The sequence below is a fragment of the Wolffia australiana genome, chromosome 6 (assembly GCF_029677425.1).
Source record: "Wolffia australiana isolate 7733 chromosome 6, ASM2967742v1".
NCBI classification, from domain to species: Eukaryota; Viridiplantae; Streptophyta; class Magnoliopsida; order Alismatales; family Araceae; genus Wolffia; species Wolffia australiana.
The window spans coordinates 10,090,751-10,142,474 of NC_135840.1; the positions used below are offsets into that span (position 1 = coordinate 10,090,751).

General features: G+C 39.0%; 4 protein-coding genes across 12 annotated transcripts; 1 reads left to right on the forward strand and 3 right to left on the reverse strand.

Annotated features, from left to right (window-relative positions):
- The first annotated feature begins 25,038 nt into the window (after positions 1-25,038).
- LOC144704232 (Sterile alpha motif (SAM) domain-containing protein) lies at positions 25,039-29,156 on the forward strand. The gene is made up of 6 exons (XM_078576574.1): positions 25,039-25,311; positions 26,919-26,986; positions 27,086-27,405; positions 28,501-28,575; positions 28,661-28,723; positions 28,932-29,156. Exons 1-6 carry the CDS (start codon positions 25,202-25,204, stop codon positions 28,977-28,979), a joined length of 684 nt encoding a protein of 227 aa, XP_078432700.1. The 5' UTR covers positions 25,039-25,201; the 3' UTR covers positions 28,980-29,156.
- On the reverse strand, positions 29,101-33,604 carry LOC144704233 (ER lumen protein-retaining receptor-like). The gene is made up of 6 exons (XM_078576575.1): positions 33,309-33,604; positions 31,931-32,196; positions 30,773-30,888; positions 29,470-29,543; positions 29,310-29,373; positions 29,101-29,223 (listed from the first exon to the last, which is right to left on the reverse strand). Exons 1-6 carry the CDS (start codon positions 33,397-33,399, stop codon positions 29,187-29,189), a joined length of 648 nt encoding a protein of 215 aa, XP_078432701.1. The 5' UTR covers positions 33,400-33,604; the 3' UTR covers positions 29,101-29,186.
- A 650-nt stretch (positions 33,605-34,254) lies between these two features.
- LOC144704891 (uncharacterized) lies at positions 34,255-36,829 on the reverse strand. 9 transcript variants are annotated; one of them, XM_078577467.1, is made up of 4 exons: positions 36,168-36,681; positions 35,873-36,061; positions 35,557-35,711; positions 34,255-34,984 (listed from the first exon to the last, which is right to left on the reverse strand). In XM_078577467.1, exon 4 carries the CDS (start codon positions 34,965-34,967, stop codon positions 34,362-34,364), a length of 606 nt encoding a protein of 201 aa, XP_078433593.1. In that variant the 5' UTR covers positions 34,968-34,984; positions 35,557-35,711; positions 35,873-36,061; positions 36,168-36,681; the 3' UTR covers positions 34,255-34,361. The 9 variants fall into 9 exon arrangements, with proteins under 9 accessions (XP_078433593.1, XP_078433589.1, XP_078433595.1 ...); XM_078577463.1 differs by lacking the exons at positions 35,873-36,061; positions 36,168-36,681 and adding an exon at positions 36,726-36,829 and having other exon boundaries at positions 35,557-35,684; XM_078577469.1 differs by lacking the exons at positions 35,873-36,061; positions 36,168-36,681 and adding an exon at positions 36,726-36,812.
- A 10,686-nt stretch (positions 36,830-47,515) lies between these two features.
- UBP2 (ubiquitin-specific protease 2) lies at positions 47,516-51,033 on the reverse strand. Its single transcript, XM_078576428.1, has 3 exons — positions 50,834-51,033; positions 48,528-50,735; positions 47,516-48,035 (listed from the first exon to the last, which is right to left on the reverse strand). The coding sequence occupies exons 2-3, from the start codon at positions 50,705-50,707 to the stop codon at positions 47,795-47,797; spliced, it is 2,421 nt and encodes an 806-aa protein (XP_078432554.1). The 5' UTR covers positions 50,708-50,735; positions 50,834-51,033; the 3' UTR covers positions 47,516-47,794.
- Between the last annotated feature and the right edge of the window lie 691 nt (positions 51,034-51,724).

A 51,724-nucleotide genomic window follows, 5' to 3' on the forward strand; every position in this document is an offset into this window, starting at 1 on the left:
AGCCGTTGGAGTCTTTACAATCGTTTTTAAAACTGATTATCATTTGCTTTTAAATCAGACCTTTGTTGTGCCATCTTTTGGACGTAACTTAATATCCGTTTCAGTATTGGACAAATCTGGTTACAATTGTTCATTTGGGGATGGAAAATTTGGTCTTTATAAGGATTCTGTACTTCTAGGTACAGGAAATTTAGGAGCTTATGACAATTTGTATTTGGTTGACACTAAAGTCTCTTCGGAATATTCCTTTCAATTAAGTACGGTTGGTACAAAGCGAAAGTTGGGTGATGAGATTTCATCATTTTTGTGGCACAAAAGGTTAGGCCACATTTCTCAAAAGAGAATTGAAAGGCTTGTGTCAGATGGAATTCTTAATTACATAGATTTTAAGGATTTTGGCACATGTGTCAAATGCATTAAGGGAAAACGGACAAATATTAGAAAATATGGTTCATATCAAGCTTCAGACGTCTTGGAATTGATTCATACTGATATTTGTGGTCCATTTCCTATACCCTCTTGGAATGGCCAACAGTATTTTATCACTTTCATTGATGATTATTCTCGATATGGTTACTTGTATCTCATTCATGAGAAATCTCAAGCCATTGACGTGTTCAAAAACTTTAAGGTTGAAGTTGAAAATCAACTCAACAAAAGGATTAAGGCCATTAGATCTGACCGTGGTGGAGAATATTATGGCAGAAATGATGGATCGGGAGAACAACGTCTAGGACCTTTCGCTAAATATTTGGAAGAGTGTGGGATAGTCCCTCAATACACGATGCCAGGATCTCCTAGCATGAATAGTGTTGCCGAGAGACGAAATCGTACACTCAAGGATATGGTAAGAAGCATGATGAGCCAGACTTCTTTACCTGAACCATTATGGGGTGAAGCGCTAAAGTCAGCAGTTTATTTGACTAATAGAGTACCAATAAAGGCAACAGAAAAAACCCCTTATGAGCTTTGGACGGGCAAAAGACCTAGTCTAAGACATTTACGTGCTTGGGGTTGTCCTGCTGAGGCAAGACCTTATAAGCCTAACGAAAGGAAACTTGATTCTAGGACATTAAGCTGCCATTTCGTTGGATACTCCGAACGATCCAGGGGATACAAATTTTATGATCCTACAACTCGAACTATTTTTGAGACGGGGAATGCTATATTCTTTGAGGATGATGAGTTTGTGGGGGGAGATAAGATTAGAACTATCGTCTTTGAAGAGGATTGTTTAACAATGCCTCCTATTGTTCACAACAATGCTCAAGATAAAGAAAAATCACTTGACATTGGTGAAACAATAATTCAAGTACAAGATGATAATCAAGAATCCTCCAACCCTCAAATTCAAACTCAACAACCTCAAGAATCAATACCATTAAGGAGATCCACTAGAGAGAAAAAGAGAGCTATTCCGGATGACTACTTTGTGTATCTTCAAGAGCATGAAGTAGACATGAGCATCGAGGAAGATGACCCAATCAACTTCCGTCAAGCCATGGAAAGCTCAGATTCTCAAAAGTGGATTGATGCCATGAAGGAAGAGATCAAACCCATGCATGATAATGGCGTTTGGGAACTTGTTCCACTACCTGATGGTGCAAAATCCATAGATTGTAAATGGATATTCAAGACCAAGAGGGATTCAAGAGGTAACAAGGAGAGACATAAAGCAAGTCTCGTAGCCAAAGGATTTACTCAAAGGGAAGGTATTGATTACAAAGAGACTTTTGCTCCAATTTCTTTAAAAGACTCTTTTAGAATAATAATGGCACTAGTTGCACATTACAATCTTGAGCTTCATCAAATGGATGTAAAGACCGACTTTCTCAATGGAGACATTGAGGAGACGATATACATGAAGCAACCAGAGTATTTTGAGTCCAAAGATTCAAATAATTTGGTTTGCAAATTAAGGAAATCCATTTATGGGCTCAAGCAAGCTTCTCGTCAATGGTATCACAAATTCCATAAGGTTATCATTTCATATGGTTTTGAGATGAATAAAGTTGATAACTGTGTATATCATAAGTTCAGTGGGAGTAGGTACATATTTTTAGTTTTGTATGTGGATGATTTTTTGCTTGCATGTAACGATATGGGATTATTGAGTGAAACCAAATCATTCCTGTCAAGGAATTTTGAGATGAAAGATCTCGGTGAAGCCTCATTTGTCTTAGGCATAGAGATATACTGAGATCGGACTCAAAATATTATGGGGTTATCACAAAAGACCTATATCGATAAAATCCTTAAGAGGTTTAACATGCAAAATTGCAAACCAGGAAATACCCCTGTATCAAGAGGAGACAAATTTTGTCTTAGTCAATGCCCTAAAAATAATCAGGAGGCAAAAGCAATGCATACTATTCCTTATGCATCAGCTATTGGAAGTATGATGTATGCCCAAGTTTGTACGCGTCCGGATATTGCATATATACTTGGAGTGCTTGGAAGATATTTGAGCAATCCAGGAATGGATCACTGGATAGCGGCCAAGAGAGTCATGCGCTATTTACAGAGAACTAAGGATTTCATGCTCACATATAAAAGGTCAGATCAATTGGAGATCATTGGATATTCTGATTCTGACTTTGCTGGATGCCAAGATTCAAGAAGATCCACGTCAGGTTATATATTTCTGTTGGCTGGAGGAGCCATTTCATGGAGGAGTGCAAAGCAACCACTTGTAGCTTCATCCACTATGGCCGTAGATTATATTGCTATGTATGAGGCATCTAATCATGGAGTATGGTTGAGGAATTTTGTCACCGGGCTTCGAATTCTAGATCGTGTCGAAAGACCGTTGAAGATATATTGTGACAATAAGTCAGCCGTTATGTTCTCCAACAACAGTAGGAGCTTGACAAAGTCTAAGCATATAGACATCAAGTACTTAATTGTCAAGGAAAGGATACAAAATGGAGAATTGTCTACACAGCATATTGGAACAAACTCAATGATTGCGGATCCGCTTACGAAAGGTGTATTGCCTAAAGTATTTATGGAGCATACCACTCACATGGGCATTCTTCATTGGGAAGAATAGTGAGTTTAAGTGGGAGTTTGTATGAAGTGTTCTTAATGTGGACATGTATACATTTTCTGCAGAACTAAAGTTTCTTTTATCCATTTTGTTTATAAGATCTCCATAAAGTGGGACTCGTATAAAATTTAATCTATGTCATTCTACATTATAGCATTAGTGATTGTGGTGGCTTAATTGCGCAATAATGTGATGAAAGCTGTTCAGTCCTATGCTAAATATGTTGATGGACGAGATGAATATTTGTACCTTGAGAAATAGTAACCATTTGAGCTCATTAAATATGCAAAGTCAAGGTAAGTAGCCCAAGTGGGAGATTGTTGGAATTCCTCCATTAAAGTGGGCTACAACCGTTGTTTTCTTAACGGTTGCAACCTTTGGTATACCGGCGGTTGCAAGCCCTTGATGGAGGGGCTTGCAACTGCCACCCTTTCGAATCCCATTGGGATTCTTTTTAAGGAGTTTTTGGGTCCCCTTGGTCCACCATCGAGAGGAGTCCCCAAGGTGCCATCGTCCTCGAGGAAGAAGCTCCTCGGTGAAGGATCAAGAAGGACCCTCCACCCTCAAGAAAAAGTCAAAGGAGACTCAAATGGAAGCTACGTTTTTGTTTTTGATCTATCATCCTCCGTCTCCAAAACCCTAAGCCGCTTCTGCCGAATTGGTTAGTCATCAAAAGACAAATAGAAAACAGAAGCACTACCCGTTCAAAGTCTTCCTCGTCGAGCGGAATTCTGCAATTCGTGCAAACAACAGATCTCCGTCTTCTTCACCTATAAATTCGACTCTTCTTACGCAAGTGGAACAACTCTTCATTCGTACTTGGGCGTGTTTCTTCTCTGCACAACCAACCAGCCGATCGTTTTCCCGGAGAAAGGAAGGAAGAGATGGCGCTAGAGAAGAAGGAGAAGGCGAAGAAGGGATGCGTGCCAGTCCTGGTGGGGATTCACCAGAAAGACGGAGGGGAGCCTTTCTGGATTCCCATCACGCACCTTTCTCATCCTCTGTTCAACACTCTCCTCGACTTGAAGCCGCCCAGATTCCAGTACAACTACACCTACTATGGCGGACTCGTTATTCCTTCTCTGCTCGCCGACTTCTTCACCGTCTGCTGGATCATCAACCTGGAGCCCCGCCACCTGCCTTCTCTTCGCTCTTGTCGTGGCCTATGCACTGTGCACCTCTTTCTCTTTCTTGTTCTCCCTCTTCAAAAGAAAATGCGGGTCATTCGCGCACAACTAGTAAGTTGGATCTTCCCTCATCTACCCCCTGTAAAAATTGTAAATCAGTCTCAGTGATCCAGCAATTCTCTGTTTTTTCCAACTCTCAGACCCAAAAACTATTTACCCAAAATCGATCGATACCTGACATTATGCTGCAACTGGCAAACAGATCTTATGTTTTTTTAAACAAATTCCGCCTCCATTTTGTTAAGGATGAAGAAGACAGACGAACAGGAGTGAAAAACTCAACAGCCAGATTGCCAATAGGGATTTTTATAAAAGATTACCTAGTAAGAAAATAACATGTACCCTATACTCGTTAAGAGGTTTAGACGGTCTGGATTAAATATAAGAACAAACATATGATGGATATAGAGGAATACCTGTAGGTGCCATAATAGCGGAATCAGCAAATTCAGCTCCTATAATCACCTTTGGAAAAGGATGAATGGGATCCAGCAAGCCTGAGGCTCCCTCTATGGCTCAGGGACCTGGAAGACCAGGTAAGCAGCTCGTTTTCACAGGATGCTGGTTGCCCTAATTTGTATGCATTTATAAGGATGAGCCATAACCTCCCTTAAGCACACTAAACCCTAAGTGTACTCATCTCCCATGGAAAAGACGATGATGCCCATAATCCATGAGGTCAACATGGTCAACAATCCAACAACATAGACCGTTAGGATTCATCAAGATAGGATCAAACGTAGACCGTTAGGATTTTATCTAGATAGGTAACAAACTCAATGGTTAGGATGAATCTCGAACTAGCCGTTATAACCATTATAACAGCTACGATTAAAACATAGACCGTTATATTTCATCTATCTCCATTCTTGTTCTTGAGTGAACAGAAGATTCAAGAATCTTCACATGGTATCAGAGCCATAGAATTGTATCTGGATGAATAGAAGCTCGCCGCAGCTACCGCCACTGCCGCCATAGTTCCGTCCAGCTCAATTTCTTTTGGAGGAGTCTCCATTGTTGTCCCCCCGGGCAATGCCACGTACGTCACGCTTCAAGCCAACAATTATCAAATTTGGAGATACATCATTATCCCACAATTGAATGGGTATGTTCTAACTAGTTTTATCAATGGTTTACTAACTCCAGTTTCTATTTCAGATCAACATGGGAACACCCTAGAAAATACCGAATTTAGAAATTGGTGGAGAATCGATCAAAAAGTTCTGGGATTCTTGTAATCAACCATCTCAGAATCAATCTTAAGCCAAGTCCGCAAAAGAAGTATGGGAAAATCTGGAAAGCACTTTTGCGGAAGAAATCAGTCAACAATTGTGGAACTGAACTGAAAATTCCACAACATTGGAAAAGGAACAATGACCATAGAAGAATACATTCAACATTTCAGAAGCATTGCAGAATCTCTTGAACTCGCGAGATATCCTGTAAGTGAACCAAACATTTTTTAATGGATTACCGCCAGAGTATGCTCATTTTGTGGTTTGTATAAATGCTAACCTTGATCGAATGGGATTTGAGAAAAATTTTAAAAATTTAGTAGCTCACGATGCATATCTTGTGCACCATCAGAAGGAAAGTTCAAATGGACTCCCCTGATGGCTAATGCAGCTCAAAAACAGTCTTCTCAATCAGCATTTTCTAATCAGTGAAGAAACAACTACCAAAGAAATTACAATGAAAATCATGGTCAATATCGAGGCAGAGGAAAAAATGAATGATTTCAACCTCGATATCAAATATGTTCACAATTTGGGCATGGAGCTAGAGATTCTCAAGATTTAGTACAATTCTCAAATAGCAAGGTGCACACCTCTCAAGGCAGAAGTCAAAGCAATGGACCACCAATTTACTCTGTAGATAATAGTGGATGGTATCCTGACAGTGGAGCTACCCATCATGTCACAGCTGACCAGAATGCCCTAATACAACGACAGACATATCAAGGGAATGACCATCTTCATATAGGTAATGGGGCAAGTTTGAATATTTAGCAATTGGTTCATCAAAAAATACTACTAATGGATAAAACTCTTTTTCTAAATAATATTCTGGATGTTACATAAATTACTAAAAATATTTTATTAATACATAAATTGACCACTGACAATAATTTTTTTGTTGAATTTTACCCTTCCTATTGTCTTGTGAAGGACAAAACAACCAATCAATCTCTCCTTCGAGGAACAACTAAGAATGGGCTCTACTATCTGGATAATCCTTCAACAAAATGGGCCAACATGGGAGAAAAGACCTCATTTAAAAACTGGCACTCAAGACTGGGACATTCCCATTTAAAAGTGTTGAAAACTGTTTTCCATAAATTTAGACTTCATTTCTTTCACTGCAAACGGCGACATATATGTGATTCTTGCAGTATTTCAAAGTCTCAAAGATTACCTTACATTTCTACTAATCATTTTTCTAACCATATGTTCGATGTTATTCATTCAGATCTATGGGTGTGATAACACCCTAAATTCGGCCTTTATTTCATGCTATTAGCACAATTTTATGCATTTAAAGAGCTTAAAATGGGATTGTTATCATATATTTACATAAATTTAATTTTTTCAAGTGATTCCTGATTTTTCCCTAAATTTCTGTTAATTTTATGGATTTTAAGGGATTTATTTGAGCTTGAAATAATTATTTTTGAATGAAAATGGCAAGTTTAATATTTAATTATGAGATTTATTAGTACAGGGATGAATTAGTGAATTTTTTACAATTTTCTAGGATTTGTTTAGGATGTTATTGGATTTTTCTGAGATTTATTTTAGAAAGAAATGCATTTTCATTAAGAAAAAAAGGATATATTTATAAGGAAAAAATGAGTATTAAGATTATTTTCAAACCTTCAGGGGCTTTTGATATTTTTTAGTTGCAATGATGCCCTAAAAAACAGCTCTCGGTCGTGGTTGCAGGCGTAAAGATATCATTTAAACTGTTCCAGGGTTTTATTGAAATTATTTAATATATATTTTTTATATTTTTCGGAGAAACCAGAGGAGAGAGACTGCGCAAGGGGCATATATTCAATTACCTGTGGGCGGCGTCAGGCGGCAATTCCAGTTTTTAAGGACTTTCTTACAAAAGCGCTAGGAGGTTTTCGACCGATCGACGTGGCCTCATCGTGGCCATCGGATGAGGATTTGACGGCGCTTGATGAGGATCAGCACCGGGCGGTAAGTTCACCGCCCGCACGGTGCGTACAACGTCCACGCACGGGCGGTGACATGGCTTTTGCTGATTCGACACCTTGTAGGAATGCATTACTAAATGTGTTTCTATTTGTATGACCTCTATTTATCTTAATAGTTTTTTTTATTTCATTTTTGACGGGGGGGTACGTGGCTGTCGCAGAATCAAGCCGCCATTTCAAACTCAAAAGTCGTCAGCCAATAAAAAAGCGACACATCATTGAGTGTTATAAGATAAAATAATTAAAGAAATGAATTTAAATTCAACGGTTAACATTGGTTAAAATTCATTTATTTATAACTTTTGATCCCGAAGTCCGATTAAGATGATTTTTTACGGATTTGCTCGTCTTGTTCCCCTCTTTCTATCTGTATAGTTAGATCATTTAGATCATGCGTACATTGATGGATAAAAATTAATTACTAATTAGGGGTAAAATGGTAATTTTACCATTTAACCTAAGTATAAAAGCCGAATTTTGAGAGGACGGGGTCATTCTTGATGGTGCTCTATCACAACTGCAAGACAGAGAGGAGCTCCAGCTTGGATCAACCTATTTGGTACTTTTTTCCTTCTTTGTATTTAAACTTTTGGTGTATTTTGGATGTTGTTAGTTGAATTTCTTAATCTTTCTTCTTGATCCCTGTCTGAACTTCTAAATCGCTTGGCTTGAGCGGAACGTACAAGCCCTGACTATGATTTAGAGGAGAAATTGAGAGATATCCTAGCTATTCCAAGTGCATATAAAAGAAAACTATAAAAAAAACATATAAAAAGGGTTAACATTCTAGGATATTAAATTTTCCATTTCATTATCCAATAGAGTAGTTATTACTGAATTGTCAAACCTAAAGAACCAACCAAAACACTTCTAAATTTTCTTCTTAATCTCTCCAATTGAATTCTTTGATCCTTTCAATTGGATCAATTAATTCAACTTAGAGCCCCTTATTTCGTCTACTCCTCTCATCTCTTCTACTCCCCTTTCCAAATTTCTTATCTTATTAGGGTGATTTAATCTCTGTTGAAGTTTAAATTAACCCCAATTAGGTTCACATTATTCAAGAAGAACATCAATTGGATTCCTTACTAGCTTCCCTTGGATGACACTCGTACTTATCACCACACATCTTAAGTAGAGTTTTTATAATTTTTATTGTATAAGTTAAAATTGAAAACGACAAGGGCTTAAAATTGCATAAAATTTACCCCTATTTTTGGCTTATCAGGGGCCAGCACCGATCATTTATCACTCAGGTTATTCATATTATGTTATATTTGTCCACTTAAACGAAAGAGTAACTTGACACATTTATAAAATTTCAAAAACAAGTTGAAAAACAGTTTTCATCTAAAATAAAATACTTACAATCTGATTGGGGTGGAGAATATAAAGCTCTCCACTCATATTTAAAAACAGCTGGGAATGTTCACCAGGTATTGTGTCCTCATACGCCAGAACAAAATGGTACAGCTGAAAGTAAACGTCGACATATATTTAAAACTGCACTTACATTACCTCATCATGCCAAAATGCCAAAGCAGTTTTGGGATGAAGCAGTAGTAACTGCAGTATTTCTTATTAATAGATTAGTTACATCAGTATTGAATTATAAATCTCCATATGAATCGTTTTAAAAATAAACGAGATTATTCTGTACATAAACGTTTGGATGTCTCTGTTACCCTTTTATAAAGCCAGATGCAAACAATAAACTAGAACAGAAGGTGTGTTTTCTTGGGATAGAGCTCTCTACATCTGGGTTACAGGTATTTGCCACTTCTTATAGGTAAATTCTTTATATCTAGACATGTTATATTCTTTGAAGAATTTTTTCCTTTCGATACATGTCTAGGTGTACTTAACAACAAAGGAGAGCTTGGGTCATTTCATGACCCAAAAATAACTAAAAATAATTATGTTCTTAATAATATTCCTGAAATTAATGATACATAGAATATTGATACTGAGTTAGTTGTCATTCTAATAAAAGAGACATAGCGTCTCCTGATTTAAACGATAAATCAAAACAATCATCAGAAAATGTTGAAAATACTGAAATTTCTGCAAAAGAAAAATGTCTTAATGAATATGTCAAAATGTTAACTTGTAACCCAAATAATCCCTCAGCCTTAGAAAAATTGATCTAAGCACACTGGATTATTCTCCTGAACAAGGTGATATCTTAAAGACTAAGAGTCTTTCAGACATCTAATTGCAAGAGGAAAGTAATCTAAATATTTCTGAGTCAAAAAAATTACAAAACCGAAAGAATTGCTTAGTATTTTCTGCAATTAAACATCCACTTCCACAGTGTTTAACAGTTTCTGTTCATAACAACGAACCAACTAATTTTAATACAGCATCTAAACGTAGTGAGTGGATGAATGCTATGACTACTGAAATACATGCTTTGATGCAAAAAGACACATGGAATATAGTACCTAGACATCAAATTTTCATATTATTGGATGTAAATGAGTTTATATGATTGAATGTAACTCAAATGGTAGTATAGAAAAATACAAAGCCAGACTGGTTGCCAAGAAGAGTTTATATGATTTAATCAGCAAGAAGAGTTTTGATTACAATGAAACTTTGAGTCATGTGTTTATACACACAACCATTCTTTTATTAATTTCAATTGCTGTAAGTCATGACTCAAAATTCATCAACTGGACTTCTCCAACACATTCTTTCATGATGATCTAAAAGAAACCATATATATGGAGCAACACATTCTTACATGTAAGTCCTGATTTTCCAAATCAAGTTTGTAAACTTAATAAGTCCGTATACAATCTTAAGCAGTCGCCAAGAGCTTGGTTTACAAAATTGGTTGTATTCCTTGACACAAATGGTTTTGTTTGATAAAAAACTGATGCATCTCTTATTCTCATTTATGTTGCTGATGTTCTTATAATCTCACCGCATTTGTCTGACATTGTTCACTTACTTTCACAGTTACAGTCCGTTTTTGCAATTAAGAATCTTGGACCATGCATTATTTTCTTGGAATAGAATTTATTAAATGTAACAATGGATATGTGCTCTCACAGTCAAAATATATTTTGCAAAATCTACATCAGCCTAATATGGAACACTGTAAAACATCTGTAACTCCTTGTAGTTTATCAAAAACAATACTTACAAAAGAAAGCACTAGAGGTCATACTTTATACCAAAAGATAGTAGGGTCTTTACAATATATGACACTTACTACACATGATATTTCTTATGCTGTAAGTAAAGCTAGTCAGAAAATGCATCAGCCCACAAATGAGGATTGGAAGTTTTTAAAACTTTTACTAAGATGTCATAAAGGAAAAATTTTATATGGTTTGTTATTTCATAAGAAATTGGATTTAACTATCAATGTCTTTAGTGACGCAGACTGGCCTGGAGACCAAGTAGACAGATGATCTACTGGTGCTTTCTTGGTTTACATAGGAAAGAATTTAGTCTCATGGAGCTCTAAAAAGCAGCCAGAGGTAGCAAGGTCAAGCACTGAAGCCAAGTATAAAGCCTTGGCTAATGCGACTGCAGAAGTTCTGTGGATTCAATCCCTTTTAAAGGAGCTCCACATCAGCACAAAAACAGCTCCAATACTTTGGTGTGATAACATAGGAGCCACTTATCTTGAAGCTAACCCCATTTTTCATGCTAGGACAAAACACGTGGAGATCAACTTCCATTTTGTCCAAGAACAAGTTGCGGAAAAGAAATTATAAATCAGATTCATCCCAAGCAACCGGTAGATAACTGATGTGCTCATGAAGCCTCTTCCTCAAGCTCATTTTCCTCTCCTTCGGGACACGCTCAATGTCGCTCCTCTGCTGTTTCACTTGAGTGGGGGTGTTAAGGAAGAAGAAGACAAAGACGAAGAAGAGTAAAAAACCCGGTAGCAACGTCAGTAACACAGATCGCCAATAGGGAGTTTTATAAAAGATTAGCTAGTAAGAAAATAACATGTACCCTAAACTCGTTAAGAGGTATAGATGGTCAGGATTAAATATTGGATCAAACATAGACGGTTAATATTTCATCTAGATAGGCAACATACTAAACGGTTAGGATGAATCTCGAACTAGTCGTTATAACCATTATAACAGCTATAATTAAAACGTTAGATAACAGACTACTTGATGTCGGACGTCGTCTAATGCGTCGTCCGACGGGTAAACTCACTAAATGAATGTAACTACGTGATGCGAATGAACCTAGGTGGATGTATGTGCACGACCCGACTCGTGGGATTTGCCAAACTCCGAACTCTGAAATGGGCGATCTATGATGGTGATGGTGACGGTGACCTTCTTACCCCTGTCAGAACGACAACGGCTACTACGGCACTAAACGGAATATTTCCGTAGGGGCTCGCACGTAACGGACGGGCTCGGCCCATACCTAGTAAAACGCTCGCAAGTAGTTTTCTCAAAAATAATTCTCTCTCACCTAATCTAACCTGGCGTGGTGGAGTGCGGTCGAAAATATACTAGAAGACATAATTAAACTGACAAGCAAAAGAACGGCGTACCTCATCGGTGGTGGCGTTCTTCATCAGTGTCGCCGTCGATGCATGGGTCGGTGCAGGCAGGACCGTGGAGAGTTGTCGAAGACAGGCACGGAATAGCTCGATCGGTAGCAGAGCACTAGAGCGGAGACGAGAGATAGGGTCAGAAATAGCATGACCGCGATGCAGTGACGCAGCCAGGGCACCACAACGACGTGGTGCAGCAAGGCAGCGTGCAGCTTAGTAGTGTGGACGATGCGTCCCATAGTGGGCACTATTGCGTGGGTTAGCTTCGCGACTGTAGGGCTCAGCTGTGCCCTCGGCGGCCTTCAGCTAGTGTGACTCGACTTTGAGGTCGTGCTGTCTCTGGCTGGAGTGGTTTACGTTCTGGCTGCGCGGCTGAGCTTTCGACTGATCGACTGTGAAGAACGTCCATGACATCGACACCTCGATTGCGGGGTATGCACGCCTAAAATTGGAGCGGATGATTCCAACCAGCCTGAATTATCTCTTCGCAGCACAGTCACGTGGATCGGCTGGGTGGTGTCAGATCACTAGCGCAAACTGCGTAGACCGCACGGTTGAGGCGAACGTGGTCAGAAACACCTCGCGCGAGCGATTTGGAGTTCCAGTCGCATTGGAATTCCGTTGACCGCTATGTCGGCACTTCCACAACGCATGGATATACACGGCGCACGTATGCTACCGCAGACTAGCGAATGTTGCACAGGACAGCAATATTCACACGGTGGTGATGTTGACCTGGTGTGGTGGTTCGCTGCGTTGGGATTCCGTTATCGCAATACGACCAGCGAGAGCGGCGCATACATGCAGGGCATTGTGCTACCGGTCAAGCGGATAACCTGTGACCTTTGGGGGGCTCCTGGTGGCGAGAGGAGGGTTCTTCGCGGAGTACCACAGCACTCGCATGATCGACAATATACAGGCGTCATCGTACGACCTGAATGCGGATTAGAGTGTGCGATGCAAGACTGGTGGAGGATACGACAAATGTAGTTGCGAACTACAAATGACCGGCGGTAACAGATTGGCGGCGTGATCTTTCGATCTCTTCCACCACTTCTTCTCTTCCTTCTCTTCTTTCTTCTCCTCTCCTCCCTTTCTTCTTGGACGTGAGATCTGAACAAGCTTGTAACTGCCAAATGCAAAATCCAGATCTGGAAACAACGTGGGGGGCCATCATGGTCTTATATAGGGCCATGATGGCCCCCATAGAGAGGGTCCAACAAGGGAAGTCCAATAAAAGACCCCCCTTTTACAACACAAATAAATGACATAGGAATTGAAATGAGGAGAAGGACGAAAACGACGATGAAAATAAAACCGATACGACCAAAGATGAAAACATAACGATGCGGCTGTGGACGTGCTCTACCTGGGGTATTTAAACCCGGGCATCTTCATGGACGCTTTGGCGTGCCAGTCTTGCTGGACACAAACTTGTGGCAATGCTGATGACGGCGATGATGTCGGCGACAGCTCCGCTAATGATTCGTCGCGTCTTCTGGCTGTGCTCCATCACTACTATAGAGTAGTATGAATACGAATGAATAAATTGCAGATTTTAAATGATCTAACTTCATTCTCTCTCTCTCTCCCTCATTCTCTCCACTCCTTTTCTTCTATCTCCGTTCTTGTTCTTAAGTGAACAGAAGATTCAAGACTTTTCACACATTCACCCTCATGTCTGCTGCTTAGCCTTGTTTGTCCTTCTCTGATATCAGATGCTTATCAGCGATCAGATCAACGGACGGTTGATCACACCTAGAACCTATCAATTCTGTGATGCCGTACCCCTCCATCGCTCTCCATGACTGTATGCGTAATCGTCGTGCAACGGCGGGCCTTCTGTCTGTTGACTGATAGGTTCATGCATATTAGAAAGGAACACTGAACTCATATATTATGAAAATATTAAGTGGGGTCAAACAGACCAAACAGACTATATTTTTATCAGTCTTAAATTAGGGAAGGGCATGGTCTGATCGAAATTCAGTCACACCGGACCAAACCGGACTGTCGGTCAGCCTCTTTAGGGATGACCATAAGTTCTATCCCGGTTTGGTTCGCACGTCAAACAAGACCAAAGATTGTATCCACTCCCTCTACCCCTCTTTCAATCTCTCCCTAACTTTTGTTCTTCTTCTCTCTCCCTCTCTCGCTCGCCTTCTCTCCCTCTCTCTCGCCCGCCCTCTCTCCCACTCTTCCTCTCTCCCTCTCTCACTCTCACCCTCTCTCCTGCTCACTCTCTCCCTCTCTCGCTCTCACCCTCTCTCCTGCTCGTTATCTCCCTCTCTCGCTCTCACCCCCTCTCCTGCTCGCTCTCTCCCTCTCTCCCTGTCACCCTCTCTCCTGCTCTTACTCTCCCTCTCTTCCCATCAACCTCTCCTTCTCTCTCTTTCCCTCTCTCCCTGTCACCCTCTCTCCCGCTCTTGCTGTCCCTCTCTCATGTCACCCTCTCTCCATTTCTCTCTCACTCTCAATCTCTCCCCATCAACCTTCCTCCCTATCATTCTACCTATCTCCACCTCTCATTCTCACCCTCTGCCCTGCCCTCCCTCTTGTTCTCTCTCACTCTCTACCTCTATTCTAACCCTCTATCCTGCTCTCCCTCTCTCCCTCTCCTTTTCTCTAACTCGCTCCCTCTGTCGTGCTCTCCCTGTCTTCCTCTTGTTCTCACTCCCTCTTACTCTGTTCTTCCTCCCTTAGTCTCTCCATTTCTCCCTCTATCCCGCTCTCACTCTCTCCATATCATTCTCTCCCTCTCAATCACCCTCACTCCATCTCATTCTCTCCCTCTCTATCACCCTCTCTCCATCTAGTTCCCTCTCTCTCTCTCTCTGTGTTCGGTGCAAACACTTGCAGAAGCGTACTTGGACGTGAACCAATGCAGAAGATGTTGAGGATGATCCCAAGCCGATACAAGGATAAACACCAAGGCATAGTTACTAGCCTTTTCACGTCCCTGCGTCATCACTATCAAGAGAGCACCAACTCCAAGAGTGAAAGCGAGGGGAGGAAGAGACTTCTAGTTCAAAAGAACTTTCAAGAAACTCTACTCAACTGAAAGGGAGAAAAGAGAATACATCAAGGGATGTTTTGGGGTGAGGAAAACAAGGGAGATGGGGGGCCTTTTATGGGCACAAACTAAGGCCTAAATGCCCCCTAAAAACTAGGCACGGCCCTAGAAATGAGGCACAATCCTATTTTTTAGGTCATCCTACTTTCTAGGATGTACCAAGTCATCCTACTTTCTAGGATGTATCAAGTCAATCCCCACAATCCTGAAACTTAGGGCTGGGGGGTTTTGACATTTTCAACACTCTACCTCTCTCCTTTTTCAAACTCTCTCTCTCTTAGTCTCACCCTCTCAATCTCGTATTCTCTCCATCTTGCAGTATCTCAAACTTACTCTCCCTATCTCTTTCTCCCACTCTCTCCTTGTCTCACTCTCATTTTTTCCCTGTTTCACTCTCTCACTCTCACCCTCTATCATTCTCTCATTATCTCCCTCTCACACTTCCTCTCCCTCTCTCCCCCTCTCATTATTTCCACTTTTTACTGTCTTACTCTTTCACTCTTTCACTCTTTAATTATAGCCATGTAACTCTTTCTCTCTTTCTCTCATTACCAAGCACAATATCTGCACCAGAGGTGACATTCAGATGGCGTGTAGTTTGATGCAATGAGTTGACCAAGTCAACCTGACATTGAATTTCACATTGACTAGTCAACATGACCAACCGGGACCAGACCAGATCAAGACCAGACTGAGACCAAGACCGGACCGAACTTCAGGTCTAGGTTTAGGTTTTTGGCAAAACCAGACCGTGACCAGACCGTGTCCTTCCCTACTCATCAACGAGGAGGAGATCTGATGTGCTGAGGACCTCATGGATACTTCTTGAGGCTGCACACATGAGAAGCTCCACATGACTCTTTTGAGGATTAAGGGAATCACTGATGTGATCCGTGCCTAGATAATTTGTTTCATGATTTTAATGATGTCATTTGATTCCGTTACATGCTTTCGCATGGAATCCTCATCTTCATCCACATCAATGCTTGTAGAATTCAAAAATTTACAAATGACATGTTGTGATTATAGCTTTGGACTTTTATCTATATAAAAATATAAAATAAATTATTATTTAATTAAGCTGTTGTTGGTCCATGCAAATGCATTAATTACAAATAAAGTTTAAGTAAACCATTAGAAAATGATTGGTCACTATGACATCCTGATTTGTGATGCCATAATTGCATCCTTCTTTATTATTGGCAAACACTAATCACTAAGCAACATGTTAATTGGTCTTCATTAGATCAAATTCAATGGCAACACATGGCGCAATAAAATATTTACCCCAGTAGCACCTTAGATAATTCATACATAATATAGTAGAATTCCAAAAACATAAAGATGCATATTGACTTACAAAAGACTATATTTTTTTGAATTTACCACTTAAAAATTCAAGACAGATTCTGACTCAGAAAACTATTTTCTTTCCAAATATGATGTCATAAAAACAAAAAATACATAAAAAATGTATAAAATTCAAAACATCATTGTGAAAATAAATTTAAATATTTGATGCGTAACTGCACAAATACATCTACTTAATACAAATAAAAAGTGTGTGTGAACACTTTAAGAAACAAGAAAGCTAATTTAATGTTCAAACTTTTGCAATATGATGTAGGTAATTCAATGGTTAGCTAGAGATATGCTTTCAAAATATGCTTTTCGTGGAATTGAGCTGAGCTTGAATTTTCGAGTCTGGTTAGCTAGAGATAGAATTTCTAGAGTCTAACCAACTCGCCCTTGTCTACAAAGCTATATAGAGAGATGTGCATAATTACTATATAAATAGATGTTTCATAAGATTATGATAACCTAGTTAGCCTAATGCACGTGGTAGCAAAACAAAAAGGAAGATATCGATATTTGTGAAAGAATGACACCAAAACACTACATGATTATGGTAACTTCCCTTCTTTATCTCAGGTTTTTTCTTTCACCCAAACACTGCGTGGTTGTGGTAACTTCCCTTCTTTATCTCAGATTTTTTCTGGCTATGGTAACTTCCCTTCTTAATCTCAGATTTTTCTGGTTATGGTAACTTCCCTTCTTTATCTCAGATTTTTTATTTCTCATGAGAAAAAGTGGTCTTTGGGGAAGCTTATGCAAGCTACAGAGGGTGGCTTCATATGGGCTTGATTATGGAATTGGATATTTAATTTTGTTTGGATGAAGGACGAGTTTCGAGTTTCTCCTTTGTTTTATAGAATTCGGGGTATATGTTTCTGCTATTGTGCTATGCTTAAGCTTCTATTTTGGGATATACAAGATCCAGGTCATGAAAGAAAAGCCTTTCTGAATCCTCATACAAAGTAAAATAGATAAATCAATAACTGGAGGTGAAATAGTTAGAGTAACGCCCCTCCTCTTAATGGACATCTCAACTTTTGAAGCTGGGTTATATCAATTTATATGATCCATCAATTCCTCCCATGAAACATTTGGATAAAAATATATATTTACTTCAGTTAAATGAGAAAAGTTAATTCAGCATTAAATCAATTTAGATTTATAGTCCAATCCCCAATTTTCTATTTATTTATTTATTGACCTGTATCATTTCCATATGATTTAGTTAATTTGATTCATTCCCTTCCTTATCAATCACCGCATATCCCACCTAAAAACTTATATCAAAATTTTAATTCAAAGTATAAAAACTCTTTGGACAATCTTTAACTCGCAATTGTGAAAAATTCCTAATCTCTTATCACATTGTAACTTAAGAGTAAATTATAAATATTTTTCTAGTACCAAATAAATCAATGACACAATAACCCCTAAATTTGGCCAAATCCAATAACAATCATAAAGGATCCCATTTTTAGATTCCACTTTGTTTCTCATTTGATCCCAATGGGATAGAAAATAATCTAACACAAGCTTGATTTCCTTAGTAAACAAAGAATCTCATATTTGAAAATGTCAATGATATATGCTAAAATACTTATTTCCCTAACTTACAAAAAGAACACAAGTTTTCTTAAGACCAATAAATGATACTTGTAACAAAATGTGATTCCCAGTAACCAATTCTCCAAAAACTTTCTACAAAAATATATTCATATTTCTCTTTCAGTAGATAACCACATTAGGTATTTGAAATGAATTCCCTCTAAAATGGAATTACCTATCTTTTAATGCAGTCATGGTGGGTTCTATGGCCTTGTTATGGATAAAAAAAGTGGACTCCTGCAGCAGAAAAATGTTAATGAGATTGAAATGATATATACAAAACATTTGATCAAATCACCTTGGCAGGGATCATATCCATGATTTCTTAGATTCTCGAGTAAGAAATGTTGATATGCTAAGTATGCAGCCTTTAGATGTAACTACAATATCCTTAGCACATTGAGTCCCTTTCTTTACCTTGATGATCCTTGTTAAAGCTGCAATGTCATTATTATGGCATTCCCATCGCATCAAGAATGGAGACGAGGCAAGGGGAAAAGAGACAGGAAAGGAAAGGGCCTGAAAAAATATCTGGCTTGGGCAAATTTTTTCAGGGCTTTCCTCTATTTACACTAAGTAGGTATTTTTCATAAAACCCTAAACTTTTAACTATAACTTACGACATCCAAATCACCATTTATAATTTTATCAACCTCAAAAAAAATGATTTATTTGAGTTAATAAAAATACATAAACTATTTTCTTGAATTTTTCGTAATTTTATTTTGCCTTTAAAATTTTTTTGTAAATTATTTATATTAATAAAGTACTTAGGAAGCATTTCAATATAATATGTCTACATATACATATAAGATTATGGGATGGCATAGTGGTAGCGCCACCTCCATTCATAAGGCGAAAGTGGAAGAGTCAGGCTCAAATTTAATTTAAACTTCTTAAGGAAGATTGGACGATGGGATCTGCATCAGTTAATTTAAACTTTTTTCTTTCTTTTTTAGCGCACAAGCCACCCATAGGCGGACGAACACATGGTGCTCAAGCCCACCCACAGCTAGCACGTGGCAGCACTAGGTGCAGCCCACCAAGGAGTCACAAGGATCCCACAAGGAACCCAAGAGGAATCATGCATGTGCCTGAGGTAAGTCTTTAGTTATTTCAATCTATAATATCAATCAAAAATTTTATAGTGTTCCATGTTTTAAAAAAATTTTATATGGGATTGGATTTGAATGTTTCTTTCAACTCTGCATTGGGCCCGACTCAGAAATAATAAAAATAATCGTGGCCTGTTATGAATTGAAAAGAGAAATTGTAATTGGGCTTTGAGCCGACCCGACCCAAAGCCCGTGTAAATATCTGGTCCTTTTCAAGTAAATGGACATGATCTCATCCGTCCAATCTTCTTAAGGAAGATTGGACGATGGGATCTGCCTCATTTAATTTAAACTTTTTTCTTTCTTTTTTAGGCCTTCTGATTGGCCACAATGGCTGACGTAGGATTATCATTTCATGCAAGAGATGGAGCATTCATTTTTAAAAAAGACTTGTTAATTTATTTTGCATGTTTTACAAGTAAAATTATTTTTGTGCAAAATGTGGTTTAAAGCAAATAATGATTTTAAGGCTTCTCTCTAATATGTCATTTTATATTTCTGTAGGAAAAAAGTCAAATTTAAAGAAATAGAAAATTAAAGAGAGAACAAGAGTAAAGGGGTTTATGTCAGCCAGCAGCTGAGCTAGCAGCCTGGCATAGCAGCGCCCACACTAGGTGCAGGCTAGCAAGCGCATATCGCTCAAGCCCACCCCACGTCTGGCAAGCGCTGATGCTCAAGCAGTAGTCCAACACAAGACGACCCATCCGTAAATCTATTCATAATATAAATCACATAACTAAAATATTATGTATATAATTACCTCTGATTACTTCTATTATTCCCCTAATATTCTATTACTCTCTCTCTCTCTCTCTCTTAATTTCTAATTTCTTATATCCCTCTAAAATTAAATTAAATCTATTCACTTCATGCATCTATTAATCTTATACTCTTATCGTTTACATATATATTCCCTTCTCCATCTCATTAATATACATATAATTAAATGATGTATTCCTCCTTGTCTATCCTTAAATATTATCCCCTTTCCTATTCTCTTCTTCCTCTTATATCTTGCTTTCAAAAATTCATTATTTACTACCTATCTAAATCGTAACATCTCTCATGTATATATATATGTATATCTCCTGTCTTATCAATCAAAGTAAATGATAACACTAAAAACATCTTCTACTAAGAATAGTAACAGTATTAATCCATCTATCTTATTACTCTTACCTTATACTTAAAACTTTAAAAAAATCTTTCATTACCTATTTTGATATTCATTTTTATTATAAAAAAATATATCCATTTCATTATCCTACTTACTATATTGAATGTCCATCAAAATGTTAATCCTAAGAAATGATATAGTTAACATCTTATCTTAGAACTATCTTACCTCCCCCTTTCCCTACCTCTCAGTGCCACTATTTATTCTTACTTATTGTTATATATATTCCTGATTTCTCCATTCCCTAACTAGTTATTTCTACTTAATGATCTTCACCCTTTCACTATATTTATTAGTATTACTCATCTCTTGTGTTATCTTAGTATATACTTGATACTAATCACCCAATTTTATCATCTTATTTCTGTAACTCTAACACAACTATTGGATCTATCTTTAAAGGTCAGTCCTTGTGGAGACAACCTCACTTCTAATATACATATTTGAGTGAGTCTCTATAATTACACATTTTCTTTGATTTTGGAAAATTAAATTTACAATGACATAAAAATAACACTGCAATTTCCCTTCATCAATAAATCGGTGGCAAGACAGTGATTGAGTTGAGAACTTGTTGGGACTTTTCCAAACATCTTGATGTGAATGTAAGTAACTAAGCATGCTTTTGGGGTAGGCTGATAAATCCAAAATGATAGTAATATATATGCGCAATTCTAGCTAATTTATCTACATCTTTATCTTTATCTGGATATATTATCAATGTTTATGTTAAGTTGTGAAAAATCATGAAATAAAATCACCTTTTTCTAATTTTGAGTAATTATTATCATTTGTGGGACTAACCCCACTTAACTCAATGAGTTAAGTGGAATGAATCTCACTCTCTTCTTAGTTTATGTGGAAGATGCAGGAATTAGGTGAAACTTTCATGAATAAAGGGGATAATTAAATGAAGAGGAAGCTATTAGGACCAGAGGAGCAGGCGCAGCCACAACCCTGGGCCAAGAAAGAAGGCCCAAAGCAAGACAGTTGGCTCTAGTCTAAAGGCCCACAAAGGAAGCTCCACTAAGCCCACTATGAGAGGCATGTTGGGCCAAAGAAAGGAGGGCAAGGGGAAAGTCCAGTCATGATTATTTATGAACATTTCAGGGGATCAAATGCTGATTGGAGGACAACCTTGGACGTGGATCCAAGCCAGAGAAGAAGATCCAGCCATTCAATCCACAAAACATCCAAGGGTGGAGACTTAAAGATAGCACCTTTAATGCTAATTAAGGAAAGAAGCCATGAACGTCCAGGGGGTGTTTCAAAGGTCTCAATGCTGATTGGAGGACCATAATGGACGTGGATCATGACCCTGAAAAGAAGATCTGGCCATCCATTGTATTAACAATCCAATGGCTCTCATTTGCTCTCTCTCCCTATATAAACCCCTTCACCCTATTGTAATATTCATCTTGTGATTCAATCCAAAGTAATGTTTGGTGGCCTAAGTGCAATTGAGTCATAGATCCATTCACCTCAGTGAGTGCCAGGCTGAGCAGGAAGCATCCAAGGCTGAAGAAGCTGGTGGAAAGGAGAAGAAGAAGTCTCTTTGGACCTTGGCGGGTGTGACAAAGAGGTTACCTTCTTATTTCTCCTATTCACTCTTTTCTGTTCGTCTTTTTTTTTATAGTCTTGTATCAGCTAGCCAATATCCAGACGGTTCCAATGCATCCAACCACGCTCTAAAATTCATTCTAGAACTCATTCTAGAGTGAATTTAGTGCAGTCCATTATTTTCTCTCTCCTCCACCAAGCCACTTTCCCCATTTGGCATCCGGACTTAGCCAAATTTTGACTAAGTCCAGAGTGCCAGCCTGTTCCATTTCCTATTTTGTTTTGGCTTTAAAACACTCCTACAAAATCCTAAAAAAATATTTTCTACCTACTAATATTATTATAATATTATAATTATATTTTAACTTTCCTTGTTTTATATTTTTATTTAATTAGTTATTTATCTTCATATGTAGCAAACCTACTTCTAAAATTATTAAAAAATATATAACTAAAGCACAAATTCTTTAGGAAAAACCCTTGCTCCCTGTGGATCGACCCTTACTCTCCCTGCGCTAGTAAGGTTATTATAAATTTTTGTTGTTTTAATTCGGATAAACCAACGACACTAATTAGTGAAGTTAGCTCATCACTAATTACCCCAAAATCTGAATTATCATAGGCCATTATTTTTCATTTTTACATGTATATAAGATTCAATGGAAAACATATTATAATATTTAATCATTGGCTGGGGTTGTTAGGTTCAACAGAAACAGATCAGAATCTCAAATAGATATGAATGTCAAGGACAAGTGGTTCAAGTAACCTGGCAGCTTAATTTTATGGATACAATGGCTGTTGGGCCTTTTTAAATTTTTTTGAAAAAATCCCACTATTTTATCCTATTCAAGCTTTAGTATAGTATTGTATATTTTATTAGAACACTACAGGAGAAAATCAATGTAAAATATGAATAAATGTTTAGGAAAATGTTTCAATTATATTACACTAGTTAATATAAAAAGTCTAGGGTAGGAACGTTGAGTAACAAGGCATCAGACGTTTTTATTGACCCAAACACTTGTTGGGCATTATTCAGATATGCAAACAACGAACCTAGTATCTTGATCTAATCGAGCCTTAGAATGATATACTAAATAAAATGACTGACTGTTGAATGTCAATACTTGTGGGAGAGGGTGATGTTTGCAAATTGCACATTAATTTTTATTGTCCTTAAAATTTTAATTTGCCTTAATCAAATAAATTTGGTAAAATATATAAAACTCACTCAGGTGTATAGTTAGAGTAAGGCCGTCTCCATAGGGACTGGATTTTAGAGGTGTATTTAATAATTGAGTTTTAGTTAAGAAGATGTAATGATAATGATAGTAAATATAGTAAGTGATAAGTAGTTAGTAAGTGCTAAAATATTAAGTAGATGAGAGAATCAGATATGAAGAAGAGAATACCAAGTATTATTTATAATAATTATATATTTAAAGATAATCAGAAAGTAGGATGTTGGGATGGATTGATAGCGTTAAAGGTAAGGATGATATTAATATAGGTGGTGAAGAAATAGATAAGACTGATAAGATACATATAGTAGTAAGATACTACTGAGAGAAGGTAATATGGTAGTTATTTAATTAATAGTAAGGTGCATCTTAGATAAGAGGTAGGTATAATAATAATGAATAATAAGACTTAATTAGATACTGAAGAGTAACTTTATTTTTACAAATAATTAAGAAGTTACTTAATAGGAATAATGATTTTAATAAGAGGAAAGAAGAAAAAAATTAATCGGAGAAAAATTTTTACAGGCAGGGAGAGGTTATTTGGAGAGATATTTATATCTTCTAAGAGTTGAAGGTTAAGATTAAGATATTTAGGTACGGGAATAGGGATTATTCTAGTTTATACCATAATTAATTAGCTAGATAGATATACAGAGATTAAGAGAAGATAGAGAGACTAATAGGAGTATTCAGAATAGATATACATAATTAATAGGTTGATTATAATAGTATATTATTGTTTATATACATGTTGTAGTTACTATATAGTTATATAGGTGTATTTATATTTTTTATATTTTATTTTTTTATAGCTAAAATTTGAGAGAATTAAGGGAAATTCTGTCGACACTCTAGATGTGCTCGATAGAGCCAGATAGAGATCAAAATCAGAGATATTCTCTTATATTCAGATACATATACATTTTATAAGTTTTTTAAAACATAAATAGAAAGGGACTTATATAAATCGATGAGTATTTCTCGAATACACAGTAGGTGCTTGATAAAATGTCAAAACAAAATGGTAATGATTGAACATGATGAAATCAATCTAAAAGTACGTCTTTAACTGAAGGTATGAAAACAGTCAAGAATATGGACTCAAGATCTACCCAAGAAGGTTCATGAACTAACCTGAATGGCCTTGATTCAGATGGTCGGAGATTGGGGACACTAATCGCCGCCCCCTAGCCTCGGCGTGTTTCTCCTCCCACGTTCCTAAGTGCTGGTGTGAATCCTAAGCCTCCTAGGGAGCCGCCTTGGGTGTCCTGAGCAAGTGGAGAGGTGTCACTCGTCTCCCTTGCTCGTTTCGCCACCGAATGGGTCTCCCACCGCATCAAACTCTATTGAGAGATAGTGAAATTAGGGACCTTTGGGCCCATTAATAGCTTGGGAAGGACCTCCCAGGCCAGTTGATGGAGGGGGACGGCCCTGGGGTCTTCCCTGGTCATCAGATGGCCTTGGCCAGGGGCAAAAATCATCGTTCAGTGATGTGACAACCGCCAAGGGCAGGGATGGACGGAACTGTCCCTATCCATCTAATCCCCTTTATATGGGGTCTAATGGCTACGATTAAATCACAGCCATGGACCCATGTAAAAATGAAGATAATATCAGTAAAACGAAGCAAAAATGGCCTTCAGATGTGTATTTTCTCATGACTCATTTTGGCTTCATCAGTTACACAACCTTATTGGCCCAAACTCTGGTATTGAAGAATGAGATCACTTTTTCATTCAATCTTAGCGCACATGTGAGAAGGAAACTTAGTAGCTTACATTCATAATGTTTTTTAAACTATATACTAAAACCATATTCATTGTGTTTTTTATAATTCATTCATTGTGGGCTTATTTTTATCTGGATATTTAAAGAAGGCCCAACTTGCACAAATTTCCTGCCCTAGAAGTTCATCTATAGATGATCTCCGACTGTTGTCGTTGATCGGTTCTTCGTTGGTCTAGGGTTCGTCGTGGGTCTTCTTTGATCGGATTCTCTCTTCAATCGAGCACTTGGGCTTTGCGTGGAAGAGCGTGACAAGAAGAGATCGAGGTTGGCCCGAGCGGGTCGCCATGTATGCGGACCAGGTGGCCACCGGAAGGAAGCTTTCGGTGAAGGACCGGCTTCAGGGGTCTGCTGGGACAAGCTCGGGAAGCGGCAGGCAATTTGCTGGGGTTAAGAGGTTAGATCTGTGCCCTAGCTAGGTCTAGTTTCTTTCTTTGTTTGTTCTTCATTGTTGCTGGTGACCCCATGTTCGTGGGTTTTGATGGGTTTATCGTGTTTTTAAATATTAGAGTTGCATAATTAGGATGTAATCGTTGCTGAAAACATCTTGGAGCATCGACCATTTGCGATATGAGTTATGTTTTACTCATCGGAACGTTGTTGTTGTCAGTTTTGAAAGTGCGTCGTTGTAAGGAAGCGATGCCATCCTGACAGAACTGTATAAGATCGTTGTGAAGTGAATTAGAGTGTTTGATCTCGTTCTAATTGGGGAGGATTTGTATGATTTCTATTGTTTAGAAAAGTCATTCATTATGCTTCTAAATTATAAAAAAGTGTGCTTAATCTTTCTACTCCTTGATGATAGAAGCAGACATATAGCCTAAATTTTTAAGGAGATTTTGAGATTCGATTCCCTCTTTAAATGAGTGGCGTTTGAGAATCGCTTATATATTGTTGCCCGCGCTTTCCTGTCAGTTATTTACCTGGATGCCTGGATATCCGTTTTCATTCATTTCAGTATTCAGCTGAATCATAGATTGAATTTTCATGCGGTTTGTTTTATATTCTCTATTGGGCGCGGCATTTTAAAATGGTGTCATCCTGTGGGTCCTTTGTTGATATGGACCGATCTGATTACTCGTTGAATGGTTTCCAAATTAATCAAAAAATTGGCGAACCTTTCATGATCAAATTCATCATGAATTAGTCTGCTTAGGCTCAATCTTTGAAGCTTATAATGCGGACTCAGTTTTAAAGTCATTTATGTGAAAAGATAAGTGGTGAGAATAAATGAAAGGAAACCTGATGTTCCCTTTGTAGTTTCAATCGAAGTAAAGATTAGGCCATTTAATATTTGGGAATATATTATTTCTTTAACGAGTAAACTGTTAACCTGAAAGTGTCTAAAATGGTATTAGTCGTTATCCTTGGTATTTCCTTGTTTTGGAAAGGCTTGTCGTCATCATCCATGGTAGACCCATGATGACGTTGATGATATCATCATTGATGGTAGGATGTTTAGGACGATTATGAAGCTGGAGTTTGTCAAATTCATTGTCATTGTTACTCCTGTACTCTCACCAGGGTTGCAGGCTCCGACGAATTCATCATCATCGTTATCCATGAAGGAATGTCGATGAACAAAAAATGAAACTTTGTTGCCAATCATGGTCGACTCAGCTGAAGGACAATGACGGTTGAATGTCGAAGACATCAATAATGTCGAGCTCTTTCAAAAAAAATGATGATGCCAAGTCTCCCTCCATCATCATCGTCGTCGTCGTCGTCTGCTTGTGATCATCACTTCTATCCTCTCATTAGGTTTGACGGGCGATGGCACATTCGTAATAGTCAGTCATCCCTAATCTTGTCATCATCATCAGTGTTGGAGAGTGGATGAATAACTATGGCGATGACCATTCGTCATCATTGCGTCATTGTTATCATCTAATTATCATCTAATTCGGATTTATCAAAAATAAAGGGTGGTGTTCTTTTCTCCCTCTCTGCACACATGTACAAATCAATATCTTTACTGATATCCGGAGAGATAATTCATTACAGGCAACGAGCAGAGGATTCAAAATGGAAACACGACCTTTACATGGACGCAGAGGGACCTCGATCTTCAAGTACTACCTTCCCAAAGTATTTTATATTTTCCCAATCACAGAAATTCCCTTCAATTGTTGGCATTAAGTTTTTTGAATTTTCAAATTTTGGAAATGGAGGGCCGAGATTGGGCGATCTCCGTCTTAAACTCCAGAGAAGTGGCTCAGACCGGTCCCAGAGGGGAGGGAGGAATCCGGGCGACGTGAGGGACCTTAGAGAGAAGCTTTCAGGCCCGATGCAGCCGCCCGCTGGTAATTCTCAAGCTCCATTGAAGTTGTCTAAGGCAGTGCCAGCTGCCGCTACGGTGTCATCGGTCACCAAGACGGCGAGGAATGGTCCTCAACCTCCTGCGCAGTCTGCCGTCGAGACGAAGAAGGTTGTCGGCTCTGGTCCCACTCCCTCCTTGGCCGTCACAAAAAAGAAAACAACTCAACAAAAGGTATCTCTCTTAATTTCAATCTGTTTGTGTATGTATGTGTATTTATGAAATTATATATTATTCTATCCTTAAATCCTATTTACCTTTCTACCCCTGTCTGTCCAAATCTCTCTCTCTCTCTATACTTTATATGTTGTCCCTCGACCTTCGTATCTCTTTCTGTCCATGTCTTTTGACATTTATATGCTTGTGCAAGTATATGTTGTGTGTTCTGTCACTTAATCCTACGCCCCCTTCCCCTGTCTGTCTGAATTTCCCTGTCTGTTTCATGTGATAAAACTCTATATATTATTTCTGTTTCTCTAAATTTACCATTCTACCCCTGTCTGTCCAAATCTCTCTCTCTCTCTACTTTAAATGTTGTCCCTCGACCATCGTATCTCTCTCTGTCCATTTCTCTTGACATTTATATGTTTGTGCAAGTATATGTTGTGTTCTGTCACTTAATCCTATGCCCCCTTCCCCTATCTCTCTGAATTTCCCTGTCTGTTTCATGTGATAAAACTCCATATATTATTTCGGTCTCACTAAATTTATGTATTTTTTGTGTGAACGTATATCCATGGTTCCATCCTCTTTTCTCCAAAATCTATGGTTCTATCATTTAATTGTATGCCCCCCTGTTTCATGTGATATCTGCCTATTAACCATCATCTCTCTTTCTCTACAAATAAATGTCCCATGTATGAACATATATGCATGCTTTTGCCTTTTATTCCTTCGCCTCTTCCTATTTCGTATTTTATCTCTGTTGCCCATCATCCCTCTCTCCATGCCTCTCTCTAAACATTATACATAGTTCTGTGAACATATATGCACCGCTCTATCCGTAAATCCTATTTCTTTATTTCATTTTCTATGCCTATCGACCATCATCTCTCTCTCTCTTTCTCTCGATATTTTTATATTTCCTTTGTTTTGAATCAATCCATTGTGCTATCCTTCAACCCTACATCGCCTCTCCCATCTATTCAAATCTCCCTGTTTTAAATGCTATCTATGCCTGTCGACTCTCATCTCTCTCTCTAGTTTCTTCCTAACTAGATTAGATCCAAGTTATTCATTTGCAAATCTGACGTAGCCGAAACCACGCAGGCCGAGGAATCAGTCGACCAGTTTCTTAAATCTCTAGGCCTGGACAAGTACCTGATAACCTTCCAGGCAGAAGAAGTATGGAACATGCTCTTGGGAGAAGAGAGAGAGATAATAGTTTTGAATCATCTTGCATAACATGTCATTCACTTGATGGTTGCAGGTGGATATGGCCGCCCTGGTTCACATGACTGATGAGGACCTAAGAGCCCTCGGCATACCCATGGTACTTCAATTCCTCTAATTTTGATTCCACATATCGAGACCAGAATGATGCTAACCACAATGTTCATAAACTAAATTCCTAACCTTGAGTTAATGAAACACAAAGTTTTGATATATTTTTCTGGCTGGTTCTAGAATTCTACTAATTTCTTATGTTTTTCTTTTTTTTTTGAAAGTTCTACTAAATTCTGATGTTTTTCTTTTACCAGGGTCCCAGGAAGAAGATTAGGCTGGCCCTTGATTCAAGAAGATCCTAGGGTTGTGTTTTGTTTCTCTCTCTATCTTGCTGCCTTTCTCTCTCTCTGGGTGCATCAGGCCTCATCCACACTACACTTGTAAGTCAAAGGCCTGTGCTGGGGCTTTATTTTTAGAGTCAACTGCTAGAACTCAAATTTCTGGTATTTTCAATGAAAGAAAATTGTCCTACAAAATAATACACCTTCGAGATTACAGTATTGATTCCTCTAGGCTGGCAGCTGGAGCTTCACGTTGTTCTTCCAGCTGTAGAATGTTTGAATAAATTTTATTATTCGTTTATTGGTATACAAAAATAGAATATTAAAAACTGTAAAAGAGACTGGAATTACCTCTGAAAATAGTAGTAGAAGAAATCAGCGTAGATGAGTGTCTGAACGAGGCCGGAAATCCACGCTAAGAAGATAAATTAAAGATTAATTCAGAGATTGATCGGATTTTTAATAATAACGAATGGTAAGAAAGAGAAATTAAAAGTAATAAGAATCTTACTTATCCAGTGAACGTAGTGGGGCTCGGTGAAGTATCGGTAGACCCAGTTCATGATGTACAGTGCTCGATAAGCCCTGGTAAGATAATTAATTAGAACTAAAGACAGCGGATGGTGAGGATTAGAGACGCTCAAAGACCCAGAAGAGAGGTAGAGAGAGACCCAAAGCAAAGGCAGGAGAGAGAGAGATAGAGAGAGGACAGAGAGGAGAAATATGGAGAGAAAAGGAGAGAGAAGGGACAGAGAGAGAAATAAGGAGAGAGAGAGGACGGAGAGAGGAGAGAAGGAGAAATGAGTAGAGAGAGAGGGGACAGAGAGGAGAGAAGGAGAGATAAGTAGAATGAGAGATGACAGAGAAAGGAGAGGAGAAATAAGGAGAGATAGAGAGGACAGATAGGTAAGAGGAGAATTAAGGGGAGAAAAGAAGAGAGAGAGAGAGAGGACAGAGAGAAATGAGAAGGAGAAATAAGGAGAGAAAAGTAAAGAGAGAGAGGGGACAGAGAGAGAGAGAGAGAGAAGGAGAAATAAGGAGAGATAAGTAGAGAGAGAGAGGGGACAGAGAGAGAGAGGAGAAATTAGGAGAGAGATAGAGAGGACAGATAGGGGAGAGGAGAAATAAGGAGAGAGATAGAGAGGACAGATAGGGGAAAGAAGGAGAAATAAGGAGAGATAAGGATATATATAGGGAGAGAGAGAGGAGAGAGATGGAGAGAGAAGACAGAGAGAAAAGAATAGAGAGAGAAAAATAAATAAGGAGAGAGGAGAGAGAAAGAGAACTAGGGAGAGATAAGGAGAGAGAGAGAGAGAGAGAAAGATATATATAGAAAGATCAGGAGTGAGATGGAGAGAGAAGACAGAGAAGAGCATGGAGAGAGAAAGAGAAATAAGGAGAGATAACAAGAGAGGAGAAATAAGGAGAGATCAGGAGAGACAAGAGAGAGGAGGAGAAATAAGGAGAGATCAGGAGAGACAAGAGAGAGGAGGAGAAATAAAGAGAGAGAGAGGACAGAGAGGAGAGAGAAGACACAGATAGAGCAGCCAGGAGGAATAAGGAGATATAAGGGGGTGGAGAGAGAGAGAGAGAAGACAGATGGAGAAAGAAGACAGTGAGAGGAGAGAGTGGACACAGAGAGAGCGAGAGAGGAAAGAAAGAGTGATAGAGATAGATAGAGAGAGGAGAGAGATGGCGTCAAACCAAGGGCAGATCATGGGCAAATAAATAATGCCGCAAAATAGAAAGCACAGAAAGAGAAAAGTCATGGGTTAGGAGAGATTTTTTTATTTTTTAGAGTGAGAAAGACTTACCCAAGAAGGAAGACATATTGCCCAGTCAAATTATCAATATTCCTCGTCCTCTGCAACAACACCAGTTGGGGAAGTATAGCCACGGCTTCCAAGTACAACGAGAAGGCCCACATAACCTGTCCGTCAAAAGAAAACTCCAATGATTTTTCAGGATCAAATCAATTCCAGGACAATACTATCATACTTTCTGATTTGCCAAAATTTGAGATGAATCACTCGGATTCGAAGAAAAAGAATCACAGGTCAATTAAAGAAACAATTTTCGGCCGTCGTTTTTACTTCCCCGAAGTTGAATCCCTCGTTAATTTGAGATAATGAGAGATTCCAACTGGTTTTCAGGATCAAATAAATTCAGGATAATACTATCATGCTTTTTTGATTTGCCAAATTTTGAGATGAATCACTCGGATACGAAGAAGAAGAATAACAGGTCAACAATGGAAACTTCTAAAAAAGAAATTAAAGAATAATCTCCTAAAAATAAGTTTCGGCGGTTCTTACTTTCCCCCCAAATTTGAGATAATGAGAGATTCCAACGGTTTTCCCGGATGAAACAATTTCTAAGGTAACAGTATCATACTTTTTAATTAACCAAAATTTGAGATAAGCCACACGGATACGAGGAAGAAGAATAATATATCAATAATGCAGACTTTAGGAAAATAATTGAAAGAATAATTTCCTAAAAACACGTTTTGGTTGTTTTTACTTTCCGGAAGTTGAATCCCTCGTTAATTTGGGATTATGAGACATTCCAACGGTTTTTTCAGAATGAAACAATTTTTAAGGTACTACCATCGTGCATTTTAATTTACCAAAATTTGAGATAAATAAATAGAATAGAAAGAAGAACCATCACACGTCAATGATGCAGACTTTTAGAAAGAAATTAAAGAATGATCTCCTACGAAAACAACTTTCGCCAGTTCTTTACTTCCGGGAAGTTGAATCCCTCATTAATTTGAGATAATGAGATTCCAACGTTTTTTCAGGATCAAATAAAGTCCAGGATAATACGATCATGCTTTTTCATTTACCCAAATTCGCGATAAATCACTCGGATATGAAGGAGGAGAAGAATCACAGGTTAATAATGCAGACTTTAACAAAGGAAATCAAAGAATAATCTTCTAAAAAACAAGTTTCGGCTGTTCTTACTTCCCGGAAGTTGAATCTGTCATGAATGAGAAGGGCCAAAACCAAGCAGGCAAGCACTAGGAAAACGTGGCGAAAAGTGTCTTGATCTCTGTCGTATGATCTCTGAACTATTCTATGCCGCCTCATGTACCATATGATCATGAAAGAGCTCCCCAAGAAGATTAACTTCATCGTGGTGTTATACACGGAAATGAAGGTGGTGAAGAGATCCAAATATCGAGCACAAAAAACTATGGCATAAAGCTCCTGCGTCTTCAACGATATCCCTTCGATGACCAGAAAATATAAAATTAAAAAACCGACGGAATTAGCAGCAACCCAAATAAATCATTTCAATCCAGGAAGTCTTGGTCAGTCGTCAAGTATAAGAATGATTTATTTTTCATTATACGGGACTGATTCCAAATGCGTTTTCATCTTATTTGTGGAGCTGGAAGAGATCTAATATCATAGTCAGAATTAATGGAAATGCTCATGTTATCAAGAGATGAAGTTTCGAGCACTTTGAAACAAAAAAAATTTCTACGCTATTAAAATTATGGTTCGGATATTGATCTAATTTTTATATACTTTTCCAATCGATCTGATCTTGATCAGGGTTATTCGACTGATCACAGTGGATTGATCGATCGGGACTTTGATTTGTCTGAGCAATCCATTTGACAACAATCAGTGCAGATCGATCAACCAAATCTTTTAATCGCCGAACTTAACTTGAAGTAGGGTCTGAGCCTAATGATTAAACACCAGACAAAACAGAACTGTATACATTTTTTAACTGAACCGTATGCTAAAATGTATGAAACAGTCGGGATTTGTTTTTGCTGTGGTTGAGACACCATAGTGTGATAAAAATGCGAACCACAAAATCTCAAACAGAAAATTTCTTAGAATAATTGAGAAAGAAAATGAAGATTGCTAACATAATCTCTCATGACAGACTTTCAAGCTCTATCATCTCATTGCCCACCACCCATCAAACAAAAAATAGGATCAACGTTACTCCCTCCACACAGTCGCAGGTGAATGGATATCAACAGGATGTTCCTATCAAAGTCCTTCATTGGCGTCTCTTTTCATACAACTATAAACTTGAACGTCGAATTTTGGTGTGCGATAACATTCATCTTAATAAGAATAACTTGTCAATCACCGAGAAGCTGTCTCCGGGGTTCATATCAAACGATAAATTCTCATGCCCTCATCATTAGAATTCAGTCCCAATCTTGATTCATGAGTAATGCCGTGATCAATTTCTAGTACGCATTCCTCTTCAAAATAAATAAAATCCAACCCGCTAAATCCAGAAATCCGACCTAAAAACACCGGACACGGAAGAAACTAATCCTTCGCAAGAAAACCGAAAGAGGAAGCGTACCTGCGCATGATTTAATAGTGTGGATCTTCAAGAGCAGGACAATGACGCTCATCAGATGCGTCATGTCCCCCGCTAATCTGAAGATGTTCATCTTCGCTGAATTAGGCAAGACTCAGTCGACAATCTCGCCGATTTCCGCTGGCCGAGGACGAATCTACCGTCTCCAATACAAAATCGCTTCGCCGTTCTCTCTAATCTACTAGATCGACGAAGAATCGAACGAGAAGAAGAAGAAGAAGCTTTAGAGAGAGAGAGAGAGAGGAACTGGGAAAGCTTGTTCTGCCAAAAAGCGTTCCGCTGCGACGCGTGGCATCCTAGTAAACATGTTCCACCTGGACGCTTGTCTCTCCGGGGCCGATGCCACTCCACTTTATATTTTCTTTTTAGGCGCCTTTATTTAATTTTTTCTTGGGAAGGGAAATAATTAAATAAAGATGGCCTCCTACCATTTTTATTTAAAACTACACAAGTCTAATTATTTTAAGATCTCTCACAAGAGAATTTTCTTCTTTTCAATTTGGTCCAATTGATCGCCAGTCTTGGAACAGATTATTTTTTGTGATAATCAATTAAAAGTATTTTGCTCTTTTTAGTTAATTAAACCATTGTCAGAATTAATCATTAGAATTGCATATTTTTAGTTAATAAAGCCATAGTTAAAGATATATTTTTATTTATATTCAGGGTCAACAGTCAACACAAGTTTCAGCATGGGTCAACGGTCAATGGCAACAGACTCAACCCTCTATATTGGTATTAGGGCGACACTTCGTTAATGCTTTCATTAGCAGCGAAAGTGCTTTCTGAACCTTAATGAGATTCCTGATTTCCTCGAGCCAACTCTGTTTTGGCATTGAGACGGGCGAGTTTACGAGCGGGTTATGAAGTCAGAATGTTAACGTCATCCTCAACCGCCATACGTCATGAGTAACTTTGACAATTGATCGACAATTTACCAGTTTTGACCGAAGGAAAAGGATCAAGTTAGAAATGCAGGACCGGGTTTGTGTTCAAGAAAGTTGAAGAACAGAAGGAATTACCCGGTTGGAGAGCTCAGAAGATGTCGAGGATCTCAAGGATGAAGCCGTTGCAGAGAGGGCAGTTGCCACGGCTGACCCAGAGCTCCCGGGAGCAGAGGCGGCAGAAGGTGTGCCCACAAGGGATAAACGCCGCCCCCTTGTGCCGCACCATGCACACGCAGCACTTGACATACATCCTCTCGCCGCCGTCCTCCCCTCTGTGCTCCCCCTCCTCGTCGTCGTCTTCGGCTTTCTCCGGCTGACCTCCTTCCTCCAGCAACCCTGAGACTGCTGCCCCCGGCCGGGGTCCCTGATTGTCCGTCTGCTCCAGCAGTGCCATTAGAGACATCCTAGGCTGCCCTGGTGGTGGCCCGTTGACCTCAGGCCTGTTGACCTCAGGCCCGTTGGGCTGGTTCCTGAGGCGGTCTTTGAAGGGTCTCCAGTTGGTCCTGCCATCATCCTCGTCTCGGATGATGTCCATGAGCGTTAGGCCGGCGGCAGGAGCCGAGGAGGTTGCACGGGCTTCTCCAGCAGAATTTGATCTGAGCTTCTCCACACCGATCACCGTCCCGAGGGAGAGGCTCGGGCCCCGGTCGGAGCTCCGCCGCCGGAGACTGGAGCTCCGCCGTGATTCATCCATCCTCTAACAGGAAATTACTGGTGCAAAGTAACAAGAAGGATGAGTAGGGTTCCGACACTGGTCAACGTCCTCGGTCCTTCTTGACATTGACGATGGCAGTGATAAATTTTGGATGATGGACAGTTGACTGCGATGTTGACTAGACCACCAACTATCATTGACCATGAAAATGACATTTACGGAAAATTTTTCAATTGGCAACATCAGTCATGCCAATGCCAAAATCAATAACCTTTGTTGACGGATCGTTGACGTTAACGAGCTCATTGACAAATGTCAAACACTCGTCATTGTCTTCCAGAATAGCGGAACACTAACGATGACTTTCAAGGAAAATTGACTTCAACGTTGACAGATTGCTGACGTTGATGCTCTCGTTGACAAATGTCAACCACTCATCAACTTCCTCGTCATCATCTTCCAGAATAGCGGAACACTAAGGATGACTTTAAAGGAAAATTGACTTTGATACACATTGGCAAATATCAACCACTCGTCAACTTACCCGTCCTCGTCATCCGGACGAGTTGAACAAAATTTCAAACGAAATTTTGGCGGGAAAGTAAATTCAAATGAGGAGAAATCTGACCTCTGAGCAACGACGGGTTTCTTGTGCCCTTGGATGGAGGGACGATGGAAGTAGGAGAGAGTCGAGGATGATCATCGGAAGCCTCTGGAGGAGGCAGCGAAGAAGAGACGGTCCTCTTACTCCGTCTCCTGCGAGCGATCAAAGACTAGAGATATCTGAGGATGAAACAAATTCGAAAAATCATAAGATCTGAGGGAAGACCTCGACATCAAACATGAGACATCTGGCTGAGCCGGTCACGATCGAAAATCGATTTATATATATGAATATGAGAATGAAACAAATCCAAAAATCATCAGGTCTTTGGGCGACTAACTCCGTGAAAGTAGAGAAAACCTGATCGGACCGATCACAGACGAAGAATCTTTCACTTGGATATACCGATGCCTAATGTGGTCACTATAAACGCGAGGATGGAGCAAATTGAGAGTTCATCAGATCTGAGGGCGAATCTCTCCGTTAAAACCACAGATTTCTCGCCGAGTCGATCGTAATCGAAGAACTTCTGAAGAGGAGATAGCGATACGTTACGCACTAAATATACGTGTGCGTATATATAATTGAAACAAATTCTAAAATGTCAGATATGAAGGTAAATCTCTCCGTCCAACCAGAGAAATCTGGCCGAGCCGAGGTCGAAGAATCTCTCTCCAGGAGCCATCGAAACCCAAAGCGACAGATATAAAGCGTGAAGATGAAACAAATCCAAAAACCATCAGATCTGCAGGCGAATCTCTCCGCAAAAGCATAGAAAACTCGCCGAGCTGCTCACCATCCAAGAATCTCTCACCAGAGATAGCGATACCTAAACCGATGTATACTCGATACATAGTTGTATTAATGTGAGGACGAAAAAATCCAAAAATCATCAGATCTGCGTGCGAATCAATTCACCAAAGTCTAGAAAACTAGCCGAGCTGATCACCATCGAAGAATCTCTCACCAGAGATAGCGATACCTAAACCGATGTATACACTACGCATAATTTTATAAATTTGAGGACGAAAAAATCCAAAAAACATCAGATCTGCGTGCGAATCTCTCCACGAAAGCAGACAAAACTCCCCGAGCTGATCACTATCGAAGAATATCTCATTCGCACAAGAATCTTCAACTATTGATCGAATTTGAGAGACAGATCCAGAGAAACGCGATCGCAGCGATCATACCTCTGTTCTCTGTCCCCGTAGCGCTGCCGATGGAGAAACAATCAGGCGGGAGAAGAGAAGAAGAAGGTTACCGATGGGGAGAGAGCTTTCTAAAATAAGCTGTTACGACGCCGAAAATAATATATATACCGAACGGGAAATTACTATTTTTGACCGGCCGCTCCCGGTTTACAACCCCTACGCTTGTTGCATGACACCTGAGGAGGCGACCGGCAATCTCCGGTCAAAAAAGTCCGTTATGCCACGGCGGATCAGACTGTAGATTTGTAACTGCCGCTCGTCAATTATATTTCGTAATTTTCGCAATTCTGAGAAAATTAAAATTTATTTTTCATCTTCTTCAATAAATAACTTTTCTTTCATAATGCTCCCCCTTGAAGACGAGCTAGACACCTATTTAGCTTGAGAATAAGTAAAATTTTGTTGAAATTAATTATAAAATTTAATAGCACCTATTTTATTCAATAATAAAATCAAAGCATGCAGGGAATCATACACCATAACTTTTTTGCTTGAAAAGCTGTAATATGTAGAAAAAAAGAAGCTTGTTGCAAAGATAAGAGAAAGTGGTAACACCCACTTCTTTTGTGAACTCATTTATTTTTTTAGTATCTTTACATAGGGAAGGTTAATGATGTTGGCATTTAAATTTTCTCTGTTGAGATGACAGTTGATCTCCAATGGTTGCTTCGATCCGGTTGTATGCGGGCATGCACACTATTATTTGTAGAAATATTACTAAAATTGTATCAGAGTTATTGTGAACTTTGGGAAAGTAATTTTCACAACGGTTGGTGAGGAACAAACATTCGGATTTATGCAAATATTAATTGATTTCATGCAGTATATATTTATATGAGAATCTTCTCTGAGGTTGATTTGAATGGATTTAATCATCTAGGGGGACCTGAATCCATGAAATAAGGACTTAGAAATGATCACACAATGGGATGATTCAGATGACCCCAATTCAAAATTATATGGTGCAAGAATATCCAATCAAAGTTCAGAACAGAATGAATCACGAGAGATCACATACCCACTCAGAGAAAATAAATAATTATCTCTATCCTAAAATTATCTCAAAACTAATGTGACACAAGGTACCTCAGAGTGGGGAGCCAATAGCTTAGTTGTTCTAATGTCTAATGGAATTGCATGATGTTAGTCTGCAAATCCATTGAACAGTACAAAAGGAAAAGGAATGGTGTGGTAGACAGATGAAGGGATAGATATAGAACAATGATGGCAAAGGCAGTTTGGTGTTAGTAACCATTGGTGATCCCCACTATTGAGGCTTCTCATGCAACCATTGGTGATCCCCACTATTGGCAATGAAATCTTGTGCAGAAAACTTGTTTAACTGATCAAATTTTTTTAAATTGGATGAAGTTTCTGAAAGTTTTGATGTGAGATTATTATACATGAACATTTTTCCTGTGAACATGGGCTTGAATGAAGAAAGTTAGATTAGATAAGACAGAGGTAATAGACTGTTTTCTAGAAAGAACATAGAGAAGACATAGCAAGGGCCTTGAACTTTACCTTGTGTCCAATTCAGCACCATGTGACATTACAACTTCTCAATGTATGGCATACCAACTTATCCTCACTTTTAGGGTTCCCTTATCTAGATGTAGGGATCGCCCGTCCTGATACCAGTATCGGATTATGGTATCGAGATGGATGCTGTACTGGATACCAAAAATCAAATATTCGGTATCCGTTTTTTCTGATATCCGGATATCAGATACCGGTATTGGATATTGGTAGTTACAGTACCGATATCGGTATCCGTCTCGATGTCTTCATCTGCCTCCGTCTCACGGGGAGGATGACGATATCGAATATCGGAGTTGGATATCAGATTTCGATATCCAACTTAGAAGGGTTGTGTGTAAAAATATAATTATATCGTTATAGAGTTACGGTCGGAGAGGATTAACGTGGGCCAGCGGGTAAGCATTTCTAATTTAGTAAGTATCTCCTTTAATATATAAAGCTCAATTTTTTTTCTTCCATATGGGATAAAAGGATTCGGAGTTTAACATTAAGCTCCGAATCCTTCTGTCCCATACGGAAGAAAATAGAAATTTTGAACTGTATTTATTGAATGAGTTAGTTATGTGTTAAATTGATATATATATATATATATTAATATATTACGCATATAACGAGCTAATGATACAGTAATTATTTACTAAAATATTATAAGATAATTTAATATATATCCTAACTCGTTTAATATATACAGCTCAAAATTCTGTTTTCTTCCATATGTGATAATAGGATTTGGAGTTATCCCATATGGAAAAAAACCAAAAGTTTAAGCTGTATATATTAAACGAGGTAGAATATATATTATAAACACATGGCGTTGTCAGCATAAATTATCTTAAATGACAATAAATATTGATTTTTTCTGTTGATACCAGATACCGACATCCGGATACTGGTTTCGATATCCGGATATCGAAATCCGATATCCGTCTCGTTCTTACCCATTCGATATCCGTCTCCGATATCCGTCTTCACCTATTGGACGGATATCGTCTGATATTCGATATTTGATATCAGACACCGTCCCGTTTTTTTCAAATACCGGATATCAAATGTCCGATACCGGATATCGGATGGATATCGCACGGAAAATCCCTATCTAGAGGATCCCATGATTAGGGTAATGGTTGGTTCATGCCGTGATGTTCCCTAATCCGTATGATCTTAAGGCTTGGGATAAGACCCCCAAATTTTATCAGTTCTCCCCCTTTTTCCCTTTTATGTTTATCTCTCATTCCTCATCTTTGAAGAATCCTGGAAACCCCAAAAATTGTATTCTCTCTTGTATTTTCTAAGAAAATGGATCTCTTTCCCCCTTGTATCTTGAATGCTTTTAGCAATCTAGCCTTAAAAAAATGATAAATTAAACTCCAAGGAGAGTTAGGTGAGCAAAAAATTGATGATAGAAGCTGTCATAACAGCTTTCCTTCTTCCACCAAGGTCAACTAAGTAATGAGTAAATTCTATGTATTTAAACATAAAATTTAGCTTAGATAAAATATAACTTGATCCCAAATTATTGTGATGAAATTTCTGTGTCAATTAATCCTAAATTAGCCATTATTGGAAAGTTCATTATCTACATTAATCTTTATCATAGTCAAGTCTTATTTAGCACTCCTATTTGATCCATATCAGCTCTATTAGTTTTATTGACTAATACCATATGTTTGAGTAATTTACCCACTGTTCATCACAAACTCCAAAGACATCCTTGGATGTATAGGGTAGAAATAAGCTAAATATCTAAATTAAATAGGTTTTAATTGTCTTTGAGTCACCAGAATTTAGATAAGTCAGAATGATTAAGATGTATGACAATGGGGATAATATAAATGTTTAGTTGATTTAAAGTAATCCTATTTTTGCTAAAAAGGTTAAGACTTTAAAGTAATTCTATTTTTGCGAGAAAGTTGATGTGCCCTTTATGGATCCCAACTTGTCACTAGTTTTCCATTGTGGAAGAGAGGCCTATATTGAACCCCAACTTCTCCCTCGTCTCTCAACTGACTTGTAAAATTTTCTTTCAGATTTCTGGTAAGTACAAAAATATAATCTATCATGCCTTAGATTTTTCTCAATCTGTGATACTTTTGGATTCCATCATTTCACACAAATGAAAAGGAGGGTTACATTTAACAAGTATAGAAAGGGGGTTATCCGTCTGACTCTGATCAAATAGCTGAGATGTCTTGTGTCATTGAATAATTGCCATCAACCTGGGATCAGTTACTCCTGAACACTTACACACAATCTATTTGATTCTAGATTGAGCCGGTCTTATTGAGACAACCCAACAATTTTTGCTTATTTTGGACCATTCATTACAACCCATCCTGATTTTAAAACATGACATGATGGCCCACTTTTGTGACCCCCTTTCCCCCTCTGAACAACCCAATCTCTTCTTCATCGATATTTTAAGCCCAAATTTACTGTAAATAAACATAAATACAATTTTAAAATATGTATTCAAGTTCATAGAAGAAATATTAAAGTTGTTAAAAACTCTAAAATCCATATAAAACATAATGGCTCAAGGAAAATTCCACAATAGTTTGGGGCTCATGTCAGGCATATGGTTTTGCACTTAATTATATGAAAATAATATCACAGTGCAAATAACATGTTTTTTCCTGAATAATATAATGACGGATTAAAGAAATGATAATGTGATTATTTCAGTTGTATGCATAAAGCAGTGGTAAATGACATAAATTCAAGATGTGTACAAAGATTACCATTTTTTATCAGTTTATTTCTCCTATCATATCAAAGGCAAACATCACTTCTTGACAGTACAATCATCATAGTGGCATTTTTTTGCATTCAGACAGTAAATATTTGAATTCCAACGATTAGGTATTAGTATTTCATAGCCAAAACTCAGGCATGCATCGACAAATTTTAATTTGTATACCAATTTTAAGTACTTAACACAACTGTGAAATGAATCAAATTGGTTGAAAGTTACATACAAATTATTTTGGTGAAGATGTTACCTAAAGAGAACCCATTATCCTTAGATGTTTAAAAGATCCCCTTAAATGAGAAATAGTACACAGTTATTTTCTACCTACATATTTTGATTTCCTTCTCAAGTATTGTAGGGAACATGAATGATTATGGTACACGTTTATAATGAGCAGTCTCTGTACTATGCTTTCATGCTAATCTTATCATTAATGTCCATTTCTTCGGACTTTATTATTGACATGATATGTGAATAATACTGAATATGACTAGAATTAATGATTTTTTAATGAGATTGGAATATGTAATGGGGCTGTAGGTCATATAGATCTTTCAGTTAGTTCCTTAATCTTGTATCAGTGATATCCTGGATCATATTTCTAAGCCCAGGTCCCTAAAATACTATTAGGGTCCCCAAGCCATAACTCACTAGATAGCATGGAAATGCAGAAGGATATCAAAGAGAAAAAAATAACTAATGGTCAGCTCTGGATGTTTTTGCCCCAAAATCCTCCTTTCAAATGCAAAGCATCACCTCCTGCAACTTTAAGAGTTAAAAAGTTGTTATCTTCATATCGACAAAGATATGAACATCAACTTTAGATGAATTTCAACCAGAGTTATCTTTGTATGTACTATGCAGTACCAAAGTCGTGGGACGAATGTATTAAAAATGGTTGAGAAACACTTTAAAATTTGAATATTTATCAAAAGTGGAATTACTCATTTATGTAAAATTCCTTGATATTTCTTCTTCATTAGCACATGCTTAAAATATTTTTCTAAAATACTAACACATTAGTTCCACACGATAATAGTCCTTTCCAAACTAATTTTATAAAGGAACATGTTGGGTTCTAGAGGCCTTGAGTTGGATGAACAAAACAAAACGATGCGCAGCGGAAGACTCTTTGCGAATCGAACGGCATCGACAAAAACCATTAAAACGATGTACCTTGCACGAATCTCATTCGTGATTTCTTCGATCCCAGAGCGAGACGAGTCGAGCTGCTCAAGTGCGCAGCCTCTAGACATATCCACGCAGTCCTCGGCGTGTCGGATCTCCTCCTTCTCGTTGACGAGCCCCGTTCTATCTCTATTGGCGTCGTTACGTCGTCTCGATCACATTAGGGATGGAGAGGGGGTGTGGGGAGAGTGGAGAAGAAGGGGAAAGGCCCCTGAACAATTCTGGCCTGGGTGAATTTCGTTCAGGGCCTTCCCCTATTTATACTAAGTGGGTATTTTTCATAAAAACCCCCAAAACTTAAGTATATCTTCCAACGTTCAAAAAGACCATTTGCGTGTGACCCTCTAGGCCCATGTATCAGTCTATTTAACGACTCCAACGGCCCAATAACCTTTATTGACCTTCCAAATTAATTAACAATATCATCATATAGATTAATTAACGTCGGATCGATTTAACCCAATCGATAGGTCGAGACTCCGACACGTGGGGTGCCAAGCTACACCTCGTGTCCTAGAAGATACAAAGGAGTGTTTATCGACTCACTCATGGAACCTGTTCATCATCGGATACCATGTATGTATAATCCCTCATCCACTTGACGCTCCTTGGACGACTTAGGGTATGGTCAACTGTCAAACCCTAATTGATCATCCGAGTTAGTACTGATGCATTCGGAAATCATCGGAGAACTCTTCTCCGATATTTCACTGCCTTGGCCAAGGACTTCATCGCATCATCTTCCTTGAGCTGTCACCTCTTATACCGAGGGTGGACGATCCCATCTTGACCACTCAATCGCCTTCGTGTACTTCTTGATGCACCCGAACTAAGACCGTTTAGAATCCCATGATTAGAGACTCGTTGGCCGTAGCCAAAGTACAACCGTCCGTCCACAAGATGTCTTTGGTGTCTCAGGTCTAAGGACCACTTACACAACCGTGACGTGAATCAACTTGATTGACAGTTCGGTATAATACCATTCAGGGATTCGTACGGATCAATTCAGTGAACTATTTCCACTAAAGAGCACCCACTATCTATCCTTAGTGTCGCCACACTAATGGCTACGGGACCGGCCATACTCATCATATAAGTGAGGCTAGATAGTGCTATTCTATCCGGATACTTCGATGTCCTTCTCGTGTATCCTTTAAATAGGAATGTTTAGAACACATGCTTAAAGACTAGTGATCTCCGTATTACGATCTCATCATAATTATCTAAGTCCGATCATGTATTCATGGACTTCATTATACGCATCACACGTGCACTATAATGAATATGTTCTATTAATGAATATGGAAGGAGATGTGGAATGTGTGATTGGCTTGCCAGCCACATATATTTCCATCAGTACAGACATCTGATCATAATGAAGACAGCACATATTTCACACCCGTTTTTCTATGATAAAAGTCTAATAAAATTTTCTAGTGCCTTCAAATGTTTGTGTGAGTATTTACCCTCAAATGGAATTTATAGTACCCAATGAATTCATCCCTTTTGGTAGTGAGACAAGACCCATGTATCATATATGTCAAATTACATCATATCCTCAAAGATGGTAGTAATATTGAAACTAAACCTCGGAGTATGAGTTATGGAAACTAGAAATAATAATGAAAATTAACCATGACAGCGATTAATATGGGATAAATTAATTTTTTAATTTTTTTAATGTACACAATTAATAACATGATAAATGCATGGTTATTTGCATACATTTTAGATGATTTTTGTACTATTAATTGGGAATTTATCATGTTATTATTTGAGTTAAATGAATATTTATGCATTAGCTATAAATTCCAATTTCAGCACATTATGGTTATTTTTAATGAACCATCTTGACCTCTCTGAAGTTAAGCAATTTCATTATTGATGAGTATTTTTAAGTTCCCAATGTGCAGAAATTTATAGGAATGAGAAGATACAATTCTTAAGGAATTGGAGAATTTTTGGGAGCTTAGTGATTCTACAAAGGGGCTTGAAAGGATAAAGTGGTGTTGTGGACCTGGCCTGCCCACTGGGCTCTCAAAAGTCTTACAAAGGAAAAAGCTGAAGATCACAAGGGGAAGCTCTCAACTCATGGAGAAAAAGAGGCAAAATGTCAAGAAAAGATAATAGAAAATGCCCAACGGGTTATTTTAGTAATTCTTCTTATGTATAAATACTCTTTTTCTCCCTCATTTCCCCTCATTCTGGATGTGCTCTAGCAAGTCATTTTCAGAATCTAGGTTTCCAACCTGCTTGATGTAAGTTTGTGAAAGTTTGTTCAACCTACTTGGCGAAAGTGATGAATTCAATCTCTTTTCCTGTTTGCATTGAAAAACGCTTTATCCTGGAAAAATATTAGGATCCAGAATTGAGAGGCAGCATTGAGGGCTCACCAGACTTTCATTGAGATTTAAGGAACCTAGATTTCCATTCCCATCATTATCTATCCATTTCCCCTTTAAATCCATCACTTTCTCACTCTAAACACTTATTTTTCATACTTTACCTCTCTAGAATCAACTCTTTCTCTCTATAGACCTTCATTCATATCCCCTAATTTATTCCACGAGTTAATATGGGAACATTTATGATTTAAATACTTTCATTAATGTTGGGAGGATAAGATATGTGATAAATTTTATCATCCTCCTTGGGTGGTCTTCATTCCAAGACTCCATTCTGTGATACTATGGGACATCTATTATCAGTGATAAATAGAAAACACATATAAATAAATTTATATGATTTTTCTAATTTTCCTAGATAACAAAGACGTATCTTAGACAAAATGATTTAACTTTCTATCTACTGTTCCAAATTCATATCAAGGGGAGGTTGTCAAGAAAGCCCGAACTTCTTTTCAAGTTTAATGATAATCGTTCAGTCTGAGGATTTTTCCTTCTCATTCAACCTTGTAGATCACAAGCTGAAATCGACGAAACTAAAAAGAAGTCAACACTGAAGGTAATCTTTGATGTTAATAACTGCAGATAATTCTTCATGATCAAGGATTATCTAGAAGTTATTCTTCATCATACTTTAGGCTGCTTCATGATTTTTTATTCTTTAGATAATCTTTATTTAGAATCAGAGATAAACAATTTTACTTGAGTATTTGTGTCTGTTTCAGAGCCTGCAAGCGGATAAGAATAGTATGGAACCATCAGGGAGGAAGAAATTAGCTTCTTTTCATTGGCTTAGAACGTAAAATGTCACCAATTTTACACAAAAACATTGATAATTTAATGTAAAAGTGAGATATGTGCGAATGTTCTTAAAATATATTTTTTCTAGTGAATGCTTACTAAAAGCAATTGTTACCTTAACCATTCTTTTCGTCTTATTTAATCCTTTTTTCAAGATCTAAAAATAAATTATTGTTCAAGAGAATAAATTAATGATATGCGAGGCTTTATTAGAAAACATTTTTTGTCTTCAGGGCTTGAGCAATAGAGGGCACATATCTCTGAGCTTTGTATTTATTTCATAAACTTGTGTACTTTATCTCTCAAAATTATAAGTTGGAAATATATTTACTTCCATTCTTGGAGTCATTCGGGGATTTTCAGTGACATATTCTTTAAAAAGTAGGGCAAATATTCCCATATATCCCGGGTTTTTAAAAAGGTCCGCGATCTATCCCGGGTTTTTAAAAAGTTCCACCATCTATCCCAGGTTTATTTTATTCTGCGATCTATCCCAGGTTTTCCCGACGATGACGTGGCGTCCGACGCGGACGCCCAAGTGGGCAACTGGGCTGACCGTAATAGACGTGGCATCCAAGTCGGACGCCACGTCATCGTCGGGAAAAATCCCCACTCTCTCTCTCTCCCTCTGCGATCTCTCTCTCTCTCTCTCTCTCTCTCTCTCTCTCTCTCTCTTTTCCGCGATCACCTTCTCACTCTCTCTCCCGTGATCTCTCTCTAATTCTCTCCGGGTCTCCCTCTCTCTCTCTCCCCCCCTCTCTCTCTCTCCGCGCTCTCTCTCTCTCTCTCTCTCCCCTTCTCTCTCTCTCTCTCTGCGGTCTCTCTCTCTCCCTCCCTCTGTCTCTCCGCGATCAGTCTCTCTCTCTCTCTTCTGCGATCTCTTACCCTCTTTCTCTCTCTTCTGTGATTTCTCTCTCTCTCCCCTTCTCTCTCTCTCTGCGGTCTCTTTCTCTCCCTCCCTCTCTCTCTCCGCGATCAGTCTCTCTCTCTCTCTCCGCGGTCTCTCTTCCCCTCTTTCTCTCTCTCTCCGCGGTCTCTCTTCCCCTCTTTCTCTCTCTCTTTCAGCGAGACTTGGAGAGAGAATGAGAGAAAAATGAGCAGAGAGAAACTACGTGTCTGAAAATTTCCTCCAGGAACCTAGAGAAAGAGAGGCACCCAAAAACCCATATGCGGCAATTTTACAGCATCCGCCGTCATCTCTCTCTCATACCATAGATAGAGAGATAAAGAGGGAAAATTGAGGAAGACAAATACCGGTTTTGCAGAGACGCTTCTTTGGGATTGCTCCTTTCGCCCTTGAATGGTCGCTCGTCGAAATCGCCGGAGAGATGAAAAGGGTTTTTTCCCCGATGATTTCCGATCGAAGATGATGACTTATTGGGTTTTTTCCGACGCTGACGTGGCGTCCGACTTGGATGCCATGTCTATTACGGTCAGCCCAGCTGCCCACTTCGCCGGCCGCATCGGACGCCACATCAGCATTGGAAAAAACCTGGGATCAATCACGGAACTTTTAAAAAATTGGGAATAGATTGCAGAACTTTTAAAAAACTGGGGATAGATAGCGTGAAAAAAAAAACCTGTGATAGATCGCGGACAATTTTAAAAACCTGGGATATATGGGACTATTTGCCCTAAAAAGTATAATACCCTTGACACATTTGTAGGACTTGGCAGTAGGTAGGTCAAAATAATCCATTACAATTTCGTTATTTCTGTCAAGGTGATTATTCTTCTTAAAAATATTTTACAAAAAACCCTCAAACGGTTCCAAAATTTTTAGCATATAGTTCAAAATTATCATTCACACTTAACAACTTAAAATTCATAACTCATGGTCTTAAGTAGACAATCATGATCATAATATAGCTCTGCATCATCAAAATGGATAAGTTAGAAAAAACATAAACTTTGCTGGAGTAGCTTTAAATAAGCAATCATCTTTTTTTCAAAAAAATATCAAAATGCTTAATTATTTAAAGCTATTCCAGCAAGGTGGACATACATAAATTTTGACTTATGATTTGGTGAGTTGAACATCCAGATCAAACTCTCTCAAGAAGAACCAATAGTGGACAGACATATAACATCCAATGCAAACCGAATCTAAACATTTACATGAAGCTGTAAACAGAATTTCGTAGCCTCAAGCTGTCAAATCGGATGATGGATCAAATAATGAACATAATAAATGTAAACAAAATCTCAGGAATGGAATCATGGATTCATCCTTCTTTTCCCTTCTTTCCATATCTCCCTCTCTCTCTCCTCAAGCATCTCTGGCAGGACCATCATAAAAATGGAAAACCCACATCACAGAAGTCACAGAGCAGACAACCCAAATCGGATGAGTGAGCTTCTGTTCAGACTTTCTCATAGAACAGAAGGTAGGCTTCGCTTTGGAGAACTTTAGTGAGAGAGACTTCTTTCACCAGGGCATCGCTTGCATAGAACCAGCCACTTCCATGGCCTTCCTTGGACATATTACCCATTTGGGATTTCTCCCCCCTCACATAAGCCACGTAGTGTCCTCCTCTCATGCTGCCCTCATGCTCCACGACCCCCACTAAACGGTAGTATGAGCTTTTCTCCCCCTCCCTTGACCTGCAAGAATAACATTCCACCATCAATAATCTCAAAGACTATGGAAAAAAATTAGGATGAATGGATTAATCGAGGACCAGAATTGCTTTTATTTGGGTCCATTTAATGGCATATTCTTTGACGAAAAAAACTCTCTTTTGAAGTTTGTCAGGTGCGATTCATCGGTTTAGATCCAGGTGGACTTTTAGTTGCGACAAGTTTCTTGAAGAAGTTCAACGAGTTTCTGAACAAATGAGAAAATGGTTTTCAAGATTTCAAAAGATAAAAAACATAATGGGTTGAAAAAATAGTTCAAGTTACTTTAAAGATTCAGGATTTGGGGTTTAAGAGTTTAGGGTTCCCCGGTTTTGGGTGTAGGGTCAAGGAACTTGAAAAAAATAATAAACCTAATTCTTTCAAGCAAGCCAACTAAAAACCCACACTGAAAGTAGGATGATAAATCAGTAATAAAAAACAAACAGAAAATGAGAAGGCTGGTTAAACAAGGTGCACCTAGAATTCATGTATGGCCGGAGGTCAAGCGTCTCTTGGAAACTGACATGGCCGCTAAGCTTACTGAGCTGACCTCTAGAATCCTGACTGAACCGTTTCAGATGGATGGTCAGAACACAAGGGGCCTTGTCAATCAGAATTCTCTTAGTTGCATCCCTCTTGGTGTTCTTCTGCCAGCAACTCTGACACTCTTCTTCAGAGCCTCCACTTTCCTCTTCATTAAGATTACTACCCAGGGATATGCCATTGCCGGGTTCTTCGAAAACCCCACTTTCACAACTTGAGGAAACGCTGCCATTACACTCTGGGCCTTTCGATCCTTCTTTTCTGGTTTTCTTCTCCTTGAATTGGCAGTTCTTTGCACACTTTTCACAGTTCCATGCTTGCTCACCAGACAACAGCTCAGGAGTTGTAAAATACGCCAAGCAACGGTCGACGGAGACCAGTGCACTCGAGCTGTCGACCTCGTCGTGGTTTGACTCGCTGCTGTTTCCCCCCAACAAGGACGTGCCAAACTCTTCAAAGCTTCTTGCTTCGTCTCTCGCTGCAGGTGCAGATTCTCCTTCTTCTTCCTGAAACAGATCTCCAAATCCATCAAACTCCTCCTCTGCCGATGGAATTCCATCCTTTGAGCAGCTTCCAGACTCAAATGGCTCATAAGGGAGCAAAATCACAGCGGATTCCTGTGGCTTATTCACTTCTGGCTGAAAATCTAGCCCAGAGATGGTGCTTCCTTCTTCTTCCGGCTGCGGGCCATATGTGGAACTAGCACTTGTCTGGGAGATGGGCTCATCATTATCTGATGTTGGTCTCGATTCAATGAAGTCCATCCAGGAGAGACCATTGACCTGGCCTGTTTCAGACGATGACTCCGGCCGGTGCTCATGACCCTGGTCTACTATGCAGGAAGAATGGTTAGTCTCTGATACTAGGCTAGAAGAGCTCTCTGCCTTCTCCAGTTCTGGTATTCTCAAAGGAGGCCTCTTCTCTCGTAGTCGCCGGACTCGATCAGCCTTCGACTGCAGCTTTCCCTTCCTTGGAGACGATCCCGGCGCATTCCTTGGTGGCGGCTTCTTCCAGGGAATGGGTAGAGAGAGGTCAAGAAAAGGCTCAAAAACCACAGAGGAATGGCTGCAGACTGCGCAACAGACCGTGCTCGAGAGCTGCCCACCAAATATAACCTCAACAAAATTGGAACCAGGGCCTGCTGATGAACTGTTCTCCTCAGAGTCACTACCAGATGATTCTTCAGACTTAGAATTTGCTGACAATTTTCTTGTGTTTGAATGCTCCGTGCTGAGGCCGTCGAGCAAGTACCGGAGCAGCTCGTGGCTGTCTTGCTGCTGATAGCCCTTGAACTGAGGAGCCTTGACGCACACGCTGCCGAAGAGATTATTTGGCGTGATCCGAGCCGTCTGATGATGGGTTTCATCAAAGCTGCAAGAAGTTTCTATAAAGAGCTTCTTCATGGCCATGGTGAGAGGGCCCGCCGGCCGGTTCAGCTTAAGGAAGTAGCTCCTCAACTTTTCCATTGCAAGGAGGTTCTGAGTAACTGAATTGAAGAAGCAAGTGTTACCCAGGTTAGTGAGCCCTCTAACAGAGTACCCTCCTCCCTTCTCATTCTTCCTCTTCTCCTCTTCTTTCAAACCACCATCCATGGTCTGATTCACCTCCCCATTCTGTAAACTTGGTAATTTGACAGGAATTGAAGAGTTGCAGGCAAAGCAATAACCAATTGAAGGGTTGTCCAGGCGCGCAGAGACTAAGTGTTTAACCTGCTTCGCGTGGCGCCGGGCATGGCCGAAGGGCTCGGCATCGCCGGAGATCTCTCCACCGCAAGATAAATGATTGCAGTCCAGACAAACCCATATCGTATTTTTCTCTAATTTTGATGTTCCTCCTTTCTTCACCACCTTCTTCCCCTTTGCCCTGCTGTTCTTGCCGCCGGACTCCACTCTACAGTCATCGCATTTGTCATCGGCGCCTGAAGAAGATTGAATTCTCTGCAGAAGCCTCTTCACTGCTTCATCTTCGCCATTGAAGTGCTTGCACGGCTCGTTCTCGCTCGCCTCTACAGTTGAATCGATCTTCTTCGCTATGGAAGGCCTCGGTGACCTGACCGGAGTACGAGAAGTTGGTCGGCGTGCGGTCTTGCCCTTTGCCCTGGCCTTCTTGCCCATGATCTCAAGCGTATCGAGAAGATCCTTACTGGGTATGAACAAACACTTGATGGGGTATAAGATCTACAGAACCGCATCAATAAATGAATGAAATATGGGAAATACAGAATGAAAGATCAATGTTACCGGTTAAAAAAGAGGATTTTTTGATGGAGATGGCAAGATTTAGACGAAGTGGAGACCGATCGACCGGCGGATCGATGAAACGGGAGGAGGGTTTGTGAGAGGGAGGGGATTTTGTCGAGTTTTTTTAGGCCCCCCCTCCCCCTCTGCCTGTTCTTTCGAAGAACCTGAGTCGCGAAAATGAAGGCAAGTTTTGGAATTTCATTCCCCTTCAAATTTTGAAGAAATTAGAAGCCAATTTCACCAGGCCCATATCTGCAAAGCCCGGTAAACCATTTGGGTTGTTCTTTTGTTGAAGCCCAACAGTTGGACAGCAACCCAGACTGAGAAAGGGTTTAAATAGAGATAAAGAGAGAGATGGATAGAGAGATAGATAGATATATATAGAGATATATATCAGATAGATAGAGAGAGATAGATTAGATAGATAGAGAGATGGATGGATAGAGAGAGATAGATTAGATAGATAGAGAGATGGATGGTGATAGTCTCAATTTTAGGGATTTAATTTGCCAATGGTAACTGAGATTATTCAATAAAAATAGGGCAAATTGTCTCACATACCCCTGGTTTTTGAAAACGTCCGCATTCTATCCCAGGTTTATTAAAACGTCCGTTATCTATCATCTTACCGCGTTATATCCCACCGGTTTTTAAGACGTCCGCGATCTATCCCAAGTTTTTTGAAACCCACGCGATCTATCCTCAGATTTCCCGAAGGCGACGTGGCGTCCGACGCGGCATCGAAGAGGGCTGATTGTAATAGATGTGGCATCCTAGTCGGATGCCACGTCATTGCCACGTCTCACTTTCTCTCACTCTCTTTGAGTCTCTCTCTCTCGCTCTCTGAGCCTCGATCTTTCCGTGTCTCTCCCGACCCTCGCTCTTGCTGTC

Excerpts from the sequence above, each read along its gene's own strand:
- LOC144704232 (XM_078576574.1), top strand. The coding sequence starts at position 25,202 with ATGTATGCGGACCAGGTGGCCACCGGAAGGAAGCTTTCGGTGAAGGAC. Across the intron at positions 28,576-28,660 it reads TAACCTTCCAGGCAGAAGAA|GTGGATATGGCCGCCCTGGT; the intron begins GTATGGAACATG and ends TGATGGTTGCAG. Across the intron at positions 28,724-28,931 it reads GAGCCCTCGGCATACCCATG|GGTCCCAGGAAGAAGATTAG; the intron begins GTACTTCAATTC and ends TTCTTTTACCAG.
- LOC144704233 (XM_078576575.1), bottom strand. The coding sequence starts at position 33,399 with ATGAACATCTTCAGATTAGCGGGGGACATGACGCATCTGATGAGCGTC. Across the intron at positions 29,544-30,772 it reads CAATATGTCTTCCTTCTTGG|GGCTTATCGAGCACTGTACA; the intron begins GTAAGTCTTTCT and ends TTATCTTACCAG. Across the intron at positions 29,224-29,309 it reads TTCTACTACTATTTTCAGAG|CTGGAAGAACAACGTGAAGC; the intron begins GTAATTCCAGTC and ends AACATTCTACAG.
- LOC144704891 (XM_078577463.1), bottom strand. The coding sequence starts at position 34,967 with ATGGATGAATCACGGCGGAGCTCCAGTCTCCGGCGGCGGAGCTCCGAC.
- UBP2 (XM_078576428.1), bottom strand. The coding sequence starts at position 50,707 with ATGGGCAAGAAGGCCAGGGCAAAGGGCAAGACCGCACGCCGACCAACT. Across the intron at positions 48,036-48,527 it reads CGGCCATACATGAATTCTAG|GTCAAGGGAGGGGGAGAAAA; the intron begins GTGCACCTTGTT and ends TTATTCTTGCAG.